At 39.3% G+C, this 72089-nt stretch overlaps 1 protein-coding gene across 2 annotated transcripts; it reads left to right on the top strand.

Moving 5' to 3' along the window:
- Positions 1-50079: 50079 nt before the first annotated feature.
- On the top strand, positions 50080-69729 carry SELENOS (selenoprotein S). Of its 2 annotated transcripts, none has more exons than XM_004271645.4 (6): positions 50080-50239; positions 50932-51066; positions 53028-53134; positions 55582-55671; positions 56017-56095; positions 57804-69729. In XM_004271645.4, the coding sequence occupies exons 1-6, from the start codon at positions 50155-50157 to the stop codon at positions 57881-57883; spliced, it is 576 nt and encodes a 191-aa protein (XP_004271693.2). In that variant the 5' UTR covers positions 50080-50154; the 3' UTR covers positions 57884-69729. The 2 variants fall into 2 exon arrangements, with proteins under 2 accessions (XP_004271693.2, XP_033287310.1); XM_033431419.2 differs by having other exon boundaries at positions 50184-50304.
- Positions 69730-72089: the final 2360 nt, after the last annotated feature.

Genomic DNA, 72089 nt, shown 5'->3' with positions numbered 1-72089 from the left:
CTCCAAATAATCTTATAGTAACTTTAAGATTAGTTGGAAATGAGAAATCCAACTTTATTAAACTTTCTCAGATATCGCCACACACATCAAACAGCAATTAAAATAATTATTTCATGTGTGACAAGATGCACATTTCAAATTCAAACGTGTTCATTCCTATATATTTCTAGAGTTCTGAGTCCTAAGAATTATATTTAAAATCATATAAGAGCACCAAAGTACTTAAACATCAGAATTCACACAAAATTACCCTAATCTATAGATAGTTGAGACTATGTTAGATAAAGTCCAGAACAAATACCAGCACTTCATTCACCCATACCAATAAAGCTGAGAGGCCCAGGCAACAACTGCTACATTGACACTCCCCTGGACAAACCCCCAGGGTTACAGAAAGATCTGAACATACTATGCAGTATTCTAGAGAAAATGCACCTTCTTCCAATAGTATGGCTGCAAGTGGCATATACCCTAGGCCCTTGGTACCATAGACTGTTGTAAAACATTCATTTCATTTTCTCTCCAAATTTAAAGATTGGACCAAACTAAGACAACTAGATAAAATTACCAAACACAGAATTTGGAAACACTGAATTCATTCACTCACTGAGAAGTTCTATAAAGTCCTGTAAAAAAACCCCACACACGCACGTATACAAATATGCACGTGTATGCTTGGGCATGTGAGGGGTACACAAGCAAACACACACATACACATCCAGCCTCTAGGCTTAAGAAGAAATGCTTTCTTTCTCTTTGCTTTCAACTTGACTCAGCAGAATTCAAAGAAATGAAACATGAGAACTGCGAAAGAGCTCTGGGTCTGTAATTAAGTGCATCCAGATCCCTGAACTAAGAGATTTGACCAAACTCTAACATGGCTTCTGGAGGTTTAAGGCCATATCCCTAGGATGACCCCAGCCCCACTTAAAATGCCTACCTGAGAAAGCTTAACACTGTCAGAATTTGTTTTAGCCAAATATATTTGTACTAGCCAAAACCTGGTAATAGCCAGACAGGCCCCACTACCCCTCTTAGAGCAGTTAGTTTAGAAGGCTTGAAGTTGTAAACCCCTTCTCTGCCCTTTGGACCAAAAGCCTCCTTCACACCACTCAGTAATTCTCACTCAGCACGCCTCTTTGAGTAAATTTATGTTCAGTTCATGGACTTTCTTCCTTTCTGCAGTAGTTATTCTTCCCTTTCTTCCCTTCTGCAGTAGTTATTATGAAGTCTATCCTCCCTGCTTTAACTAGGATTTATCTTCGACAAATCTAACGTAAAATCATCACAATTGTGTCATATTTCAACTTTTTGCTCTAGACCATCTTCATATTGAAATAAATCTTAAGTTCTATAATGGAAATAAAATTAGAAAAAATTAAGTAAAGTCTGTTCTTACAAAAGAACAGTGTTGTTTACTAGACTGGAAAAAAGTATTAATCTTAGTGTGTCTCACATAAACTATTGTATTGTACAGGATACAATTCCAGAGGCTTCTCACTGGCCAGAAAAACAATTTAGAATTTGTGGAGCAATACATATTTTTTATGTAATATCTGACAATTTAGTCAGATATGTTCATTCTGCAAAAAGGGAAGGAGTGGTTGGCAACACCTGTCTGTTATGAGAAAGCAAGAGCACAACAGTGTGAAAATATTGTGAACTGTACACATAAAAATGATTACAACGGTAAATTTTGTTATTTCGATTTTATTGTATTTTTTTAAAGACAATAAAAACAAGAAATGCTTCCCTGCTTGGTGTTCCACACACCAACTTGGATTATGTTAGAAAGCACGGATGAAAGATCTCTCTCATCTTTATGCAGCTCTCCTAAAAGCACATTTCTTCCTCAAAGGCAGGGAGCAGCACACATTGCCTCAGTCCTGATCCTGTTTCCTCTGCTTTAAGTGTGGTCAGAAGTCAGTCTCCTCTCAACCAGTATCCACCTAGACCTCTGCACACCCAACAAAGTGCTGAGTGCTGCCACTCGGCATTCACTGTTCTGTAGGCTATGAAGTGCTTGGGAGCACAATTATTTCTTGTGCATCTATTGTCCCCTGCGGATCTCTCACATTCCTTCATGCAGGTTTGGTCCCACAAATGTGTGTTGAATGCATAATGACTCTCAATTTTTTGCATGAGTGAACTCCTCGCTTGCCCAGACATGCCCAAACAGTAATAGGATCAAAGCTCAAACCTATTCTTTTTGCCTCCAAATTATAAAATTGATAAATCAAGGCGTAAAATATGTTTATATAGACTGAGGTTATGGCATTTTAAACAAACTCAACTCACAAGTGCATTTAAAACACAATTTGAGGGCTTCCCTGGTGGCGCAGTGGTTGGGAGTCCGCCTGCCGATGCAGGGGACGCGTGTTCGTGTCCCGGTCCGGGAAGATCCCACATGCCGCGGAGCGGCTAGGCCTGTGAGCTATGGCCGCTGAGCCTGCGCGTCCAGAGCCTGTGCTCCGCAACGGGAGAGGACACAACAGTGAGAGGCCCGCGTACCGGAAAACAAACAAAAAAAATTTTTTTTTAAAAACAAAAAAATGGAGTCAATCTTCTCCAACCTGCCACAGTTTTGTCAGCTAAGTGTATGTAATATTGTAACTCATTTGATGTCATTTCAACAATCTTAACCTCTACACCACTAGATTCCATCCTAAGAAACTACTTTGCTCATTCATAAGAAACATCTCTCCATTTGTTGAAGTTTTATCATGAGATTGCAGCAATTCAGTCACATTTTCAGGCTCCACTTCTGATTTTAGTTCTCTTGCAGTTTCCAACACATCTGTAGTTACTGATTCCAGTGAAGTCACGCACCAAGGTTGCAATTAACTTCCAAACTCTTGTTAATGTTGATATTTTAACCTCTTCCCATGAATTAAGAATGTACTTAATGTTGTCTAGAATGGTGAATCCTTTCCAGAAGGTTTTCAATTTACTTTTCCCAGGTGCATCAGAAGAATCACTATTTATGACAGCTATAGCATTTTGAAATGTATTTGTTGAATAAAAGACCTGAATATCAGTATGACTCTTCAATACATGGGCTGCAGAAAAAAATGAGAACAGTCTCAGAGACCTCTGGGACAACATTAAAACACACGAACATTCATATAATGAGGATGCCAGAAGAAGAGAAAGGGAAAGCCTGAGGGGATTTTTTTAAAGAGATTATAGGTGATAACTTGCCTAACGTGGGAAAAGAAACAGGGAAGAAAAACCAAAAGAGGAAATGCCAAGAAACAGTACTCAAACTGACAAAAATTAAAGATACAGAAAAAATATTAAAAGCGGCAAGGAAAAATCAACAAATAACTTACAAGGGAATCTCCATAAGACTATCAGCTGATTTCTCAGCAGAAACTCTGCAGACCAGAGAAGTGGAATGACATATTTAAAGTGATGAAAAGGAAAAAACTACAACAGAGAACACGCTATCCAGCAAGGCTTTCAGATTTGATGGAGAAATTGAAGGTTTTGCATTCAAAAGCTAAGAGAATTCAGCACCACCAAACCAGCCTTATGACAAATACTAAAAGAACTTCTCTAAGAGGGGGGAAAAAAGAAAAAAGGTCACAACTACAAACAAGAAAATGGCTAACACACTGGTAAAGGTAAATAGAAACTAGTAGTAGGAAAAAATCCAAACACAAATATATCAAAATCAGCAACCATGGGAGAGTAAAGGAAATGAGAATTTTATTTGAAATTAAGAGACCAGCAACATAAAAACAACATTGTAAGTGTACAGATTGTTATCTCGAAACCTCATGGGAACTACAGACCAAATGTGTATAATAGATACCTACACAACAAAGAAAAAAACTCAAACACAACACTAAGTATAGTCATCAAACCACAAGAAGAGAACAAAACAAGAACGAAAGAAGACTGATACAAACAAATCCAAAACAAGAGAACAGCAATAGAAACATACATACTAATAATAACCTTAATTGTAAATGGATTAAATGCTCCAACCAAAAGACATGAACTGCCTGAATGGATACAAAAAGAGGACCCATACATATGCTGTCTACAAGAGACCCACTTCAGACCTAGGGATACTTACAGACTAAAAGTGAGGGTGTGGAAACAGATATTCCATGCAAATGGAAATCAAAAGAAAGCTGGAGTAACAATACTAATAGCAGACAAAGTATACTTTAAGTATTGACTGTTATGAGAGACGAGGAAGGACACTACAAAATGATCAAGGGATCAATCCAACAAGAAAATATAATAATTGTAAATATATATATAACCAACATGGAAGCACCTCAATATATAAGACAAATACTAACCGCCATTAAAAAAAAAAATTAACAGTACCACAATAACAGGGGGGGACGTTAACATACACTTACACCAGAGGACAAAACAGCCAGACAGAAAAGCAATAAGAAAACCTTAAATGACACATTAGACCAGATGAACTTAATTGATATTTATAGGGCATTCCACCTGAAAGCAGCAGAATACACTTTATTCTCAAGTGCACCTGGAACATTCTCAAAGATAGATCACATCTTGGGACACAAATCAAGCCTCAGTAAAATTATGAAAATTGAAATCATATCAAGTATTTTTTCTGACTACAGCACTAAGAGATTAGATATAAATGAGAGGGAAAAGCTGTAAAAAAAAAAAAAAACCCAAACACATAAGGTTACTAAATAACCAAAGGAAATAGAGATGAAGCACGCTACGGCAAATATCAATGAACTAAAAGCTGGTATTTTTAGAAGATAAGATTGATAAACCTCAAGCTAGACTTGTCAGGACACAAAGGGAGAGAACTCAATAAAATGAGAAATGAAAAAAATTACAATGGACAGCACAGTAATACAAAGGGTCATAAGAGACTACTAAAAACAAATATATACACAAATATAATGCACAGCTAATAAAATTCACAGATTAGAAGAAACGGAAAAATTTTTAGAAAAGTACAACCTTCCAGACTGAACTGAAAAAAAACAGAAAATACGAACAGATCAATCACAAGTACTGAAATTGAAACAGTATTTAAAAACTTCCAACAAACAAAAGTCCAAGACTTCACAGGCAAATTCTGTCAAACATTTAGACAAGAGTTAACATACATCCTTCTGAAACCCTCCCAAAATTTTGCAGAGAAAGCAGCACTCCCAAGCTCATTCTGAGGCCACCATAACACTGATACCAAAACGAGATAAAGATACCACGAAAAAGAACATCACAGGACAGTTTTCACTGATGAATAGAGACGCAAAATCCTCAGCAAAATACAAGCAAACCGAATCTTACAACATATATCCTACACCATGATCAAGTAGGATTTATCTGAGGGATGCATTTCCTCTAATATCAGGAACGAGACAAGTATGTCCACTCTTGCCACTTTAATTCAACATAGTATTGGAAGTTCTAACCACGACAATCAGAGAAGAAAAAGAATCCAAATTGGAAAAGAAGTAAAACGGTCACTGTTAGCAGATAATACTATACATAGAAACTACTAAAGACGCTACCAGAAAACTACTAGACCTCATCAGTGAATATGGTTAAGTTGCAGGATGAAACACTAATATACAGAAAAGAGTTGCATTTCTATACACTAACAAAAGATCAGAGAGAAAAATTCAAGAAACAATCCCATCCATTTACCATCATATAGAAAAGAATAAATTACCTACTTAAGAAAACAAAAGACCTGTACTCCAAAAACTATAAGACACTGATGAAAGAAATTGAGATGACACAAACAGATGGAAAGATATACCACATTCCTAATAGGAAATATAAATAGTTTCAAAATGAGTATATTACTCAAAGCTATCTAGAAAATCAATGCATTCCTGTCAAACTACCAATGACATTTTTCACAGAATTAGAACAAATAAAATTACAATTTGTATGGAAACATCAAAGACCCTGAATAGCAGAAGCAACACTGAGAAAAATGGAGCTGGAGGATTCAGACTCCTGACTTCAGAGTAAACAACAAAGCTACAGTCAGCAAAACATTTTGGCACAGGCACAAAAACAGACATAGAGATCTATGGAACAAGATAGAAACTCCACAGATAAATCCACACACCTATAGTCAACTAATCTCTAGTCAAGGAGCCAAGAATACACAATGGAGAAAAGACAGTCGTCAAAAACTGATGCTGGGAAAACTCAACAGCTACATGTAAAGGAATGAAATTAGAACACTATCTACCATCATACACAAAAATAAACACAAATTAGCCCTAAATGTAGGCAGGGTACAATAAGTGGAGAAAGAAAATAGGGAGAACACTCTGACATAATTCACAGCAATATCTTACATATGGACTCTAAAAAACTTGTACAAATGAACTTATTTACAAAACAGAAACAGTCACATAGAAAACAAACATGCTTAAGGGGAATATGGGGAAGGATAAATTGGGAGATTGTGATTGACATATACACACTGCTGTATATAAAATAGAAAAGTAATGAAGACTTTCTATATTGCAAAGGGAACTCGACTCAATACGTGTAATAATTACATGGGAAAAGAATCTAAAAAATAATTTATATATATGTATATGTGTAACTGATTCACTTTGTTGTACAGCAGAAACTAACACAACATGGTAACTCAACTATACTCCAATAAAAATCAACATGTGCCCAGTCCTGTCTGTCCTTTCCTCGGTTGATGGACTTTCAGATGTCTTCCTTCTCTTGCGTATTGTTAATAGTGATGAATTAACATTGGTGTGCATGTACCTTTTGGAAGTAAGGTTTTCTCCAGATACATATTTAAGAGTGGAATTGCTAGTTTATACGATATTTCTAAATTTTAGGTTTTTCAGGAACCTCCTTACTCTTCTCCATATTGGATATTCCAATTTACATTCCCACCAACAGTGTAAGAACGTTGCCATTTCTCCACACCTTCTCCAGAATTTATTGTTTGTAGATTTTTTGTTGATGGCCATTCTGAAGGTTGTGAGGTGATACTTCATTTTGTAGTTTTGATTTGCATTTCTCTAATGATTAGTGATGTTTTAAGCCTCTTTCCATGTGCCTATTGGCCATCTGTATGCCTTCTTTGGAGAAAAGTCTAGGTCTTTAGCCCATTTTCTGATTGAGTTGTTTGTTTTTTAAATATCGAGCTGCATGAGCTGTTTATATATTTTGGAGATTAATCCTTTGTCCGTTGATTCATTTGCAAATATTTTCTACCATTTTGAGTGTTGTCTTTTCGTCTTGTTTATAGTTTCTTTGCTGGGCAAAAGTTTTTAAGTTTCATTAGGTCCCATTTGTTTATTTTGGGTTTTAGTTCTATTACTCACGAAGGTGGATCAAAAAGGATCTTGCTGTGATTTATGTCATAGACTGTTCTGCCTATGTTTTCCTCTAAGGGTTTTATAGTGTCTGGCTTTACATTTAGGTCGTCAATCCATTTCGAGTTTATTTTTGTGTATGGTATTAGTAAGTGTTTTAATTTCATTCTTTTACATATAGTTGTCCAGTTTTCCCAGCACCACTTATTGATGAGACCTTTTCTTTTATCCATTGTATATCCTTGCCTCTTTCGTCATAGATTAGTTTACCATAAGTGCATGGGTTTATCTCTGGGCTTTCTATCTTGTTCCATAGATCTCTATGTCTGTTTTTGTGCCTGTGCTAAAATGTTTTGATGACTGTAGCTTTGCAGTATAGTCTGAAATCAGGGAGTCTGAGTCCTCCTGCTCCGTTTTCTTCCTTCGATATTGCTGTGGCTACTTGGGGTCTTTTGCGTCTCCATGCAAATTTTAAGATTTTTTGTTCTAGCTCTGTAAAACAATGCCATTGGTAATTTGATAGGGATTGCAAAGAATCTGTAGGTTGCTTTGGGTAGTATAGTCATATTCACATTATTGATTCTTCCAATCTATGAACATGGTATAGCTCTCCTTCTGTTTGTGTCAACTTTGATTTCTTTCATCAGTGTCTTGTAGTTTTCTGAGTACAGGTCTTTTACCTCCTTAGGTAAAATACACGTAGGTATTTTATTATCTTTTTTTATGATGGTAAATGGGACTCTTTCTAATTTCTCTTTCATATATTTCATTATTAGTGTATAGAAGTGTATCAGATTTCTGTATATTAATTTTGTATATTAATTTTCTATGACTTTAACAAATTCGTGGATTAGCTCTAGCAGTTATCTGGCGGTATCTTAGGATGCTCTATGTATAGTATCAGTTCATCTGCAAACAGTGACAGTTTTAAATCTTTTCCAATTTGGATTCTTTTGATTTCTTTTCCTTCTCTGATTGCCGTGGCTAAGACTTCCAAAACTACGTTGAATAATAGTGGCAAGAGTGGATATCCTTGTCTTCTTCCTGATATAAGAGGAAAAGCTTTCAGTTTTTCACCATTGAGAATGTTGTTTGCTGTGGGTTTGTCATATATGGCCTTTATTATGTTGAGGTACGGTCCCTCTATACACATTTCCTGGAGAGTTTTTATCATAAATGAGTGTTGAATTTTGTTAAAAGCTTATTTTGCATCTATTGAGATCGTATGGTTTTTATTCTTCAATTTGTTAATATGGTGTATCACATTGATTGATTTGGGTATACTGAAGAATCCTTGTGTCTCTGGGATAAATCCCACTTGGTCATGGTGTATGATCCCTTTATTGTGTTGTTGGATTCTGTTTGCTAGTATTTTGTTGAGGACTTTTTCATCTCTCTTCATCAGTGATATTGGTCTGTAATTTTCTTTGCTTGGAGTATCTTTGTCTGGCTTTGGTATCAGGGTATGGTGGCCTCATACAATGAGTTTGGGAGTGTTCCTCCCTTTGCAATTTTTTGGAAGAGTTTGAGAAGGGTGGGTGTTAGCTCTTCTCTAAATGTTTGATAGAATTGACCTGTGAAGCCATCCGGTCCTGGGTTTTTTTTGTTGGAAGATTTTTAACCACAGTTTCAATTTCATTACTTGGATTTTCTATTTCTATTTTTTATTTCATATTTTCTATTTCTTCCTGTTTCAGTCTTAGAACGTTATTCATTTCTAAGAATATGTCAATTTCTTGCAGGTTGTCCATTTTACTGGCATAGAGTTGCTTGTAGTAGTCTCTTATATGCTTTGTATTTCTGTGGTGTCCATTGTAACTTCTTTTTCATTTCAATTTTATTGATTTGAGTCCTCTCCCTCTTTTTCTTGATTGAATCTTGATGAATGTGGTTTAACAGTTTTGTTTGTCTTCTCAAAGAACCAGCTTTTAGTTTTATTGATCTTTGCTAATGTTCTCTTTGGTTCTGTTTCATTTATTTCTCCTCTGATCTTTGTGATTTCTTTCCATCTACTAATTTTGGATTTTGTTTGTTCTTCTTTCTGTTGTTCCTTTAGGTATAAGGTTAGGTTGTTTATTTGAGATGTTTCTTGTTTTCTGAGGTAGGATTGTATTGCTATATACTTCCCTCTTATAACTGTTGTTACTGCATTCTGTAGGTTTTGGATCATCATGTTTTCATTGTCATTTTTCTCTAGTAGTTTCTTGATTTCCTCTTTGATTTCTTCAGTGATATCTTGGTTATTTAGTAACCTATTGTTTAGCCTCCATGTGCTTGTGTTTCTTACGTTTTTTTCCCTGTAATCTATTTCTAGTCTCATAGGGTTATGGTCAGAAAAGATGGTATCATTTCAGTTTTCCGAGCTTTGGTTTGTGACCCAAGATGTGATCTGTCCTGTAGAATGTTCCGTGTGCACTTGAGAAGACAGTGTAATCTGCTGTTTTTTAATGGAATGTCCTTTAAATATTAATTAACTCTATCTGGTCTATTGACTCATTTAAAGCTTTTGTTTCCTTATTAATTTTCTGTCTGATTTGGCCATTGGTGTGAGGTGTGAAAGTCCCCCTGTATTATTGTTGATTTCCTCTTTCATAGCTGTTAGCATTTGAGTTAAGTTGGGTGCATAATGTATTTATAATTGTTATATCCTTTTCTTGGATTGATCATTATTGATCACTATGTAGTGTCCTTGTCTCTGGTAACTTTATTTTAAAGTCTCTTTTGTCTGATATGAGTATTGCTACTCCAGCTTTCTTTTGATTTTTTCATTGCATGGAATACCTTTTTCCATCCCTTCAATTTCAGTCTCTGTGTATCCCTAGATCTGAAGTGGATCTCTAGTAGACAACATATATACAGGTTTTGTTTTAGTATCCATTCAGCCAGTTATGCGTTTTGGTTGGAGAATTTAGTCTGTTTCCGTTTAAGGTAATTACTAATATGTGTATTCTTATTGCCCTTTTGTTAATAGTGAGATATTTTACATCTAAGCGACAGTAAGATGATTTAATCCCTAGAAAAACAAGTAGTATTCTGAAATTCTGTTTCTTTGTTCCCATGGAGATTTACCATCCTTTAAAACCAAGTTGAACTCTAATCCTTTACTTAAATCTCATGGCTCTGAATGAGCTAGTAGTAATAACGTTCAGTAGCGTGGTTAAGCATGTTTTATCTAGAAAATGGTAGTACGTGCCAATAGAGTTTTATGCAGAGAAAAATCCCTCAATCCAAATCACAAGATCATGCCCTCTTAATAAAATGCATTGTATGTCTCCTTGGCTATGAGCCGTTTAGTGGTGCAACCTATTTTTCTTATCAAAATCCTAATAAAACTTCAAACCAATCAGTTGATTAGGAGAAATCTTGACTAGAAAGGTAATATATTTTCTCTGCTATAATAAAGTTCTAGACAACAATAATTGACAGAGAAATGCATTAATTCGAGGCTGTGTGACCACAGCATTTTCCTCTCTCTTTCATGTATTTACATACATGTAGTCATGTAACAATTATTTTATTACTCTTTTAACCGAATTTTATACGGAGAATAAAAGGTAATGCACACATTGAAGTCTCAGAAGCTGGGACTGCGTATCAAACCTTTTACTACGATATTACAAAACTTTAGCGAAGTCCTTACTAACCTCTCATCGACTGTTATGTGTTTTTAATAATGCAAGGCTCAAAAAAATAAAACAATCTGGGAACACACTGCTTGCTTTGATTAGAAGAACTTATTATCAAAGTAGAATTTTATATATTTAGCAATGAATGATGAAACCCTCAAACTCTTCTGGGCTATAACTGTCCATTTCTGGTAATTAGTTTTATTTTTAGCTCTGATTTGCAAAGATCATGTCAGGATGGATGTTTGTCTATTGGAGAGAATTAATTCCCAGAATGTTGTCTAAGATTGGATCCAGGACACTCTTCTGTTATGGACACCATTAAAGAAAAAATGAAAGGCAAACAAAGTACGTCTTGGATGATAACTTATTCTTGGCTTTATGGATCCATCAGAACTTTTTTATTATGGAATTTGCTGAAAATGGATGTGTGGATTTGGCATAGCAAATCCAGAATACTTGTACACTTGTTTGAAATTTCAAAGGAAAATATAGAAAAAGAGGTGACAAAGGCAAACTTCATTACTAACCTACTTCAAGATTGATTTCTGGCCAAATGGACTTGACAATAAAGAAAACACTTGCTTAACTTATATTGTACCTAAAGCCCAGGACCACTACAGCCGCAAATGCCATATTTGCCGGTTTCTCCCACACTCACTGACCTCCTAACCAGGAATATCTTTAGAGCCTACGATGATTCTTAGCACATAAATCTTCTCAATTAATACTAATAGATGCGAGAATATCACTCCCATGATGTCACCAGCAAAGCCCACAGCCCATTTGACAGCCTGTAGGGGGAAGAATGTACTTTAGAGTTCAATCTTTTTATTCTTTGATCAAAGAATAAAACCTTCTTTTATTCTAACCTAGGTCAGTCGTTCCATTGACGTAGGTGGATCCTTTTTGGGCTCGACTTGAAAGTGTTGGTAACAATGACAGTGAAAAACAAGTCTGTAGCAGAGATCCAGGGAAGAGAAAAACTGCTTGTCTGCTCATCTGCTAAGGCTCATTCCCATAAAATGGTCTTTTTAATGGTCTTAATTTTGCATAAACACACACGAAAACCTTTTTCATGGGAGCAGAGTCAAGGAAGCTCTTTTAGTCCATTTTTATATACTATAAATAATACCATAGCCTAGGGAGCATATAAATAACAGAAATCTATTTTCTCACAATTAAGGAGGCTGGTAATCCAAGAATAGTCAGGTGAATGTCCAACACAGTTGACTACAGGCTTCCTGTTGCATCCTCATGTGATGGAAAGGGATAAGGAGAACTAAGGGGTTTCTTTCGTAAGAGCACTAATCCTATTCCTAAAAGCTCCGTTCTCATGATTTACTTCCCAAAGTACCCACCTTCTAACAACATCACATGAACATTAGGATTACAACATACGAATTTTGAAGGGAAACACACATAGCAGGAGGAAATGTGAAAATCCTTGAACTATACATTTCAGATTTTGTTCTCTATGTTTCTATTTTAAAAAGATACATTTAAAAGCAACATGTGGTCAACAAGAATTATTAATCTTTTAAAAATTAATGCACTTTATTTTTAAGAGTAATTTCAAGTTTATGGCAAAATTGAGCAGAAAGTACAGAGAGTTTCCACATATTACTCCCTTGACCTCTCCCATCCTAAACATCCTGAATCAATGTACATTTCTTACAATTTATGCACTAAATATCAAAACATAAAGTCCACAGTTTACAATACCCTTGGTTTTGTGCAGTCTTGTGGGATTTGGCAAAGGTATAAAAACCTGTGTCCACAATTTCAGTATCATACAGAGTAGTTTTATTGGCCTAAAAGTTGCTGTGCTCCACCTTCATCCTTTCTTCTGCTCAAACAGTTGGAAATCCCTCTTGGCTATACTATAGTTTTGCCTTTTTCAAAATGACATAAGGTTGGAATTACACATTAGGCAGACTTTCAAGATTGTCTTTTTTCATTAGTAGTATGCATTTAAGGTCCTTCCAAATCTTTTCATGGCATAATTGCTCATTTCTTCATTTCACACAAAAATATTCCAGTGTATATGGCTGTGCCTCTATTTATCCACCTACCTACTCAGGGACATCTAGGTTGCTTCTAAGTTTTGGAAATTATGAATAAAGCTGATAATAAATATTTGTGTGCCGGTTTGTTTTATGGACATACATTTGTAATTCATCTGAGTAAATACAAAGAAGTGTAAGGAAAAAGGATTGTATGAATATGTTTAGCTTTGTAAGAATATGTTTACTTTTGTAGGAAACTGCTGAACAGTCTCGAATTGGCTGGATCATTCCACATTCCCAACAGCAATGAATGAGACTATTGCTCCACATCCTCACCAGCAACCAGTTGTGTTATGGAATTTACCATTCTAATAGGGGTGTACTGGTTCTCATCATCGTTTAAATTGAAATTCCCTAATGACATATGATATTGAGCATTTTTTCATACGCTTTATACCAACTATATATCTTCTTTGATGCGGTGTTTATCCATATACTTTGTGCACTTCTTGTTGAGTTTTAAAAGTTCTTATGATAAAATCTATTGTCAAATACATTTTTAAACAAATATGTTTTGCCAGTCCAAATTTGTCTTCTTAATCTCTTTGTACTGTTCTGTAGAGCAGAAGCTTTCAATTTTTAAAAATGGAAATATAGTTGATTTTCAATATCATATTTGATTCAGGAATACATCATAGTGACTCATTATTATTACAGATCGCATCCTTCAATAGATAGTACAACATAATGGCTAGAAGTCTCTGTGCTATACAATATATCTTTGTTGCTAATCTATTTTATACATAGTAGGCTGTATCTGTTAATCCCATACCCCCAGTTTGCCCTTCCCTACTTCCTTCTCCCCACTGGTAACCACTAGTTTGTTTTCTATACCTGTGGTCTATTTTGGTTTTGCTATATATACTCATCATTATTTTTTTTTAGATTCCACATATGTGTATAGTATTTACCTTTCTCTGACATTTCACTAAGCATAATATTCTCTAGGTTATCTACGTTAATGCAAATGACAGAATTCCATTCTTTTTATGGCTGAGTAATATATATATCTCATACGTTCTTTATCCATTTGTCTGTTGATGGGTATTTGGGTTGCTTCCACATCTTGACCATTGTAAATAGTGTTGCTAGGAACATTGGTGTGCATGTATCTTTTAGAATTAGTGTTTTCATTTTTTACAGGGAATGTAGTCTCATTGCTTTACATGTAGCTGTCCAATTTTCCCATCTCCACTTGAAGAGACTCTTTCCATAGTATTCTTTTGCCTCTTTTGTCTCAGATTAATTGACCATAAGAGTGTGGTTTTTATTTCTGGGTTTTCTATTCTGTTCCATCGATCTATGTGTTTCTGTGCCAGTACCATGCTGTTTTGATTACTGTAGCTTTGTAGAATAGTCTGAAGTCACAAAACATGATACTTCCAACTTTGTTTTTTTCCCTCAAGATTGCTTTGGCTACCTGGGGTCTTTGTAGTTCCATACAAATTTTAGAATCATTTGTTCTAGATCTGTGAAAAATGTCACAGGTATGTTGATAGGGATGGCATTAACTCTGTAGATTGGTTTGGGTAGTATGGAATGTTAAAGACTCCTACTTCTATTGTATCATCTCCAATTTCTCCATTTATTTGCTTTATATATTTTGTTGCCATTATATTGGGTGCAATGACTGTTATATCCTCTTCTTGTATTTATCCCTTTATCATTATATAATGCCCTTCTTTGTTGTTAGTTTTAAAGTTTTTAAAACATTTGTTTTAAAATGTATTTTGTCTGAGTATGCTACCCCCACCTACTAGTCATTTCTGTTTGCAACAAATATCTTTTCCATCCTCTCACTTTCAGGTTGTATTTTTAGCCTTTAATTGAGTGTATTGCAGGAAGCATATTGAAGGGTATTGTTTTTTAATTCCAATAAGCCATCCTGTCTTTTGACTGGAGCATTTATTCCTTTGACTTTTACAGTAAATATTGATGTGTGGACTTATTGCCATTTAATCACCTGTTTTCAGTTTGCTCTTGTAGTTCTCTTTACATTTCTTCTTTTTCTTTCTTCCCTTGTGGTTTGATGATTTTCTTTAGTGGTATGTCTCTGTTCCTTTCCTTTTAGTTTTTGTGTATCTATTGTAGTTTTTTGAATTGTAGTTGCCATGGGGTTATGTATTGACCTATGACTATATTTATTTGTTTTAAACTGGTAGTTATTTACAGTTCAAACACTTTCTGAAAGATCTACGTTATTTACTCCCCTTCCCCACACGTTGTGTTTGTGATGTCATGCTAATCCCTTAACTGTTTATTGTAGTTTTAATTGATTTTACACTATTTTTTGTCTTTTAATCTACGTACTGATTTATTTAAGTGATCTTCAATACTTATTATACCTGTACTTTTCCTCCTTTCCCTTCCCCTTTCTTTTCCATTTACCTTTCCTTTTCCCCCTTTTCCATTTAGAGGAGGCTCTTTAACATTTATTTTAGGTTAGGTTTGGTATTGATGAATTCTTTTAGTTTTTGCTTGTCTGGGAAATTCTTCTCTCTCCTTCTAAAGGTTAATCTTGGTGGTAGTGTATCTTAGGTTGGAGGTTTTTCCCTTTCAGGACTCTGAATATATTATGCTACTCTTTTCTAGCCTGTAAAATTCCTGCTATCAGCTGATAGCTTATGGATATTCTTTGTGTATGACTTAAAAAAATTAATATATTTATTTATTTCTGGCTGCATTGGGTCTTCATTGGTTTGCGTGGGCTTTCTCTAGTGGTGGCGAGCTGCGCTTGTCTTCGTCATGGTGTGTGGCTTTGTCAATGCAGTGGTTTCTCTTGTTGCGGAGCATGGGCTCTAGGCACGTGGGTTTCAGTGAGAGAGTGAAAATGGAGATGGAGGAGTTACAGGCAACACCAGGTGTGAGACCAGACTTTCTCTCTGCTCAGTGGTCGTCACCACCCTGTCAGAGGTGGGGTTTGATCTCAAGTTGCTGGAGCAGAAGCCCTGTGGGTCAGGGTCAAGTTGGTTCTTTTCCTTTTGAGTGCGTGTTTTTCCCTCTCCTCAGAGACATTTCCTCCAGAGGAAGGAAGAGCTGAAGCAAGAGGGGCCTGTGCACATACAGAGGTCCAATACACTGCCTGCGAATGTGTCTGTAGGTCCACTCAGATGCCACTCACTATCCACCCCTTTCCCCAGCCATGTCTACCCCATAACTAGTGGCACAGACTGAGTGTGCCTGGAGTCCTTGCTTGGCTTGGTTGTGGCATGTGGCAAAGTGGTCACAGGAAACCTGGCAGCCAGTAGAGTAGATCTCTCTCTGCCCTGCCTGAGGGCAAGACCCTTTTGTCTCTCACAGCTAATTACTAACCCCAACTTCTGCTACTTCCACCTTATTATGGAACCACTCCACAGGAGAAGCAGGGCCCATTTGCTTTCTCTTCGTGTATGGGGTAAGTTAACTGTGGAGGGAAGGCGACTACCACAAATCTGAGTAGCTTTGGGAGTCACCTCTGCATCCGAAGCTCTATTCCTTTCTCCAGATCCAGTGCCGTGTTGTGGTATGAAGTGAGCAGGGCCAGAGCATTCATTGGGTCCATCTGAGATTCACAACAAGGCAATAGTGGGAAATCCAACAGCTGCTAGGGTAGAGCTCTCTCCTCCCTGCTTTGCGGGAGAGCCAGTGCATGTGTTCCCTTCATGAGTGGAGTTCAGGTTTTTCAACCTTTCTATCTGTCCCAGTGGTCCCCTAACCAGACAAGGGGGGGATGTCTCCTCCACACAAAACTCAGACAAGGATGCCCAGTCTTGGGCTTAACCTGCTCACTCCCCAAGGCAGGTGTCCACTGGTGCAATCTCCCTTTTCCTCCGAGTCCTTTTCCAAAAGTACCAGTCTCAACCTGATCACTTATCTTCCCTTCGTACTCAACAACGTGTGTATATTTATTACAGCTTTGAGGCGTCCTTAAGTCAGTTTCCAGTTAGTTGGAATGAATCAAAAATTTTACAGATTTAAAATTATAAAATTTTGGTTCTGTTCCCTGTATTGTACAATATATCCTTGTAGCTTATATATTTAAAACATAGTATTTTGTATCAATCTTCTACCTTATTTTGTCCTTCCCCTTAGCTGTTGTTTTTTTGTATTCTTTAACAAGTTGAGAAAGTTCTATATTTTTATTTTAGTAAGGAATTTTATCATAAATCAGTGTAGAATTTTGTCAAAGACTCTTTCTTTCCTCATTGGCGAAATCATATATTTAAAGCCTATTGATGTGTTGAAATACACTAATTGATTTTTTAATGCTACATACCTGAGATAAACCACACTTTGTTGTGGTCTATAATTATTTTTATACATTGTTGGATTCCATTTCTAAATGTTTTCATGCAGATTTTTGCATCTACCTTCATGAGAGAGAGAGAGAGAGAGAGAGAGAGAGAGAGAGAGTGGTACATAACTTTTTTCCCCTGTAATATCTTTGTCTGATTTTGCTTTATGGTAAAGCTGGCTTTGTAAAATAAGTTATACAGTATTCCCTCTGCTTCTATCTTCTAAAATAAATTATAATGAATAGGCATACTTTCTTAAATGTTTGGTAGAATTCACCAGTGAACTCATCTGGGTTAGGTGTTTTTTGTTTTGAAATATTTACCATAAGTTCAAATTCTGTGATATATATGGGCCTATTCAGACAGTCTTTTTCTTCTTGTGTGAGTTTTAATAATTGTGTCTTTGAAGGATGGGTCTATATCATCTACGTTATCTAATTTGTGGGCACAATCCTGTTCATAGTATCCAATATTATCTTTGAATGTCTGTGGTGATATCCCCTCTTTCATTTGTGATATTAGTAATTTGTGTCTTGTCACTTTTTCTTGTCAGCATGGATTGAGGTTTATCCTTTTTAATGTCTGTCCAACAACTAGCTTTTGGTTTCATTGATTTTCTTTGCTGATTTTTTGTTTTCAATTTCATAGATTTCTGCTCTAATTCTTATTGTGTCTTTTTTTGTGGTTTCTTGGAATTAATTTGCTCTTCTTTTTCTTGTTTCCTAAGGTAGTAACTTGATTTATAGAAATGTTTAATTTTCTTTAAGCCATTTTAATATAGCTATGTTAAATTTGGCAATGATGTCTGGAGGTAGAAAAATATCACACATGTAAAATATATCTACATAGACATACAAAAACGGACAGACATAGAGATCTTACACCTTTGTTTTAAAAATTTAGCCTATGATAATGCAAAACCCACTAGTTAGTTTGCCTGCCCGGATGGCTTAAATTTTTCACTAATATCTGTGAAGGGGATGGAGCTTTGAGATTTTTAATTTGCTTAGTTTTCTAATATTCTTTCTTTTCTTCCTTCTGATAAGAATTACTTGGGTTTCTAGAGACCAAGGAGAAATTTACATCCCAAAGGCATAGAGAAAGAATGCAAATTCCTCCACGTAGAACTTTTGTTTCCTTAGGCCAGAGTATTTACAATACTTGCAAGCCTTTTAAGATGAATAGGGAGGTTTGGGGATTGGTAAAAAAGAATAGGTGGTCTTTTTCTTTTTGTGTAAAAAATTCATAAGACAAACTGTACAAATTGTCACTGATTTGTAGGAAAGTTCTTTCTAATTCTTCAAAGTTGAGTTTCAACCTGAATATATCAAGGCACTAACCTACCCATACAACTACATTATCTTCATTTTGCTTCTGATCTTGAGGCGACAAGCGGTGAGGAGTGGCTTGAAGCAGGATCCTAGTTCCCTGCCCAAGAATAGAACCTGGGTAGCCTATGTCCACCAAAGGCTAGAAGATAGAAGCAAAGTTTCTCTGGCTCTTGCCCCTCTTGAAAACAAGATATATCAAGAAGGCAAAACCTGTAAAAACCATACAAAGTTTTTTATTAGAGACATAGCACAATAATTGGAAGCACACACAGAGAAATATTTTTTTTTTAATATGAGAGATATAAGGCAAAGATACACATCCACAGAGAAAATAGTGTGGGCATCCTCCCTAATAAAGAGGAGTGCAGTAAAGAGGCAGTGAAATCATTTATATAGGCAGTTCTTTTGGGTCTTTGTTTACCTTTGACGAATTATCATGGGGTTTTTCCCACACCTGACCTGCCCTTGGACACTCCCCAATATGCGTGCACATTTTTTTCCCAAGATGTATTCCAGCTCAGAGGTCTGTGGGAGGCCTGGCGTCACCTCTTACGGGGTGCTGTTCCTGTTGCTATTTCTATCTGGAAGTGTAAACAGGAGGCTAGTTGTAAATGTCTAACCTGGAACCCATCTATCTCCTGCCTCACTTCTATATACAAAAGAGAAGACCTTTAACAAATACAAATTCTTCCCACAAAGCTACTTAAAAAAGAAATCTTTTCAACTATCTTGTCAGGGCTCACCTAGGACAAACATTTGTTGACTGAAAAAAAAAACACACACAATGATGTAAAAGGTGTGAATTAAATTTATTCTGTGTCTTACTGAAGACTATATCCCCAGGGACAGCCTCTCAGATAGTTCTGAGAAACTGTTCCAAAGAAGCAAGGGAAGAGTTTCGTACATATGTGAGTTTGACAAAGGGATACTTTCAATCTGACAAACATCTCCGTAGAAAGTTGATGCTAGGAATGAGAAACATATCTTAGTTAATGATTTTAGTGCTTAACTATGGGAAGATGCAAGAATTTGGCTGCATAATTTTTTTTCCTGAAAATATCTAACTATCTGTAAGCCTGTTCTGCCAGCTTTCCCAGAGCTCAGGGTGCTTTATTCCTGATCTCCACCCTAAATTTCTTTCAAGGTGTGTTTGAATGTCAACTACAGTGGCTCAGTTCTTGTAGAGCCAGATGGTGAGAAACATTCTTTGTTAGTGCCCCCTCGTGGTCATAAATTTGACAAAGGTTTGGGAAGCATTTCATGGCCATTTTGTCCCGTGGTGCCAGGAATGCTCATTTCTAGGGCAGGCCAGAATTTTGTTGCTAGGCCACTCAATGCGCTGTAACTAGATTAGGCCCTATTACCAGTAGCCAGAAGTCTCTGATAACCTGTCTTACTATTCTGTTTTGATCCAGGAAAAGATTCTCTCTTGTTTCTTCTTCCCATATCTGGAGTTAAACTATTACAATCACTGACTTCATACAGAATTATATTTGGTCGTTTCAAGTCACCTTGTCATTATAATTTTTATCAGAGTTAGTCACACATTTGGTGATGCAAGAAACAATAATTTTGTAAAATAGGCAGACTACAAGCTATAGAGCTAGAAGCATTAATAGGATGACAAGTGAATATTTAAGCCAAGAGCTTCCAGCACCAAATAATTTTTTTACGAGGTCACCAACACTGGGGAGTGGATTGCTTAGGGCAGAAAGCTGTTTTTTTTTAATGTGGGTCATTGAATGTGTTAGAGGATTCATCTGGTATGAAAATGTAGCATTCAGTTTGAATTATGCTACAGGTGCCTTCCCGAGATGCTGTAAGCTTATTAAGGACCATGTGATTTTGTAATACTGCTTTCCTCATCACAGAGACCTCAGAATTCAGTAAGCTAATAGCTTGATTACTGTCATTTAGAACCCATTGAATGAATTTTGTTAAGGTTTCAATATGGTGAAATACATCTTCCAATCCTACTGAAGATGCAAAAATGTCTGCTAAATGGTCATACCAATGAAATACAGATGTATTGACCCATCAAGCTCATACCAATGATAAATTTGCAACAGCTATATCTAATTTGGCACATAAGAGACCTTGAGTCTAAGGAAATCCATCTTCCTATTCATCCTGGAAGAATCTAAGGCCATAAATTGGTACCACAAATCCATTGAGTACTTTAGGAATGACCCAGTATAGGGCTACCGTGGTGGCACAGTGGTAAAGAATCTGCCTGCCAATGCAGGGGACACGGGCTCAAGCCCTGGTCTGGGAAGATCCCACATGCCGCAGAGCAACTAAGCTGCTGTGCCACAACTACTAAGCCTGTGCTCTAGAGCCTGCAGGCCACAACTACTGAGCTCACGTGCCACAACTACAGAAGCCCACACACCTAGAGCCCACACACGACAACGAAGAGTAACCCCTGCTCACCGCAACTAGAGAAAGCCCAGGCACAGCAACAAAGACCCAACACAGCCAAAAATACGTTTATTTATTGTTTTAAAAAAAGGAGTGACCCAATATATCTTGTCACCTAACCCAATCTGTCCCATACCAATCACTCACAATATTTAAGGTTAATGATATAGTGACTTTTTTCATAAGGCACTGAGCCCATTATAAGAATAATAATTACTCATTATGGTTTAATTGGGGGCTTTTAAATTTAAATGACCATAATCTGGTTAACCATATAAATCCATCCCATGATTGCAGGAGGTTTCCTCCTAAAAAGTGGAGGTTATGGTCTTTGACTGAAATTCAGTTCATTGTTCTGATTGAGCATGAGTAAACGTTCAATAAAATTTATGTTTACAGTTAGGTATTATTCATTGACCAAGTCCCATCTAGTATAAAAATAGTGGCCTTAATAGAACTATAACATCTTTCTACTAAAATGAAATTTCTGAAAGCCACCCAATTAGAGCCTTGGAGAGGAAAAAAAATCCAAGAAGGTAAACCAGAAGTATTGGAGGTAGGTAATTGACCACAAACCCAACAATTGGATTGATTTCTAAAATCTGCATAAGATCATGCCCATGATAGAAAAACATTTGATTCATATGCAAAAGTCCAATAAGTTAACAAAACACTATAAATGATCATATGGGTCAGATCTGGCATATTGGGACAGCTGTTTACTCCTGATGTTGTCTTCTTTTTGTCTTGGTGTTGGTGTAGTTTCTTCACCATTTGAGCACTGTTTTAAGGTGATTTTGAGATCAGGCAATCCTCTCCATAGACCAGGTTGGGGGGGGGGGGGCTTTTAAAAGGGAAATATGAATCCAAGAGTCAATTCCTTTAGTTTTGCTGCACATGAGCTAGTTAATGGTACTGGGAGAGCTTTTACATCTAGGTTGAAGAAAGTCCTTCCCCATGCAAAAAGCTCACCATGTTTTGAAAGTGCAAGATGATGATAATTTCCACATGTGATCTGAAATATTTTTTCTTGTAAAATGCACTGAAACCTTGCATGTTCTATGCTATAGAACATGGTTCTATATGGTTTTCCATCTGAGGTTACAGCCAGCTCTGCCTTATGATCCACGGAATGTATCTTCATTTTTTCCTCCTAACTTAATGCACTTAGGCTTCCAGGCACCATCGCTCCCCACTGGCAGCTGGTGGACCTCGATGCCGGCCCCATCACGCTCCAGCACCACCAGGAGTTGCTTATGCAGCACATCAGGCGCGTCGTCTCGGTCCTCTGGGACAGCGCGCTGCAGAGCCAGGAGGCAATGGATTCGCGCCAGAGATTCGAGCCAGAGATTCGCGCCACGCGGCTCCACTGGCCGGAACTCAGGGACCCGCTCGGACGCCAAGCGCTCGCCGCTCCGTGACCTCTTCTGTGGCCTATGCTCCATCGCCTTTTTCTCGGGCTCCATGGCCGTGCCTCCGCTCTCTGGACCTTCGGAAGAGACGGATTTGCGGCGAGGCAAGGAGAGAGGGAGACGGCCTCTCAGAGAGCACCTAAGAGCACCTACTGTCCCCGACCATCGAGGGGCAGAGCTGGAGAGGGCGGAACGCGCTGTGGCGTCGAGGAACCACAGCCTCCTTACCTCCCGTGCAGAGTATGTTGAACGGTGCTTTTCCCTCAAGAGCCATAGGCATAGCTTTTCTGGCTCCACAACACATATTAAGGCACTTGCTGAGTTCTACTGGTATCTACAGCAATGCATTCCTAAGATGACAACAGGCAGAAATTCTCTTCCTTGAAAAAAGGGCTCTGAAAAGCATTTCTTGTCAGCAGCCTCGAAAAATCTATTGTGAAAAAAAAAAATAGAAAAATCTACTGTGGTTAGGTTAAGGTGGGAAACCGCTCTTGTGTATGGAAGAGAATGGGCACTTTCTCTACCACAAACAAGTAACGAGACTTTCTTTATAGGCTAGTTTGGTCGAGTCCTTCATGCAGAGACCTAGCGAATCTGCCTAAAAGTACAGCTGTATTAGAACACAGAATGCACTTTTTTCCAACCAACCTAGCTAGCATCGAGTAGTAGAGTCACTTGCCAAAAAGTGATGGCAGTCTACTGTTTGCAGAGGGACAAGGATGTGGTGAGAGAACTCTCTGGGATGAACGTATAAATGGAAGTTTTAAAGATGTGAGTGGAGCAGACTTTGAGAAAAACCCTCTGGCAAAAGAGCCTTCACTCTATTATTTTTTAAAATTTATTTTTTATGTTTTCTTCCAATTTTATTGAGATATAATTAACACAGAGCACTGTATAAGTTTAAGGTGTACAGAATAAGAATTTAACTTATCAATATCATGAAATGATAATCACAATGTTTAGAGACATCTGTCATCTCATAGATAAAACAAAGAAATAGAAAAAAATATTTTAACATTTTTTTGTGTGATGAGGTCTTAGGATTTACTCTCAGCAATTTTTATATATAATCCAGAGCAGAGTTCATAGTAGTTATCATGTTGTACATTATATCCCTAGTACTTATTTGTTTTATAACTGGAAGTTTGTACCTTTGACTACCTTTATCTAATTCTCCCTCTCCCGAACCCCCACCTTTGGTAACCAGAAATCTGATCTCTTTGTCAAAGTTTGTTGTTTGTTTTTGAAATATAATTGACCTACAACACTATATTTAGTTCCTGGTACACAACCTGATCACCATAAGTCAAGTTACAATCAGTCACCCCACAAAATATTATATAATTATTGACTATATTCCACACACTGTACATTTCATACTCAACAGTTATTTTGTAATTGAAATTTAGTGCCTCTTAACCGCCCTCAACGATTTCTCTCTTCTCCCTACCCCCTCCCTTCTGGCAGCCACTTGTTGGTTCTCTGTATATATGATTGTTTCTCTTTTATTATTCTTTTTCCTTTTGTTTTTTAGACTCCACATATAATAATGAAATAATACAGTATTTGTCTTTTTCTGTCTGATATATAACACAGCAGAGTAACCTCTAGGACAATCTGTAAAGTTGCAAATGGCAATTTATTTTTTTAATGTCTGAGAAATACTTATTTGTCACTCTAGCCACTTTTATTCAACATAGTATTGGGAGTCCCAGCTACAGTAATCAGACAAGAAAAAGAAATAAAATCAAAACAGGAAAGGAGAAGGAAAACTATCACTGCTTGAAGAAGACATGATACTATATATAGAAAATCCGAAAGATACCACCCAAAATATTAGAACTAATAAATAAATACAATAAGGGGCTTACCTGGTGGTGCAGTGGTTAAGAATCTGTCTGCCAATGCAAGCGAGACAGTTTCAAGCCCTGGACCAGGAAGATTCCACATGCCATGGAGCAACAAAGCCCGTGTACCACAACTACTGAACCTGCACTCTAGAGCCAGTGAGCCACAACTACTGAAGCCCATGTACATAGAGCCTGTGCTCCAAGAGAAGACACCACAATGGGAAGTCCACACACCACAACTAGAGAAAGCCCACACTCAACAACAAAGATCCAACACAGCCAAAACTTTAAAAATAAGTAAGTTTGTAAATAAATAAAATAAAGTGGCAAGATATGAAACTAATTTACAGAAATCCCTTTCATTTCTATATATACACTAACAACAAACTATCAGAAGACATAGAAAACAATATTTATGATTGTATCATAAAGAATAAAATACCTAAGAATAAATCTAAGGAGGTGAAAGAGCTGTACTCAGAAAATTATGACATTGATGAAAGTAACTCTGACACAAATAAATGGAAAGATATTCCTTGTTCATGGAGTGGACTAATATTAAAATGACCTATTCCCCTAGGCAATGTACTGATTCAGTGCAATCCCTATCAAATTATCAATGACATATTTCATAGAACGAGAACAAATAATTATAAAATTTGTTTAGAAATACAAAAGAACTCAAATAGCCAAAACAATCTTGAGAAAGAACAAAACTGAAGCTATCATGCTACCTGATTTCAAACTATACTACAAAGCTACAGTAATCAAAAGAATGATGCTGGCACAAAAACATAGATCATTAGAACAATAGATCGATAGAAAAGAATAGAGCCCAGAAATAAACCCATACCTATAACAGTCAATTAATCTACCACAAAGGAGGCAAGAGCACACAATGGGGAAAAGGACTTTTCAATAAATGGAGTTGGAAAAACTGAACAACTACGTGCAAAAATCAAACTGGACTATTCTTACACACACTAAAAAATCAACTCAAAATGGATTAAAGACTTAAAGTGTAAGACCCGAAGCCATAAAAACCTAGAAGAAAACACAGGCAGTACACTCTTTGACACTGGTCTTAGCAATATTTTTAAAGATATGTCTCCACAGGCAAGGGAAACGAATGCAAAAATAAACAAATGTGACCTCAAACTAAAAAGCTTTTGTACAGCAAACAATTTTAAAAATGCAAAAAGGTAGCCTACTGAATGGGAGAAGGTATTTGCAAATCACATACCTCATGAGGGGTTAATATCCAAAATGTACAAAAGAGTCATACAACTCAACATCAAATGAACAACAAATCTGATTTAAAAATAAGGAGACCTAAATAGACATTTTTCTAAAGAAGCCATGAAGATGGCCCAAAAAGTCATGAAAAGATACTCAACATCACTAATAGAGAAATGAACATCAAAACAATGAGATACCACCTCACACCTGTCAGAATGGCTTTCATCAAAAGACAGCAAATAGTATAACACAGGGAACTCTATAATGACCTAAATGGGAAAAGAATCTAAAAAAGAGGGCTTCCAAAAAAAAGAGGGCTTCCCTGGTGGCGGAGTGGTTAAGAATCCACCTGCCAATGCAGGGGACACAGATTCAAGCCCTGGTCCAGGAAGATCCCACATGCCATGGAGCAACTAAGCCAGTGCACCACAACTACTGAGTCTGCACTCTAGGGCCCATGAGCCACAACTACTGAAGCCGCATGCTTAGAGCCCATGCTCCGCAGCAAGAGAAACCACCACAATGAGAAGCTCGCCCACAGCAACGAAGAGTAACCCCTTCTCACCGCAAGTAAAGAAAACCCACACGCAGCAGCAAAGACCCAACACAGCCAAAAATAAATAAATAAACTTTTTTTAATATTTAAAAAAGAATCTAAAAAAGAGTGGATATATGTATATGTATAACTGATTCACTTTGCTGTACACCTGAAACTAGTACAACATTGCAAATCAACTATACTCCAATAAAAAAATTTTTTTTAACATAGCAAATAAGTGTTGGTGAGGATGTGGAAAAAAAGTGAATCCTTAAAAGCACTGTTGGTGGGAATGTAAATTGGTACAGCCACTACGGAAAACAGTATAGAAGTTCCTCATAAAAATTAGAAATAACACTGCCATATGATTGATCCAGTATTTATATAAAGAAAACCAAAACACATTCAAAAAGAGATATGTAACCTTATATTCATTAGGGCTCTATTTACAGTAAGAAATATATGAAAGCAAGCAACAGTGCCCATAAATAGACGAATGGATAAAGAAGACTATACACACACACAGAATATTACTCAGGCATATAAATAATGAAATCTTTTGTGACAATACCGATGGACCTAGAGGGTATTATGCTAAGTAAAATAAGTCAAAGTAAGAAAGACAAATACCATATAATTTCATTTATATGTGGAATCTAAAAAATAAAACGAACAAACATAAAAGAAAGACATATATACAAAGAACAAACTGGTGGTTGCCAGAGATATGGGGCGGGGAGGTGAAGAAACCAGGTTAAGGAGCTTAAGAGGTACAAACGTACAGTTCTAGCATAAATAAGTCATGGGGATGTAATGAATAGTATAAGAAATATAGTCATTAATATTGTAATAACTTTATAAGGTGTTAGATGGTAACAAGATTAAGCATAGCTACCTTTCTGTAAGGCATAAACTTTTGAATCACTATGTTGTATACTTGAAACTAATAAATTTTAAGTCAATTATACTTCAGTTTAAAAAAATCGCAGTGTACTGGCAAAAAAACATGCACATGGACCAAAACAGATACATGGAAGAGGACTGAGAGTCCATAACCAAACCCACACATACACGCTAAACTAATCTTTCCCAGGGGACCAAGAATACTACTTTATGGGAAAGATAATAAATGGTGTTGAGAAAACTGAATAATAACATGCAATTAAATTGGGACCCTATCTTACACCTTTCACAAAAATAAATTCAAAGTGAATTAAATGAATGACTTGAAACCATAACACTCTTAATAGAAAACAGAGGAAAATCTCCTTGACGTTGGTCATGGGAAATCTTTTTTTTTTTTTTTTTACTGTGCTGGGTCTTTTTTGCTGTGCATGGGCTTTCTCTAGTTGCAGTGTGGGGGGCTACTCTTTGTTGCAGTGAGTGGGCTTCTCATTGTGGTGGTTTCTCTTGTTGCAGAGCATGGGCTCAGTAGTTGTGGCACGCAGGTCCTAGAGTGAGCATTGGCTTCAGTAGTTGTGGTGTGTGGGCTCAGTAGTTGTGGTTCATGAGCTCTAGAATGTAGGCTCAGTAGTTGTGGTGCATGGACTTAGTTGCTCTCTGGCATGTGGGATCTTCCCTGACCAGGGATCAAACCCATGTCCCCTGCACTGGCAGGCAGATTCTTAACCACTGTACCACCAGGGAAATCCTGGCAATGATTATTTTAGATACGACCCCATTAGCATAGGCAATAAAAGTAAAAATAAGTGAGACTATATTGATCTAAAAACTTTCTGCACAGCAAAAGAAACAATAAACAAGCAACATACAGAATGAGAGAAAATATTAGCAAACCATCTCCTGATAAGGGATAATTACCAAAGTATATAAATAATCCATAAATTTAGTAGCATAAAAACATGTAATCTGATTTACATGAACAAGCTCTAACTAGATATTTTTCCCAAGAAGATATACATATGTCCACGAGGTTCATGAAAAACGTTCAACATCATTAATTATCAGAGAAATGCAAATAAAAACCACAAGAAGATATTATCTCACACCTGTTAGAATGGCTAGAGTTGAAAAGACAACAGATAAGTGTTGGCAAGGATGTGGAGAAATGAAAATACTTGTGCACTGTTGGTGGGAATGTAAATTATTACAGCCACTATGTAAAAATAGTACAGGCAGTTCCTCAAAAAAATAAAAGTTATCCAGTTGTCCCAGCACCATTTGCTGATGTGACTATTCTTTCTCCATCAAGTGTTCTTGGCTCCCTTCCCAAATATCAGTTGACCTTATTTGCAGGGGTTTAATTCTAACCTCTCTATTCTGTTCCATTGGTACCTGTGTCTACTTTTATTCCAGTACCATATTGTCTTAATTATAATAGCTTTGTAATATAGTTTGAAATTAGAAACTGTGTTGTCTCCAGATTTGTTTTTTCTCAGGATAACTTTGGCTATTCATGGTTGTTTGTGGTTCCATGCAAACTTTAGTGTTTTTTCTATATGTGTAAAAACGAACATTGGACTTTTGATAGAGACTGCATTGAATCTATGGATTGCTTTTGGTAGCAAGAACATTTGAACATTAGTTATTCTGATCCATGAACACAGAAGATCTTTCAATTTATTTTGTCTTAATTTCTTTCATCAAAGTCTTATATTTTTCATTGTGCAGTTCCTTCCTTTTCTTGGTCAAATTTGTTTATAAGTATTTTGTTGTGGTGTTACTGTGAATGGGAAAAGGCTACCATCTTCAACAAATGGTGGTGGAAAATTGGATAACCACTTGCAAGAAAATGAAATTGGACCCCTAACTTATTACAAAAATTACCTCAAAATGGATTAAAGAATTAAACATATCATATAGTAAAACTCCTTGAAGAAAACAAACTCCTTGACATTAGTATTGGCAATAATTTTTTTGGCTATACTACCAAAAGTATAATCTACAAATGCAAAAATCGACAATTCGAGGACTTCCCTAGTGGTACAGTAGTTAAGAATCTGCCTTCCAATGCAGGGGACGTGGGTTCAATCCCTGGTTGGGGAATTAAGATCCTACATGCCACGAGGCAACTATGCCTTCGTGCCACAACTAGAGGGCCTGTGTGCTGCAACTACGGAGCCCATGTGTTCTGGACCCCTTCCATCACAACTAGAAAGAAGCCTGCACACTGCAACACCCAACACAGCCAAAAATAAATTTTAAAAAAATGGTTTTTTATATAAAATAAAATAAAAAAATATTTAAAAATCTACAGTTGAGAATACGTCAGCATAGAAATATTCTGTACAGCAAAAGAAACAATCAAAATGTAAAGGCAGTCTATGGAATGGGAGAAAATATCTGTAAACTATGTATTCGATAAGGGTTTAATATATAAAACATATACAGAATTCATACAACTCAATAGCAAACTCTGAATAAAATATGGGCTGAAGGATTGGATAAACGTTATTTCTTAAGAGATATACAATGGCCAACAAGTACATGAAAATATGCTCAAAATCATTAGGGAAATGCAAATCAAAGTCACAATGAGATATATTACCTTCCACTTGTTAGGTTGGCTATCATCAAGAAGACAAGATAATAAGAGTTGGCAGCTATGTGGAGAAAAAGCAAACTTTGTACACTGTTGGTGTGGATGTAAATTGAGTCAGCCACTATGGAAAACAATGTGAGGCTCTTCAAAAAATGTAAAAATAGAACTGCTATATGCTTCAGTAATCCCATTTCCTGTTACATAGCCAAAGTCAATGAAAACAAAACATGAAAAAGATACTGCACTCACGTTTATTGCAGCATTATTGACAATTGCCAAGATATGAAAACAATGTACTTGTCCACAAATGGATGAATCAATAAAGCAGAGGTAGTATGTGTGTGTGTGTGTGTGTGTGTGTGTGTGTGTGTGTGTGTGTGTGTGTGTGTGTATACATATATATATATATAGAGAGAGAGAGAGAGAGTTGAACCTTGAGGGCATTATGCTTAGTGAAATAAGCTAGACAGAGAAATACAAATATTGTATTGTTATAAGCAAAATCTAGAAAAGCTAACTTGTAGAAAGAGAGAATAGAATGGTGATTCCTAGGGACTGGTGTGTGTGGGGATTGGGGAGATGTCATTACGGGATACAAATTGTCAGCTAGCAAATGAATATGTTCTGGAGATCTAATGTACAGCACCGTGATTATAGACAAAATTATAATACTTCAAAATTATTGAGTTTAGATCTTCTCACAACAACAACAAAAAATGTGGCAAGATGGAGATATTAGTTAAAACTAGGGTGGTAATAATATTGTGATATAAAAATTAATGAATCAACACATAATACACCTTAAAAAATTAAAAGCAGAACTACCATAAAATCTAGCAATCCCATTTTGGGTATATACCCACAAAATTGATGGCATAATATTGAAGAGATATCTGCACTCTCATGTTCATAGCAGCATTATTCACAATAGCCAAAACATAGAAACAGATTGTGTCCATCAATAGATTAATGGACAAAAAAGATTGTATAATATATAATTACATATTATATAATTATTCAGCCATAATAAAAAAGGAAATCCTGCCATTTATGACAATAAGGATGGGCCTTGAGGAGGCTATGTTTATGAGATAAACAGACAAAACTGACAAATATTTTATGATATCACCTACATGTGGAATCTAAAAAGGCTAATATTAAAATTCCACATTTTAATATGATATCTAAAAAAACCTCATAGAAACAAAGTAGGATGATGCTTGCCAGGGGATAGGTGGTAGGGAAATGATGAGATTTTGGTCAAAGGAAGAAAACTTCCAGTTATAAGATAATAAGTTCTAGGGAATCTAATGTACAGCATATGATTATAATTAACAATACTGCATTATATAATTGAAAGATGTTGAGAGTGGAACTGAAATGTTCTCACCACAAAGAAAAAAGTGGTAATTATGTGAGATCATGGAAGTGTTAACTAAACTCACTGTTGTATTTATTTCACAATATATATGTTCCTCAAATCATCACACACCTTAAACTTACACAAAGTTATATATGTTACATCTCAATAAAGCTGGGAAAAATAATTTCAAGATGGCTATAGCGGAGCATGAAACCAAACATGGGTTTTTCTGAGTGAAGGACCTTTTCTGATGTCACATCTGTGAAGCAGTCCTTGGTTCTATATGCAAAAACACATCTAATATCTGACCACTTATTACCATCTCCACTGTTAGTAACCAGGATTGAGCTACCACCTGGGTAACTACAGTTGTCTCCTAACTGACCTCCCTGCTTCTGTCCTTGTCCCTTCAGTCAATTTGTAGCACAGCAACCAGAGTAAGTCAGATAACTTCCCTCCACTTCTTAAAATTCTCCCCTGGCTCTTCATTTCACACAGAGTAAAAGCCAGCGTCCACGACTGACAAGTCTGTTCACATCCCCCAGGTTTCTCTCCCTTGCTCACTTCAACCAAACAGCATTCCCAACTATCCTCAAACAAGCCAGGCATGTTCCTTCCTTATGACATTTTTACCTTGCTCTTTCCTCTACCTGAAATCTCTTCTGCCACCTGTGTTCACTGTGGACGCCCTCCCTCATAGCATATATTTTAGGTAATATTCATTCACAAATTTACTGGGCATCAGACACCATACTAGGCACAGATGTGAAGATCCATCATCTCTCTGAGCAGTATGGAATGGAATGTTATTTCATAAATGTATTAACTATTTCATAATTTGCTGGATTCATGAATTAATAGAAAAATACTATGGAAAAAATTTTTTCTCAATTATAATCCTAAATAATTGATATAGATAGTTAAATACAAAAGCTATTGAGTATAACTTTCTATTCCTTAATTATGGGATTAGGGTTAAAGTTGGAATTAGGGTTAAGGTTAAGGTTAGGGTTAGGGTTAGGGATAGTGTCAGCCGCCATGTAGAAAGCTCTGAGGGAGTAGACATGGGCAAACCCCTGATGGCCACACAACTGGGGAGAGCTTGTCATACACTTTTGTAGGTGCAAGTCTACAAAACCTGTGCATCAAGTATCAGAGGCCCAGAGTTCACAATCTTCACTTAGGCTCAGAGCTTATCTTTCCATTGGTGCTATATATTTGGGTAGAAATAACACATGCAGCTCAGTGATCAGAAGGGAATTCAAGGCTATTAAATACCTGTACATTTGACCAACCATTGTGAGATACAACAGAGGCAGTAATGTGTAATGGGATTCTATCTGAACAATTATGTTTCGTTTATGGTAGCATGGCACTGAAAAATTTGAGAAAATAGACATCTCAGAATTAATGGTGCTGTTAGTTGGAAACATTAGCTTAAGAAAACAGTCTCTTCAGTTAAAGTACTCCAAAATCAAAGCCATTTCCACAGAGCAAATGTAGTTTGTGTCCCATTTCTGACCCTTGTCCATTCATTCATTCCTCCATTCATTGTATGACTGTCTTCTCCATATTAGCCACAGTGGCTTTGAGCTTCAAATTCTCCATAAAATGGGCAGATTAGATTGTGATCTCAGGACTTCCCTGGTGGTCCAGTAGTTAAGACTCCTCACTCCCAATGCAAGGGGTATGGGTTCGATCCCTGCTTGGGGATCCTGCATGTCATGCAGCTATGCCTAAAAAAAAGAGAGAGAATTTAAGGGGAGATTGGGATCTCTAAGAAAGCTTCTATATCTTTGTACATCATTTTCTAGATTCTCAAGTCAAGACACAGGCACTGGGACTTCCCAGGTGGTCCAGTGTATAAGACTCTGTGCACTCAACGCAGGGGGCCCCGGTTCGATCCCTGATTGGGAAACTAAAGCCCACTTGCATGCTGCAACTAAGAGTCCACATGCTTCAACTAAGACGTCCAAATGCTGCAACGAAGATCCTGTGTGCTGCCCCTAAGAGCCAGCTCAGCCAAAATAAATAAATAATTAATTTTAAAAATGTTATTTAAAAAGACACATCACCATTTAGAAACAAACTGACACTGTATTTATGTCATAAAGAATACAGACTGGGCATCTTGGAATGTGCTGCCTGGCTTGACTTGCTCTCTGAATTTTAAGTGGATCATCACACCAACCTTGTGCTCATCACCTTTTCTCACATCATGATCACAAGTCACAGGAGAGGAAGCTGCTGCAGACCATCAAAACTAGTGCCTAAACAGTCAACAAATAAAGTATCCTGTTTGAACCTACCCTGGGGCCGAACATCAGAACAAAGTACCCTAAGGTTTCCCTGTGTTGCCTAAGATGTCTCAGGTTTCCTCTTTCCTACTCTCTCCCTTCCTCCACATTCCATACCATGGGAGTGCTTCTGTCCAGGAGAACAGGAGGCATACCTCCATCCCCCATCAGCCTGGCTATGGGACACCCGAGCCCTTGTGTCCTCCTTCTAACTGGATGCCTCTGTTTTTCCTTAAAACAAACTAGTTCTGCTAGCTGAGGCCTCCATTTCCCATTCATTTGAGACACCATCCCTATCTCAGTCTGCAGGCCCTATGCCCTCCAAGGTAGGGCTTAGTTTTGCTTCATCTGCCCACCACAAGTTTTCTGTGCCACCAACTCCTTCCCCTCAAGGGCCTATACTGTCTAATCCCTCCTTCCCACCACTATTACTCTTCTCTACCTTTTGCTGGGAAGCTTACCAGTTAGCCATGACTTGTCCATGGACATTGAGCACTGATCTGGACTGTGTTCATCTCTGTTCCAAACACTGTAGTTTCCCAGCTCTGGGAGATAACTTTATATCCTTCCAGCCACCCTCATGTTCTCAGAAGTCTTGGTCCAGTTCCTGTCTTCCACAATTCATACCCTCTGGGAAACTTTTCAACAGCCTATGAAAAGAAACAAGCTGTCCCTTACCTCAAGTCCATCTGCTCTGATTCTATCCTACTTTCCTGCATCTTAGCTGCACCAGGTCTAGATAGCTTCTGCTGCAGGCCCTGATCCACAACTCCAGACTACTCATGCTCAAAAAATTAAAACCAGGTCATGGTTAAGGGGAGTTTACCCAGAGTCTGCACACATGTGTGGAGAGCTGACACTGGCCTCCCACATCTGTTCCAAGGCCTTTCTAGCATGCCTGCCCCATGAAGAGAAGGCCCAAACTACCCAGCACTTGTCCCCTGCAATGTGATAGGATGGCAAGCCACTGTCTACTCATGGCATGGTACCTGAGCTGAGCAATGAAGTCTCAAGTCTATTTCAATCCCATGGGAAAAAGACCAAAACTAACATTGATTAAAAGTTCTGTTGATCAAACTTTACTCAATTATGATTTCACTATCCATGGTTAGGAGCATCCCTGGGGAGTTGTATGTTAAGAAGCACTTTGACTACAGAACAAAACTTTGTGTTACTGACAAAGGTGGTAAAGTTTCTACATCAGGACTGCTTAACAGAGTGACTCTGTTCTTTTCTAAAAAAAACTATGGCCTCAGTACTTCCCTGGTAGTCCAGTGGTTAAGACTTCGCCTTCCAATGCAGGGCGTGCAGGTTTGATCCCTGGTAAGGGAGCTAGATCCCACATGCCTCATGGCCAAAAAACCAAAACATAAAAACAGAAGCAATATTGTAACAAACTCAATAAAGACTTTAAAAAAGTGGTCCACATCAAAAAAAAAATCAAAAAAAAAAAGAAAAGAAATTATGGCCCCAAACAAAATTCTCATTGCTTCCTCCTTTCAGAGCTGACAGTGTGTAGGACAGAAAAAATTCATTACCCCAACCTCTAATCTAGTAGGGCAAACAGGTACACACTGAGTCTCTCCCTCTCATGAGCACTGGGATGAGAAAGAGATCAGAACTGACCTGGGACTTCATCACAAAGTAGACACACAGCTTCTCTCTAACAACTGTGGGGTCACCTAGGTAAGCTCTCTGAGGAGACAGAAATGGGGCAGACAGGCATTCTAGATGGGGGACAAGAAGGGTGAAGTGTGGGAGCAGTAAAGCTCAGGCATGTTGGAAGAGGGTGAGCCATCTGGTGCATGGGGTGCAGGGTACTGGGAGCTGGATAGGCCATTCCAAACAACCAGGTACCAGGCTTGGAGAGTTGGACTTTTCTCTTTTTGCAGAGGGCCCAGTACTTCACCAAATTCTTCATTCTCAATCATAAAGTCTCTGATGGCCTGAAATCTATTCCAAGTCTGACAATTCAAAGTCACTCATGAAGCCTGTGCAAGAGCTACGAGGACCTACGAATAAGGTGAGGGAAGTCTCATCCACCTCATGAGTCCCAGGTCCATTGAAATTCAGCCATCCTTGGGCTCCCCTGGTGGCACAGTGTTTGGGAGTCTGCCTGCTGATGAATACACGGGTTTGTGCCCCGGTCCGGGAGGATCCCACATGCCGCGGAGTGGCTGGGCCCGTGAGCCATGGCCGCTGAGCCTGCGTGTCCGGAGCCTGTGCTCCACAACAGTGAGAGGACCGCATAATGCAACAAAAAAAAAAAAAAAAAAAAAGAAATTCAGCCATCCTTATTGAGCACTTCACTGAAAACCTGGTCGTATTGCTACATTTGCCAGACTTAACCCCTTGATATCTCCACAACTAAGGTTTGTCATTCTGCTGTTAGAGACTGAGGAACTCAGAGGGGTGGGATCCCCATATCACCAAGTTCTAGTTTTGTGACAATGGACAAATTACTTTGTCTTTCTTTGCTTTACCTCCCTTATTAAGGAAAATATTTTATTTTATTTATATATATATTTATTTATTTGCCACGCAGGATGTGGGATCTTACTTCCCCAACAAGGGATTGAACTTGTGCCCCCTGCATTGGAAGCTTGGAGTCTTACATGTAAAAGATTGAAATTAGAACACTCCTTAACACCACACACAAAAATAAACTCAAAACGGGTTAAAGCCCTAAATATAAGGCCAGATACTATAAAACTCTTAGAGGAAAACAGGCAGAACACTCTCTGACACAAATCGCAGTGAGATCTTTTTTGACCCACCTCCTAGAGTAATGAGAATAAAAACAAAAATAAACAAATGGGACCTAGTTAAACTTAAAAGCTTTTTGCACAGTAAAGGAAACCATAAACAAGACAAAAAGACAACACTCAGAATGGGAGAAAATATTTGCAAATGAAGCAATTGACAAGGATTAGTCTCCAAAATGTACAAACAGCTCATGCAGCTCAATATCAAAACAACAAACAACCCAAATGAAAAATGGGCAGAAGACCTAATAGACATTCTCCAAAGAAGACATACAGATGGCCCATAAACACATGAAAAGATGCTCAACATCATCAATTATTAGAGAAATTCAAATCAAAACTACAACGAGGTATCACCTCACACCAGTCAGAAGGGCCATCATCAAAAAATCCACAAACAATAAATGCTGGAGAAGGTGTGGAGAAAAGGGAACCCTCATGCATTGTTGATGGGAATGTAAATTGATAAGTCACTATGGAGAACAGTTATGGAGGTTCCTTAAAAAACTACAAATCTAACTACCATATGACCCATCAATCCTACTACTGGACATATACCCTGAGAAAACCATAATTCAAAAAGACACATGCACCCCAGTGTTCATTGCAGCACTATTTACAATAGCCAGGACATGGAAGCAACCTAAATGTCCATCAACAGAGGAATGGATAAAGATGTGGTACATATACATTATGGAATATTAGCCATAAAAAGGAACAAAACTGGGTCATTTGTAGAGACATGAATGGACCCAGAGACTGTCATACAGAATGAAGTCAGAAACAGAAAAGCAAATATTGTATATTAACGCATATATGTGGATTCTGAAAAAAATTGGTATAGACAATCTTATTTACAAAGCAGATATAGAGAAACAGACATAAAGAACAAATGTATGGATCCCAAGGGGGAAGGGGGCGATGAATTGGGGAATTGGAATTGACATATATACATTATTGATACTATATATAAAATAGATAACTAATGAGAACCTATAGTACTGGACGGGGAACTCTCCTTGATGCTCTGTGGTGACCTAAATGGGAAGGAAATCCAAAAAGAGGGGATATATATATACATATTGCTGATTCACTTTGCTGTACAGTAGAAACTAACACAATATTGTAAAACAGCTATACTCCAACAAAAATTTTAAAAAGCAACCTTGCAACACCCAAATACAAGCAACAACCAAAATTCTTTTGAGGATAAAATGAGTTAATACATGTATTGTTAATCTAGACACCCTGGCCTTCCTCCTAGTTCTGATTAGCCCTGGATGCTTTTCTATATAGATTCCTTAGATATTTAGACACCCAGGAAGTAAACCAAACATAGGTTTATAAACTTAAATATTATTGTTTTTAATTTCAGAGGAATATAACTTCTTCAGTGTCTGCAATGCAGGCATTACCCATCCCCTCACCGAGGTTCCCTTTGTGACTAGAATGTTGCTACATGAGCAAAAGTCAGAACAGAAGGACTGTGGGGTGGGGAGGTGTCTTAAGATCCATTTCTTTGGGGCTGGATTAGAATTTAGCTCCCAAATCTTTCACGACACACGCCAGTGAGGCTGCCTTTTCTACTTTCATACAGCCTTCCTGTAAATGCACACTTACCTGTTGCTTCTGCTTCTGATAGGACAGCTAAAATGATTCAGGTTTTCTTTTCCACATTTAAGATCCAGAGATGCTATCTCCAGGCTTCCTGCCCCCATCAACTGTGAGCCACCTCACTAAGTGGAACTCTGGGGCTCTGGTCAATAGCCTCAGAAATAAGTTGGCTGAAGTTAACTGTTAACTTTTTTCTGATCACGTTCCTTACCTCTAAGGAGTAACTTTCTTTGGGTGCTGGCTTTGTGCAGCACTTAATAATAACATGAGTTCATTACCTGAATTAATCTGGACTGAACAGAATTACTTCGGTATCAGTTTAATGACACGATTGATAATTTGAGGGCTGGTAAGAAAAAAGCAAAAAGGGGACCTTGTAACATTATTTATGCTATTGTCCCAAGTGAAGTTTTTGCATCAATTTGACCAGAGGAAAGTGAGGGCTCCTGTGCTCAGAGCTCAACCTCCATCTGTGTGTCTTGGGACCTATGGCTTACTTTGAACCCATTTTTTCCCAGAAGCCCAGTATTTTCAGTGTGCAATTTTTCAGAACATGGGGTTCATTCAGGTTAACTGGAATCATGTCCTAGTGGAGACTTTTATCCAGTGACAAGTCATGCAACGCTCAAAAGAACTTTGCTTCGGGCTTCCCTGGTGGCGCAGAGGTTGAAAGTCCGCCTGCCGATGCAGGGAACACGGGTTCGTGCCCCGGTCCGGGAAGATCCCACATGCCGCGGAGCGGCTGGGCCCATGAGCCATGGCCGCTCAGCCTGCGCGTCTGAAGCCTGTGCTTCACAACGGGAGAGGCCACAACAGTGAGAGGCCCCCATACTGCAAAAAAAAAAACACAAAAAAAAAACTTTGCTTCTGTGGAACTACATAAAAATGTTGATTTTAATACTAGCTTTGTAGTATTTGTATATAATCAGTAAGTGCCCTGGTTTTGAGGGTGTAAGAAATATAACTTTAAGAGATATATATCTAGTTTTATATATGTACATATTTAACATAATTTAAAGGCCACATTTGAAGGTCTACAAGAAAGTCATTGAAAGAGGTCTTTGTATTATTCAAGTTTGAGAAACACTATTGTTTCTTTTTTATTCTTTAAATTATACATATGTATTTTAGTTACACTTTGTATTTGATATACTTCATGATAAACAATTTTTTCCATCTTAACCATTTTTTAAGTGTACAGTTCAGTGGTATCAAATACATTCACGTTGTGCAAAAATCACTTGTGTCCACCCCCATAACTGTTTTCATCTTGTGAAGCTGAAGCTCTATACCCATTAAACAATAATGCCCTGTTATTCCTTGCCCCCAGCCCCTGGTAACCAGCAATCTACTTTCTGTTTTATTATTTTGACTATTCTAAGTACTTCATATAAGTGGGATCATACAGTATGTATCTTTCTCTGACTGGCTAATTTCATTTAGCATAATGTCCCCAAGGTTCATCCATATTGTCTATTCATCCACTGATAGACACTTGAGTTGCTTTCACTGTTTAGTTATTACGAATAATGCTGCTATGAACATGGGTGTACAAATATCTGAGATCCTACTTTCAATTCTTTGGGGTATATGGACAGAAGTGGAATTGCTGGATCATATAGTAATTCTATCTTTAATTACTTGAGGAAACACCATACTGTTTTCCATAGTGACTGTACCAATTTCCACCAGTATTACACCAGGATCCCAGGTTCTCCATGTCCTTGCAAACACTCATATTCTATTTTTTTGACAGTAGCCATCCTAATGGGTGTGAGGTGGTATCTCGTTGCAGTTTTGATTTGCATTTCCCTAATAATTGGTGATGTTGAGCATCTTTTCATGTGTTTATTGGCCATTTGTATCTCTTCTTTGGAGAAATATCTATTCAAGTCTTATGCTCATTTTGAATCAGATTGTTCAGTTTTTTGTTGTTAAGGTTTTTTGTGAATTTTTGAATTTTATTTTTTTATACAGCAGGTTCTTATTAGTTATCTATTTTATACACATTAGTGTATACATGTCACTCCTAATCTCCCAATTCATCACACCACCACCCCCATCCCCCGTCGCTTTTCCCACTTGGTGTACATACATTTATTCTCTACATCTGTCTCAATTACTGCCCTGCAAACCAGTTTATCCGTACCATTTTTCGAGGTTGCACATACATGCATTAATATACGATATTTGTTTTTCTCTTTCTGACTTACTTCACTCTGTATGACAGTCTCTAGATCCATCCATGTCTCTACAAATGACTCAATTTCGTTACTTTCTGTGGCTAATATTCCATTGTATCTATGTACCATGTTTTCATTATCCATTCATCTGTAGATGGTCATTTAGGTTGCTTCCATAACCTGGCTATTGTAAATAGTGCTGCAATGAACATTGGGGTGCATGTGTCTTTTTAAATTATGATTTTCTCTGGGTATATGCCCAGTAGTGTGATTGCTGGGTCATATGAAAATTCTATTTTTAGTTTTTTAAGGAACCTCCGTACTGTTCTCCATAGTGAGTGTATCAATTTACATTCCCACCAACAGTGCAAGAGGGTTCCCTTTTCTCCACACCCTCTCCAGCATTTGTTGTTTGTAGATTTTCTGATGATGCCAGTCTAACTGGTGTGAGGTGATACCTCATTGTAGTTTTGATTTGCATTTCTCTAATAACTAGTGATGTTGAGCAGATTTTCATGTGCTTCGTGGCCATCTGTATATCTTCTTTGGAGAAATGTCTATTTAGGTCTTCTGCCTATTTTTGGATTGGGTTTTTTTTTTTTAATATTGAGCTGCATGAGCTGTTTTTATATTTTGGAGATTAATCCTTCATCCATTGATTCGTTTGCAAGTATTTTCTCCCATTTTGAGAGTTGTCTTTTCGTCTCCTTTATGGTTTCCTTTGCTGTGCAAAAGCTTTAAAGTTTCATTAAGTCCCATTTGTTTATTTTTGTTTTTATTTCCATTACTCTAGGAGGTGGATCAAGAAAGATCTTGCTGTGATTTATGTCAAAGAGTGTTCTTCCTATGTTTTCCTCTAAGAGTTTTATAGTGTCCGGTCTTACGTTTAGGTCTCTAATCCATTTTGAGTTTATTTTTGTGTATGGTGTTAGGGAGTGTTCTAATTTCATTCTTTTACATGTAGCTGTCCAGTTTTCCCAGCACCACTTACTGAAGAGAGTGTCTTTTCTCCGTTGTATATCCTTGCCTCTTTTGTCATATCTTAGTTGACCATAGGTGTGTGGGTTTATCTCTGGGCTTTCTATCCTATTCCATTGATCTATATTTCTGTTTCTGTGCCAGTACCATACTGTCTTGATTACTGTAGCTTTGTAGTATAGTCTGAAGTCAGGGAGTCTGATTCCTCCAGCTCCGTTTTTTTCCTTCAAGACTGCTTTGGCTATTCAGGGTCTTTTGTGTCTCCATAGACATTTAAGATTTTTTTTGTTCTAGTTCCGTAAAAAATGCCATTGGTAATTTGATAGGGATTGCATTGAATCTGTAGATTGCTTTGGGTAGTCTAGTCATTTTCACAATATTGATTCTTCCAATACAAGAACACGGTATATCTCTCCATCTGTTGGTATCATCTTTTTCTTTCATCAGTGTCTTACAGTTTTCTGCATACAGGTCTTTTGTCTCCCTAGGTAGGTTTATTTCTAGGTATTTTATTCTTTTTGTTGCAATGGTAAAAGGGAGTGTTTCCTTAATTTCTCTTTCAGATTTTTCATCATTAGTGTATAGGAATGCAAGAGATTTCTGTGCATTCATTCTGTATCCTGCAAATTTACCAAATTCATTAATTAGCTCTAGTAGTTTTCTGGTGGCATCTTTAGGATACTCTATATAGAGCATCATGTCGTCTGCAGTGACAGTTTTACTTTTTTTCCAATTTTTATTCTTTTCATTTCTTTTTCTTCTCTGATTGCCATGGCTAGGACTTCCAAAACTATGTTGAATAATACTGGCGACTGTGGACATCCTTTTCCTGTTCCTGATCTTAGAGGAAATGCTTTCAGTTTCTCACAATTGAGAATGATGTTTGATGTGGGTTTGTCGTATATGACTTTTATTATGTTGAGGTAGGTTCCCTCTGTGCCCACTTTCTGGAGAGATTTTATCATAAATTGGTGTTGAATTTTGTCAAAAGCTTTTTCTGCATCTATTGAGATGATCATATGGTTTTTATTCTTCAATTTGTTAATATGGTGTATCATATTGATTGATTTGTGTATACTGAAGAATCCTTGCATCCCTGGGATAAATCCCCCTTGATCGTGGTGTTTGATACTTTTAATGTGTTGTTGGATTCTGTTTGCTAGTATTTTGCTGAGGATTTTTGCATCTATATTCATCAGTGATATTGGCCTGTAATTTTCTTTTTCTTGTAGTATCTTTGTCTGGTTATTATTTGAGATTTTTCTTGTTTCTTGAGATAGGCTTGTATAGCTATAATCTTCCCTCTTAAAACTGATTTTGCTGCATCTCATAGGTTTTGGATCGTTGTGTTTTCATTATCATTTGTCTCTAGGTATTTTTTGATTTCTTCAGTGACCTCTTGGTTATTTAGTAATGTATTGTTTAGCCTCCATGTGTTTGTGTTTTTTACATTTTTTTCCCCCGTTATTTATTTCTAATCTCATAACATTGTGGTCAGAAAACATGCTTGATATGATTTCAATTTTCTTAAATTTACTGAGGCTTGATTTGTGACCCAAGATGTGATCTATCCTGTAGAATGTTCCATGCGCACTTGAGAAAAAAGTGGAATCTGCTGTTTGGGGATGGAATATTTTATATATATCAATTTAATCTATCTGATCTATTGTGTCATTTAACCCTGTGTTTCCTTATTAATTTTCTCTTTGGATGATCTGTCCATTGGTGTAAGTGAGGTGTTAAAGTTCCCTTCTATTTTTGTGTAACTGTCGATTTCCTCTTTTATAGTTGTTAGCAGTTGCCTTATGTATTGAGGTACTCCTATGTTGGGTGCATATATATTTATAATTGTTATATCTTCTTCTTGGATTGATCCCTTGATCATTATGTCATGTCCTTCCTTGTCTCTTGTAACATTCTTTATTTTAAAGTCTATTTTACATGATATGAGTATTGCCACTCCATCTTTCTTTTGATTTCCACTTGCATGAAATATCTTTTTCCATCCCCTCACTTTCAGTCTGTATGTGTCCCTAGGTCTGAAGTGGGTCTCTTGTAGACAGCATATATATGGGTCTTGTTTTCGTATCCATTCAGCCAGTCTATGTCTTTTGGTTGGAGCGTTTAATCCATTCTCTTTTAAGGTAATTATTGATATGTATGTTCCTATTACCATTTTCTTAATTTTTTTTTTTTTTTTTGTGGTACGAGGGCTTCTCACCATTGTGGCCTCTCCCATTGCTGAGCACAGGATCCGGACGTGCAGGCCCAGCAGCCATGGCTCATGGGCCCAGCCGCTCTGCGGCATGTGGTATCCTCTTGGACTGGGGCACGAACCCATGTCCCCTGCATCGGCAGGTGGACTCTCAGCCACTGTGCCACCAGGGATGCCCTTGGGTTTGTTTTTGTATACACTTTTCTTCTCTTGTGTTTCCCACTTTGAGAAGTTCCTTTCGCTTTTGTTGTAGAGTTGGTGTGGTGGTGCTGAATTCTTTTAGCTTTTGCTTGTCTGTAAAGCCTTTGATTTCTCCATCAAATCTGTATGAGATCCTTGCCGGGTAGAGTAATCTTGGTTGTAGGTTCTTCCCTTTCATCACTTTAAGTATATCATGCCACTCCCTTCTGGCTTGTAGAGTTTCTGCTGAGAAATCAGCTGTTAACCTTATGTGAGTTTCCTTGTATGTTATTTGTCATTTTTCCCTTCCTGCTTTCAATAATTTTTCTTTGTCTTTAATTTTTGCCAATTTGATCACTATGTGTCTCAGTGTGTTTCTCCTTGGGTTTAGCCTGTATGGGACTCGCTGTGCTTCCTGGACTTGCATGGCTATTTCCTTTCCCATGTTAGGGAAATTTTCAACTATAATCTCTTCAAATATTTTCTCTGGTCCTTTCTCTCTCTCTTCTCCTTCTGGGACCCCTATAATGTGAATGTTGTTGCATTTAATGTTGTCCCAGAGGGTCTCTTAGGCTGTCTTCATTTCTTTTCATTCTTTTTTCTTTATTCTGCTCTGCAGAAGTGAATTCCACCATTCTGTCTTCCAAGTGACTTATCCGTTCTTCTACCTCAGTTATTCTGCTATTGATTCCTTCTAGTGTAGTTTTCATTTCAGTGATTGTATTGTTCATCTCTATTTGTTTGTTCTTTAATTCTTCTAGGTCTTTGTTAAACATTTCTTGCATCTTCTAGATCTTTGCCTCCATTCTTTTTCTAAGGTCCTGGATCATCTTCACTATCATTACTCTGAATTCTTTTTCTGGAAGGTTGCCTATCTCCACTTAATTTAGTTGATTTTCTGGGGTTTTATCTTGTTCCTTCATCTCGTACATAGCCCTCTGCCTTTACATCTTGTCTATCTTTCTGTGAATGTGGTTTTGTTCCACAGCCTGCAGGATTGTAGTTCTTCTTGCTTCTGCTGTCTGCCCTCTGGTGGATGAGGCTATCTAAGAGGCTTGTGTAAGTTTCCTGATGGGAAGGACTGGTGGTGGCTAGAGCTGGCTGTTGCTCTGGTGGGCAGAGCTCAGTAAAACTTTCATTCGCTTGTCTGTTGATGGTGGGGCTGGGTCCCCTCCCTGCTGGTTGTTTGGCCTGAGGCGACCCAACACTGGAGCCTACCCGGGCTCTTTGGTGGGGCTAATGTTGGACTCTGGGAGGGCTCACACAAAGGAGTACTTCCCAGAACTTCTGCTGCCAGTGTCCTTGTCTTCATGGTGAGACAGAGCCACCCCTGCCTCTGCAGGAGACCCTCCAACACTAGCAGGTAGGTCTGGTTCAGTCTCTATGGGGTCACTGCTCCTTTCCCTAGGTCCCGATGCACATACTACTTTGTGTGTGCCCTCCAAGAGTGGAGTCTCTGTTTCCCCCAGTCCTGTCAAAGACCTTCAATCAAATCCTGCTAGCTTTCAAAGTCTGATTCTCTAGGGATTCCTCCTCCTGTTGCCAGACCCCCAGGTTTGGAAGCCTGACATGGGACTCAGAAGCTGCACTCCAGTGGGTGGACTTCTGTGGTATAATTGTTCTCCAGTTTGTGAGTCACCGACCCAGCAGTTATGGGATTTGATTTTATTGTGATTTCGCCACTCCTACCATCTTATTGTGTCTTCTCCTTTGTCTTTGGATGTGGGGTGTCTTTTTGGTGAGTTCTAGTGTCTTCCTGTCAATGATCGTTCAGCAGTTAGTTGTGATTCCAGTGTTCTTGCAAGAGGGAGTGAGAGCACATCCTTGTACTCTGCCATCTTGAACCAATCTCCGAGAAACACCATTGTTTGATTGCTGTCTCTGTAATCTCCTTAGTTACAAATACCTTTAATCCTGTTTTGTGGCATACACTTTTGTGAAAAGCTGAGGTTTGGAAATTTATCAGTTAGCTATTGCCACAATAATGTTGCATACCCCTATGTTCTTAGCAGCACTGTTTATAATAGCCAAGACATGGAAACAAGCTAAACGTCCATCAACAGATGAATGGATAAAGAAAATGTGGTATATATACACAATGGAATACTACTCAGCCATAAAAAATAGAATGAAATAATGCCATTTGCAGCAACCTAGAGATTATCATACTAATTCAAGTAAGTCCGAGAAAGACAAATACCATATGATATCTCTTATATGTGCAATCTAAAATATGACACAAATGAACTTATCTATGAAACAGACTCACAGATATACAGAACAGACTTCTGGTTGGGGGGGGTCGGGTAGAGGACGGATGGATTGGGAGTTGGGAATTAGCAGATGCAAATTATTATATATAGACTGGAGAAACAACAAGATCCTACTGTATAGCACAGGGAATTATATTGAATATCCTGTAATAAATCATAATGGAAAAGAATATAAAAAAGGTGTATATATATATATATGTATATATCTGAATCACTTTGCTGTTCAGCAGAAATTAGCACAACATTGTAAATAACTATACCTCAATAAAATAAAAATTTTTAAAATGCTGCATAGCAAACCACTTGAAAACTTATTTTAAGCAACAGTCACCATTTATTCTCATAGCTGGCTCTGTTTTTCACTTTACGTCTATAGATTAACTAGGGTGGCTCAGCTTTACATATTTCATTCTCCTTGGACAAGTCAGTTAACCAGGCAAAGGCACAAAAAGGAAACAGTAGAATCTTCTTAAGGCCTACACTCAAAACTGACACACTGCTACTGTAACCAAGCAGGACCCTATGGGGCCTTCCTGGGACAGTACTTCTCCCATAATCATCTGCTTTAGCTCCTCTCTGAAGTATCTGGATAACAGTATTTGATGCACATTTCCTGAGTTGTTTTACAGATGTGAACCTCCCCCCCCCAACAACCACCACCAAATGGAAGATGTTAACTACTTGATGACCATGAGCATGACCTCCTGGAGCCTAAGGACTGATAATGTTAACCCCTGTGACACCACCCTGTTATCTCACCATCAGCCAATCAGAAAATTATGCACGAGCTGATCACATATCCTGCAACCCCCCTCCCTCACCTGGCTTTCTTTTTCTTTTAACATCTTTATTGGAGTATACTTGCTTTACAATGTTGTGTTAGTTTCTGCTGTACAACAAAGTGAATCAGCTATATGTATACATATATCCCCATATCCCCTCCCTCTTGAGCCTCCGCCTCCCTCCCACCCTCCCTATCCCACCCCTCTAGGTCATCACAAAGCATCGAGCTGATCTCCTTGTGCTATGCAGCAGCTTCCCACTAGCTGTCTATTTTACATTTGGTAGTGTATATATATCGATGCTACTCTCTCATTTCATCCCAGCTTCCCATTCCCCCCGTGTCCTCAAGACCATTCTCTATGTCTGCATCTTTATTCCTGCCCTGCCACTAGGTTTATCAGTACCATTTTTTTAGATTCCATATATATGTGTTAGCACAAGGTATTTGTTTTTCTCTGACTTACTTCGTTCTGTATGACAGACTCTAGGTCCAACCACCTCACTACAAATAACTCAGTTTCATTCCTTTTTAGGGCTGAGTAATATTCCATTGTATATACGTAACACATCTTCTTTATCCATTCATTTGTCGATGGTCATTTAGGTTGCTTCCATGTCCTGGCTATCGTAAATAGTGCTACAGTGAACATTGTGGTACCTATATCTTTTTGAATTACAGTTTTCTCAGGATATATGCCCAGTAGTGAGATTGTACCTGGCTTTTAAAAATGCTTTGCTGAAACCCTTCCAGGAGGTCAGGGATTTTTAGGGCATACGCCACCTGTCTCCTTGCATGGCCCTGAAATAAACCTTTCTCTGCCCCAAACTCCGTTTTGGTGTGTTTGGCCTCATTGTGCCTTAGGCACATGAACTTGCACTAACTTCCATTAACCAAAGCAAGCAGCCTAACCAAGTTCAAAGTCAAAGGATGCGGAAATACACTCCTCCCACCTTGAGACTAGGCAAGGGTATAGTTGCAAGAAGGAGTAATGGATTGGGGCCAATAATTTAGTCTACCATTGTCAGTGACTAGTTGGGAGTCCTGGATACTACTTTTGCCCTGTTTTTGCTAATAACACCTGAGCAGTTATATTGAGCAAAGTGTTTGCTGAAATAACTTTATGGTTCTAGACAAGCTAGGTGAGATTATACACTGATTAAAGGGACAAAGGTTAACACATAAACCTGGCTAGGAAGAATGAGTAACTTCTATCAGTGAGACCACAAGAACAGCAATGTGCTAGGAACTGAAATGAAAGCCAAACATCCATGTCCTGAAATCATTCAAAATTTCTTAAATTTCTGTTGAATATACTCCTCATCGTTATACATGTATACATATGTATACACACACATACATTGAAGTTTACAATAATATACTTTGTATATGTTTAAAGTGTACATTATTTTCATGAGTGTTGTGCTGGTTTCTATTTTATATCACAAAGTCCGGAGTGACAGGAATTGTTCACTATTTTTGTTTATATGGTAGAAACTAAATGTTACAAATTTATTCCATCTTCATGATTACAAACATTACAGGCAAGGTGGGTAAAAAAGGCAAATAAAGCAATCTCTTTTCTCCTATTTAACCAGATGAAGCATTTTGACATTTTTATGATATGCAGGTTGTCTTAATTCATTCACGGCTCATTGACTTATTTTGAAATCCAGCAACAGCAAACTTTGAAATGTGGGATCTTCCTCTATAGCTACTCCAAGTTAATTCCTGAACTACACTGTGAACTCAGAAATGATATTCACTGAAACACTCTTGAAGCTTTCACATCTTAATCTGACACCTCTTATTAAGGCAGGGAACTGTCTGTTAAAGACTGTCTTCTTAGCTAACCCAAGCCACCAGCAATCTTAACCACTAAGTTACTACATAAAAGTAAACAGCTCCTAATAAATGGAATATTGCCTGCAGTATCAGTAAACAAAGGATGTCACAGTCATCAGTGATTGCAGCCAAGCGGCCACCAAGGAAGGTGAGCTGGTGACCCCTGAGGGAACTCAGGAAGGAAACAAAGAATACCTGTCATTTAGCAGCCATCAGACCGCAGCCACTCCCTAAGGTGAGCCCTGAGGAAACTCAGGATGTGAAAACACTGGATACTGGCCCCAGATAGCTTAGGTGCATATCAAAAGAATGATTTCAGTGAGCCCAGATTCTTGCATCTTCCCATACATAGGAAAGCACTAAACTCCATTTGGGATTTCTGGTTTTCTTTAGTTAACAGTAATCTTTGATGTTCTGACTACCTGCCCTTTGTTGCAAACGCCTCCTCAGGGTTACTTGAAATGCTGCCTCCCTGGCTTGAAGTCCTAAAAACTTTCCGCCAAATAAAACATAATTCTCAGCTTCTAGGTTGTGAATAATTTTTTAGTTGACACTTCAAGCATTGACTGAAACTGTTGTGCCACATCCTTTTTCAGAGGATTCACTCCCTGATAGAGAGGTCCTAACCAGCTCTTTCCATGAACAGTGACTCCAGTACAGTGTACCTACTGTCCAGAGTATAAACAGAGAGGTCAGGTAACCCCAGTCATCCTGAGTAGTTCATCAGTATTTACATACAAGGTATATTTTAAGCTGATCCCAGACCAAGTATTGCAACTGTAATCCCAAGAAGTCGTTCATTTTTAGCACACTGAGTTCCTGCAAGATGCCAGGGCAAGTGAGAAACCACCTCAAAGCAAAGAGTTCATCATCTTCAGAAACTTGGTGGTGGTGGTGGTGGAGGAATAAAATTCCTCCTTCTAAATTCATCAAATCAATGGGTCTTCAGTCTTAATTGCTAAAATCCAGAGTCCTCAAGCCCGATTTGAGAAGCCCATTTTCAAGATGAAGAGCTTTCAGTCTTCTATTTGCCATGGCCCATGAACGCAAGTCCTTCTATAAGAATCTCCTCTTTTATTGCTTTCTGATACACCGCTGAAGATGTTGTTGTGCAGTTCCAGGAGCTGATCCCTTTGAAGAACTTCTAGGCCAACCAGCGGTGGAAGCCCCAGTGGTACCTCAGCCTCGCGTTGGTGCTCGTGAAGGCGGTGGCGATGGCGGTGCGCTCTGAAGTCATCGCCTGCTCATTAATTTCTCTTCCTAATTCTCAACCCTTCTTTTGAGACACAGCTGGGTACGTTCACTTTAAATCCTTCTCCAAAAATGCCTCAAGGTCAAATTTCAAATAGGGTGGTTAAGGTAGGGCTCAGAGAGGCGTTGACGGGTGAGGAGTGGAAGGGGGTAGAGGAAGGCATTGCAGGCAGGGAAAACAGCCAGGACATTATTATAAATAACTGTGACGTCTTGTGATACTCAGTAAGATTCAATGCGTGTTGGAGCCATTGTTATGCTAATTCTTTCCCAAGAGGTTTTGATTCCGGAGGAGAGAACCGCGGGGGTCGGCGGGGACTTTCTTAGCCTGAAAGGTTAACACCGGCAGCGGCAGGGGAAGGCTCTTTACGGCTTGGTGGGGCAGACCTTGGCTGCAACCCGCAACGGCTGGGAATCGCCAATCTGCCGAGTTCTGTTGCCCAATGTGCCCGGAGCAAGAGCCAGGGCGCAAATCCTGTTTCTCGGCGGCCCCAACTTCCTGCGACCTCGGTGTCCAATCAGTGCAAAGGTAAACATTCGATACGGAGTCGGCTGGGAAGTCAGTCAGGTAGCCGCTAGACCACCCAGTGCACAGCGGATGGTAGGGCTCCAGTCAGGCCACGGCTAGCCCTGCCCTTTCCGGATCGCTCACCCGCCCCCTTTTGGCCACGCCCTCGCGGCGATAGGCCGAGCATCTGGGCCGGGTCGCTACGCGATTGGCCGGGACGACGGGACGCCGGCCCCAGACGTGCCACGTGTACGTAGGGGCCGGCCGGAAGACTAAGGCTGGAGCTGACGCGGCCGGGTTTGGCCGGGCCGGGCTAGGCGATGGCGGCTGTGGAGCGGGACGGGGATCAGCTGTCCACGCGGCCAGCCCTAGAGACCGAGGGGCTGCGCTTCCTTCACGTCACGGGTGAGTCGGCGCGGGTCGCAGGGCAGCGGGTTTGCGCCGCCACCCTCGGCGCGCCGCCATGTTCGGTGAGTCGTTCTCCTCTGCCCTACGGGCCGGACCTGGCCGGGAGCCGGATGTTGGCGCTGCACGCAGGCCCGGGCGGTGGTCCCGAAGCGCGCTTGGAGGCCCTCCCAGAGCGGTGCTTCCTCGGGCGTTGCGGTCGGCCCTTTTTTGCGCGAGTTCTTTACTTTATGCGAAGCAAGCCTTCCGGGTTTGCGGTTGCTGGGGTCTCTCCGCCCTTGGCGTGTGCCCTCAAGCCTCAGCCCCTCGACTCCGTACCCCCACTCACGCCCCCAAAATCCGGCGCTGTATCAGCCCTCCATGGGCACTCCTTTCTATATGTAGTCTGGATCTGAAAGGCCTATGCCCTCCTGAGTCGGATACACTTCCCTTCACCCCTCAAAACCCAGCTGGCGTGCCCCACGTCCTCCGGACTTGCCCCTCCTATTCCCCAGGTAGCTGAGAAGTCCCTTCTCAGTGATCCATGAATTGTTGTACTACTCGTTATTTTAACTGCCTACTTAGGTCTTCAGCTACACCGTGAAGGTTTTGAGGACAAGGAGCTACGCTTATTTTGCTTTTGTTTAATGTTATAGAAAAGTCCAGTGGTAGTATCATTTTTAGTTTCTTGAAAACTATTTTCTTCTTTTCAGTGGGCTCCCTGCTGGCTACCTATGGCTGGTACATCGTCTTTAGCTGCATTCTTCTCTACGTGGTCTTTCAGAAGCTCTTCACCCGGCTGAGGGCCTTGAGGCAGAGGCAGCTGGATCGAGCTGCCGCTGCTCTGGGTTAGTGCCTGATAACAAATGAAGACGTGGCTTTACGCCTACTTGTTTTAGTATTTAAAAGTTAGTCTGTTGTTAAGAGTAAGAAATACGTTTCTGATCTGTGTGGGAAGAAAACTGTTTTATGCTTAGGAAATTGGTTTTGGTGATTTGCAATAGTGTTGTTTTGTTTTGTTTTAATTTCAGAGTTTTTGATGGGATGAAAAACCCGCTTGATGGTGTGTAGAGCACTCACTGCATATTGTGTTGCATGGTTTTTCATTTACAGGAGAGATTAAAGTGAAGACTTCACAGCTGCTCCGTACTTATGGGTCTGTCTACTAAGTCTCATTAATCTCTAGAACAATTGTGAGTGACAAACTCAGCCTTAGTTATTCACATCCACCGCATTTTGATTTTCACAACTTACTCATCAGACCTGATATCGGATTACACCTGACTGTTTCAAAAACTTATTCCCTCTAAAACAGTAGCTTTAACTAGTTAGAAGCTAGAGTTTCTGAGGACATATTTAAAATAAATGTTAAGTGTCTTGAGAATAGCAGTATAATTAAATAAATACAAATCATCAGTCATCTGAGCCACCACAGTTACTGAGGGTGGGGAGGAAAGCAAACATAACACAAATGTAGTTATTAGTAGAAAGACTTAGAAAATTCCTTCACTCTCCTCTCCCATGAAACCCTGTGGTCCTGCCATTATCTCAGCATTTTTGGTTGTTGGCTGTATATCCAACAAAAACTACAAAGTACAAAGTAAATCTTGCTTAAGTTGCAGGATTTTGTGAAGTGGATGACTGGTGTTAGAGAACAAGTCACCTGGTACAGCCATCTCTGGCTCTGTGAGACCTGCTGACAACTGAGGAGTAGATTTATAAGATAATGGGACGGGCATCTCAGAAGAGGAGTTTGTTGTAATGAAGCATTGCAAGAAGTGTATGTGCAGTGAAAGGTGTTACCTTGTGTTGTACAATTTTGTTAGAAAAATTAGGTTAAAAAAGTCCACACATAATTTTATTCTAAGAATGATCCAACAGTTCCAAATGTTACCACAATTCACATTTCTAGAAAGTGGAACTAATTTTGTTTTTAAAGATAAAGGTCTAGTCATCTCTGTCACCACAGACACACCCCTGTGCTACTTTGGCCCCCGTTTTACGTGGATTCAGTTAGGTGACCTGTTTCCACTGCTAACTATCTATAAGTAATGATGATCGCATATCCTTTGGATGATACTGATGTGAACATATAAGTTCCAGTTTGTTTCCTTGTTTACAAAATTAGTCAAACCACTGCCTAGTTCCCCTTAGTGCTCCTTAAACACAGTGGTCTGAGTAAAATAGAGAACTTGATTGTATATTTATATAATTTGCTTTGTTTTCTAAACCAGATAAAAACAGATACCTGAGGTGGTCATTTCTGTTAATGCTAGCTGGAAGGATTTTTCTCTTTTTTTTTTCCTGTAAAAACAAGGATAAAATACCTGACGATCTTTACCTCTTTCTGGTGTAGACCTGGGCTAATTAGGTGATGGCTAATGATCAGAAAACTTTATCTTTCCTTGGTTGTCTTCTAGAATTCTGGTCAACCTAGAGACTGGGTGTTAGGAGGTATCCAGGTTGTGGAATGGAATCTCACTGGCCGTCAGACCACTTATATTTCAGTCTCGGAGCCCATGCCAGACTCTCTGAATTGGAACTGCTCAGGGAGCCCAGAAATCTGTTTTGAACAGAGATTTCTGATGCTTTGGATATTTAACAAGGGCTATGAACTGTGGCGATGGGATAGTCCGCTGCCCCGCCCCCCCCTTAAGCAGTAAAATATATGCAGAAGAATAGACTTATTCATGTAAAAGTATATTCTTGCATTGCCTGACTTCTGTACACTTCTAATAATATAGACCTCAAGAGTTTCCATTTTATATTACACAAGGTGCTTTATCCCAATTTCTTTCTGACATTTTAGAACCTGATATTGTTGTTAAACGACAGGAGGCTTTAGCAGCTGCTCGTTTGAAAATGCAAGATGAATTAAATGCACAAGTTGAAAAGCATAAGGAGAAACTAAGACAGGTACGAACTGGTTTTAGTTTGAATACATGATATTTGAGGTTTAGTGGGTAAAAGTGTGTGTGCACATGTGCATGCGCATTAGGGTGGATACAAAGAATAACTATTTCAGGCCCAATCATTTCCACTTAGCTAAGTATTGCTCAGCATGTTTTCCTTGTGCAATTTCTTACTGTTTAGGGGGAAATACTCTTAAAGAAGGGTGTCTTGTATTTATGTTTTTACTTTTAAGTGGTTCCCTCACGGCAGCATTTCACCCAGCAAAACTGTTTGCTGTGTACAGGAGCCATACCACCAGACACACATTCAGCCTCTTGCTCCATGGTTGGTCTCAAGCCGAGCATGTCACATGACCTGGCTTGGTGCGGCTGCTCTTCAGTGGATTGAAGGAGAGCCAGGGGAGGGTGGCGATGGGCTCAACCCAGGGTCAAGATGGAGAGCAGGAGATGGAGTTTTGAAAGATTTTTTTAAAGACACATGGTTTGGTTGTAGGGGTGGTAAAAGGTTTGGGGGGTCGGGGGGAGGAAGAACCAAAGGCTGCTATTGAAGTGACCTGAGCAGCCAGGTGGGTTGTGCTGCTCTTCACAGGAGTAAGGTCACCCACCAGGTTGGACCCATTCTCTGTAACTGAAACAACTAAGTGTAGACTCTGCTTTCTAGTTTCAGTGCAGATGTTTCTGGGCCCCTTTTTTCCTCCTCTGAAGGAAGCCAGAGAAGTTGGTCTTCCTCCTGGTCTTGCATGTGTCTCTGGTGTTTCCAATATGGAGTACCTTTCTGCCACTGCTGGTTCTGCATGGTCATCCAGTACATGGCTGGTCTCCACAGCTTGGTTAGAGCCCAGAGGGAAAGGACAGAATAAGACAACACCTACTACACACATTCGGCCTTCTTGGTCACCTTTCTCAGCAGCCTTCTTCAGTGTTCAGTGGGTTGCCCATCTTCCACTTAAATAGTCACCTAAAATGTACTAGCACATTCCTATTATTTATGTAGTTTTCTAAACCACATGAGGTTAAAACAAATTCATGATACAAAAATCTGTACTATGAAAATTAAGTCTCTGCCTTCCTTGCTCCCCTATCTACTGCTGCTCAAGCATTCCATGTTAAGCTTTCTAGGTGTTTTTCCAGAAACATTTTATCCATATATAAATACATGCATGTATCATTTTTACATAGAAATGGCAGCATAGTATACATAGATGCCATTTTTAAGCAGTTTTATTTTAGTTTTTTCCTTTGCTGATTTCCAGCCATTTGTTTTGTTTCTGGAGCCATAGAGTAAGTTGAATTCCTTCTACATGTCAAAATTAATGACTTGAGGGTCTGAGTTTTTTGCATTAGTAAAACAGCCTGATCATTTATCCAATTTGTTGATGTAGCTGAAAAAAAATTTTTAAAAGATTATTTTTAAAAATTGTAGTGTGCGCCTCCTAAAATTGGAGAGAAGATAGAAGCCTATGTTCAGTTTTAAAGTTGTGGTTCTGTGTATTTAACAAACTTAACAAACAGAATCTGCCTGACTCACAGTTCAGTCAGCTGTCTTATTTGGTCTCAGGATTTATCAGCAATGTTCCATTCTGGTGTTTTCCATGTTAGCTATGAGCATAAAACAACCTTCAGATCAAGAGACTGTTTCCTCTTTGACTTCCTGTACTTGCAGACAGTGGAAGCATGAAGGGACAGACATGTGGATTTAGCAGTGATGAACCCTGAAAGCCATCGAGAAATTTCTGGATATGTGCTTTCTAAGGCATCTTCTTACATATCTTTGTGATATCACAGTTTAATTGGAACCAGAATGAACTAAAGTTTGGGTCTGGATTCTACTGGGAATAGAGAGTGACGTGTGTGTGAACTTAAGTTGCAGTACCCAGTTGTTCTTCAAGGAGGAGGAAGCAGAGTCAGAGACCCAGGGCACTGTGTTTCCCTCCTGTTTACTGCATAATTACTGTATAAGCTTTCTCAGGTGCTCATTGTTGGACATAGTTTTCTGCTGAGATTAGTTTTCCTTTATGCTCCCATAGTATTTGACTTTCAAAGAACTTTCAAATCTGCTCTCATTGGATCCTCATAGCCTTTGAAGTAGAGGGGTTAAGTGAGTTTCCTCAGGTGACGCAACCAGGTAGCAACAAAGCAGGCCTGCCAGCCACATTCACCCTTTCCAGGTCAGCGTTATTCTCCATTACCAAAAATGTCCAGTTTAGAACAAGAGTCGGTATTCTTTTCTCTGTGACACTTTTTGCTTTCTTTAATAGTATACAAAAACAAAAGGTTCTGTTGGTGAGTTAAACTCACACCACTAGATGACAACTGTTTTATTAACTGAAGAAAGTGCAGGTGAAGGTGTGTTTTGAAGGACATTTAGATTAAAAGTTACCAAAATTACATTTTCTTTGAGAAAGATGGTAGCTTATGAATTCATACTGTACAACGTGTGATTCTTCTCAGCTTGAAGAAGAGAAAAGGAGACAGAAGATTGAAATGTGGGATAGCATGCGAGAAGGAAAAAGTTACAAAGGAAATACAAGAAAGCCTCAGGTGATGTAGCCTTCATTGGGTCTTTGTTGCTGCGCACGGGCTTTCTCTAGTTGCGGCAAGCTGGGGCTACTCTTTGTTGCGGTGCGCGGGCTTCTCATTGCAGTGGCTTCTCTTGTTGTGGAGCACGGGCTCTAGGTGCATGAGTTTCAGTAGTTGTGGCATGTGGGCTCAGTAGTTGTAGCTCGTGGGCTTTGTTGCTTCACAGCATGTGGGATCTTCCCGGACCAGGGCTCAAACCCATGTCCCCTTCATTGGCAGGTGGATTCTTAACCACTGCGCCACCAGGGAAGTCCCTGGAGTAGAATGTTTTTAACTAGATTCTTAAGCCTGTGTATGTTCAAACAGGAAGAAGACAGTCCTGGGCCTTCTACTTCATCAGTCATCCCAAAACGAAAATCTGACGGAAAGCCCTTGCGGCGAGGAGGTAAGTACCAAACATCAAAGCATTCTGAACAATTACAGGATACATTTACCTTTAAAAACAAGATTCTTTTTCCTTGTTTCATTGTCCGTAAATTGAGACTAATTCCTAAGTTTAGGGTTATGAAGATTAAATAAAAGAATCAGATGCAAAGCAGCCCTCAATGGCTGGAAGTCACCAACGTGCTGAGCCCTGTGGGCCTTGGGCAAGGATGTGGGCTCAAGTCCTGTTTCCAGGAGGCCTATAACCTCCTTGGCCTCACAAAGTCAGCATTTGATTGGCAGTTGAAAAAGGAGGTCACTCGAGGCCCTCAGGAAATAATTGGATGGTTGCACTTGTATTTTAGTATTCTCACTGTAATTTAGTATTCCCACACAGTCCTATAAAGGGAGTGGTAACTGGGGCGAGGAATAGTATTGCAGGTAAGTTTGTCAAGGGGCTAGGACACAGGGGTTTTGGTCTTTCCAGCCAGGGCCACCTTGTTTCTTACAAATAACTTTCTCAAGGAGGCATGGACAGATGTTCATTCAGAGAGCTTCTGCATGCAACATCCTTGAGCCCTCTAACCATAGCAGTCTGTCCTTACCCCATCCTTAAGGACTTTCACGTCCTTTTGGGAAGACAGGACTCCCACACAAATGAAAATGAGTAACCTTTGTGATCTGCCAGGAGTTCTCTGTTAATCCTGAGAGAGGGGAGGGCAAAGGCATTAAAATACTTTATGTAGGAACCAGTTTTAGGCCAAAGACTATCCTCCGTCCGGGAGAGGGGTTTTCTGTGGGGAGGTGCTGCAGAGGCAGAGGTGTGGAAGCCTGGCTGGCCTATTGGAGGACTGTCAGGAGTCTGGAACCTGGGCTCTGTGCAGACTGGACACAAGTTGGGCTGGGCTCTGACAACACCCAAAGCTGGCTTGCTGTAGGGAAGTGGTGTGTCTGAAAAGGAAATGCTTTTTTGAATCTTTTTCTTGCTCCAAGCAAGGAATAGTCTTCCAAGACTATTTTTCAGAGCAAAGAGTGGTGGTATTTAGGAGGGAATTGTAGAAAATGGAATGCATCCAGAGCTAGGGGCTTTGACTGGCCTGGCTTTACAAATAAGGAAACTGAGACACAGGGAGTTAGTGACCAAAGATTCTGTAGTAAGTAAGGAGCAAAACCACCTCATTTAAGGTCTTGCTGGCTCTAAAGCCTGATCAGTCAACCTGGTTGCCAAATGTCCATTAACTTTAGGAAGCTAATGAGTGGGCAGGGATGGGGTTGGGGACTGGGGCATGTGGATTACCCAGTTCTGACTAGTGGAAGTAACGAGTTCCATTCTTTTTGATTTTGGTTTTTTAAATTTATTTTCTGTAGGTTGAGCAGTTCTTATTTGAATGTATACATTATATTAAGCACTGCAGTTAGAAACCTTTATATACTTAAATCTAGCCATCTTGAGAGGTTTTTTGGGCAAATTTTTTTGTGTGTTTTGGGTAGTTTTTCGTGTTTGGAGAGTTAAAACAGAGAAGCTGAATGGCTTGTTTTATTCCCACCAGAAAGTTAGTTCAAACTGCAGTGACCATGTAAATTTTTTTTGTCATATGGTAGCTGAAAGTTGTATGAAAATGTTTGTGAGAATAGAATCCATATCTTTGCAGTGCTTTGCATGTCAGGCTCACAATTTTATGTTTGATACAGAACATTTCCAGCACTGTTCTGCTTTTCTCTTGTCACAGGTTACAACCCTTTGTCTGGTGAAGGAGGTGGAGCCTGCTCCTGGAGACCTGGACGCAGAGGTCCATCGTCTGGTGGATGAGGCTAAGAATCTCGTTAGTGTTGCTTTTGACACTAGCAAGATGAATCCTTAACCCTCGACTCAATTGCCTTATGCAAGCTTTTCACAGTGACTACCCAGGGGGAGGGGGCTTTCTTTCTGTTCTTAACTGCATCTGTGTCTTCAAGGGTTGAAGGCAGCATATAGAGCATGGACGTGGCCACTAGGCAGTAGTTGCAGTTGGTCACACTGCACTGAAGCCAGTGACTGTGTTCACTGATTTCATGGGTCATTGCTAGTTGATAGCTAAAGGCCTCCAAGTGATTGGCGATCTTGATAAAAGAGACCTGGCAATGATCCTTCAAGTTAACAGGTCCTTGCTGGTAGGACAGTCTCTGTGACAGGTTGCGTTGAATGATGTCTTCCTTGTAAATGGTGAGCCCACCAGCGAGGATTACTGATGCAGAGAGTTGATGGGGTTGTTTCTGTATATTTATTTTTATGTACAGAGCTTTGTTAAAAAAAAAAAAAAAAAGAAACTATAAAAAAAATTTGCAAGGAACATTTTCAGCATCTTTATCAAATTTAAGGAAATTTCATTATGAACTTGAATTTGTCTATCTAATATTACACAGCTTTTTATTATTCATAACCTCCCACTAATATTATTTTCCCTTCTCATTATTCCTCACCTGCAATGAGCATGGCAAGTGGCAGATAGCTGTAGTGATTTTCAGAGTTGGCAGGCTCCTTGGGGTTTATCCACAAAATCAGGCACTTGGAGTTGTTTCTGAATTAAGAGGATAAAGAAACATCTTGCCTAGAGGTACCTCAGGGGCCAATGAGGTTTCTGGGAGCCCTTTGGGTCATCCCTCTTGCACTCATTTCTTATGTACTTGTCTAGAACTTTGGTCAAGTATGCTATAAAGGGCCTGATAGTAAATATTTTAGACTTTGCAGCTGCATAGTCTTTATATTTTTACATTTTTAAAGGATTGTTAAAAACATTTAAAAATTCTTTAGCTCATGGTTGGATTTGTCCTGCCTGCTATAGTTTGCTGATCCCTGCTTCACATCAAGATTTTAAGAAGGAACAAAATTAACCTGCAGAATAGTGATGATTAGCTGGGAAAGTATTCCAGAAATGTCTCATATAAATTAATCAACATATGTTGAGTATGTGAAATATTCTGTAGTTGTCTCTTGACATATATAAAGGAAAAATATAGTTTGGTCTTAGGGGGCTTAAAATCTCCTGGGGAGGGCTGGAGGGAGTGAAAACAGGATTTTGAAGACAGTGTGATTGCAAACAAATGGGCTGGAGTAGTCAAAATCAAGTATTTGAGTCTGGAGACATTTGAGTGAAATTTTGAGTGGAGGAATGTGGGAGTTCCTGGCAGAAGAGAGGGTCATTGAAAACCAGGGTGGGTCTCCTGAGGTTTAGGAAAGCCCTTGAACCTTTATCTGAGTTACCAGTTTTTACCCAGATTGGCTTTCCACCAGCATGGAAGACTCACAACATGGGAAGTTTTAGACTTAGGTTAAAATATTCCACCCATGTTTGTTATTTACATATAGAGAGATTCCTGTAGGTTTTAAAGGAACTTTTAAAGAATTCTTCCTTTAATGTATTTTCTGTAGCTGAAAACTTGTGTTAAGCAGCTCTCAACTATTCATTTTAGAAGTAGAAGGGCATGGTTCAGTACACTATTAGCTGTGACTTTTCCCTCAAACCTCATTTTGTTCCCATAAATTTAGGAATTATCAAGTCAGGGACACATAGGAAGAAACAATGACTTCTGTGTACCCACCTTGCATCTGGCACCATGAGGTGGTGGTGGAGGGGGTGGTGCAATGTGGAGAATTGATTGGGAGATAATAAAGGGGAGAAGGAAACTAATTTGTGTAATAGTTAGCATTTGAAGAGCACTTGCTGTGTGCCAGGCACATACATTTATAGTTAATCCTCACTACAATCCTGTGAGGTAGGTACTTCTAGTTAACCTTGGTTTTCAGAAACTGAAGCTTAGAGGGTCACCTGGTCCAAGGCGCTGATCACTATAGTCTACTTTGTCCTTGTGTTCCTAATAGCCAAGGGCCATAGATAACCAAGATGGGAGCTTGATCTGGCTAATGAAACAGTTATCATGTGGAATAGTGAATACTTGGGTGAAAATTGTGTGCTACAAGTCTAGGGCAGTAAGCATTTCAGAAGGGTGGACCAGAAGAGGTAGGAAATATCTCTTGCCAGAAGAGATAGGTCCTGTGCTGATATTGAAAGAATGAGGAAGTGGGGCCAGAACGTGAGGCCCATGGGGAAGAAGGGATGGGTCAGAGCCGTGTCAGACCGGCAGAACACTGCCTTATGCCTCAATGGAGGGGCTGCAGCTGAGATCACAGCATGAACCCAGTATAGACTGCCAGCAGCTTGAAACTGATGCAGTAGACACTTGAGAGCTATTAAGGTTTAAATGATGAATGCGTTACCCAGTCTACCCTGGTCATGGAGCAACATTAGTAAATGTGGGGCAAAATATGCACAGACCTTCAGCTGAAACTTTCTGGTGGCTAGCATTGTGTCCTTGGCCAAATGCACCTGCCTCTGCAGGAGGAGAAAGGAACTATTCCCTCCTTCTCAAGGACCACTCTTCCCTCGCTTCCTTCTCTCCACCATGCCATCAAGTCTTTCTCATAAGAACAAAGCCATATCACATACCCAAAGCCCTGGTTCCCTCTGGTGCTCTAGAGTGAGCTTTGAGTTGTCTCCACTCATCAGGAACAGATTAATGCTGCTTAATGCTAAAGATGCTATTCCTGGATCATTCTCTTTCATGCCCCAGTGGAGTTTTTGGTCTTGTCTTATTTGACCTGCCAGCACTTGACCCTCCTTGCAGCACTCCCTTCTCTTGCCTTCCATAACACCACACTCTCTGGGTCTTTACTCCCAAGACAGCCCACACCTCTCTCCTGTGCGTACCCTGCCCAGGGCTCCTAGTCTTCTTGAACAAGTTCCTGTATTCTCTCTCCAATTTCTCTTCTTCCATTTGCTGTTATATGTTCCACAAAAGTTCTTCTTAAGTTGATGTGTCTGATGATTCTTGGCACTCATCATTTGCAGTAATTGAGCACTCCTTGAAAAATACTATTCTCTTGACTTCTGGGACTCTGCACTTGTCTGGTTTTCTCCTGCCTTTCTGATCAGTCTCTTGCTGCTTTTCCTGATCTTCCTGACCTCTGAATGCTGAAGTTAAAGAAAGTTACAAAAGGAGTTAGAAAAGGCAAAAAGGTGTAAGCATCACTGTAATGCCACTCGATGTGAGTGGCATTGGAGAAACCACAAATGTATGATGTCGTGATTAGGCATATTGGTATATGCAGCTTGAAGTAAAATGTCAGCATATTGTACCCCAATTCAAATACTGTATCTCAAAAGAACTTAGATAGAAAATGATGCTGTGCTCTGGGAAACTGAAAACTCAGAGTCAGTCTGGTGATGAAGAAGATGCTGTAAACAGTGCAGACACGTGCCCTGCCCTCGTGGACCATGCGATGCATCCACAGTGGGCGGGGGGGGGGGAAGATGAGCATCACACAGTTACAAAAATAAATGACTGGAGATAGCAAAGCATGGCAGAGTAGAAAGACGTGAGCTCACCCCTTCTTAACACTGAAATCACAACTAACTGCTGAACAACCATCAACAAAAAAAGATGCTGGAACCTACCAAAAAAAGATACCCTATACTCAAAGACAAAGAAGCAGCCACAATGAGATGGTAGGAGGGGCACAGTCGCAATAAAATCAAATCCCATACCCACCAGGTGAACAACCCACAAGTTGGAAAATAATTAGAACACAGAAGTTCTCCCACAGGAGTGAAAGTCCTGAACCCCACTAACTTGGGGGTCTGGCAATGGGAGGAGGAACCCCAGAGAGTCTGACTTTTGAAGGTCAGTGGGGTGTGATCTCAGGAATTCCATAGGACTGGGGGAAACAAACTCCACTCTTGGAGGGCACACACAAGGTTTAGTGCACACCTGGACCTAGGGAAAAAAGCAGTGACTGCTTAAGAGACTGGGCTAGACCTACCTGATAGTATTGGAGGGTCTCCAGCAGAGGTAGGGAGCGGCTGTGGCTGTGGGGACAAAGACATGATCAGTGGCAGCTCTGGTGAGAACTCATTGGTGTGAATCCTCCAGGAGGCTGCCATTCACCCCCACAAGACCTAGCCCCACCCAACAGTCTCCAGGCTCCTCAAGCCAAACAACCAACAGGGCGGGAGCACAGCCCCATCCATCAGGAGACTGCTTAAAGTCTTTCTGAGCATAGCCCTGCCCACCAAAGGGACAAGACCCAGCTCCACCCACCATAGGGCAGGAACCAGGCCCTCACACCAGGAACCCTGCACAAGCCCTCTTAGACAGCCTGCCTCATCCACCAGAGGGCAGACAGCAGAATCAAGTAGAATTGCAAGCCTGTAGATCAGAAACCACAATCACAGAAATTTAGACAAGATGAGATGGCAGAGGAATATGTCCCAGGTGAAGGAACAAGATAAAACCCCAGAAGAACAACTAAGTGAAGTGGAGACAGGCAATCTACCAGAAAGAGAATTCAGAGTAATGATAGTGAAGATGATCCAAGGTCTCGGAAGAAGAATTGGAGGCACAGATTGAGAAGATACAAGAAATGTTCAACAAAGACCTAGAAGAAATAAAGAACAAACAGGTGAACAATACAATAACTGAAGTAAAAACTACACTAGAAGGAATCAATAGCAGAGTAACTGAGGCATTAAGAATGGATAAGTGACCTGGAAGACAGAATAGTGGAAATCACTGCCATGGAACAGAATAAAGAAAAAAGAAAAAAAGAATGAAAAGAAAGACAGTCTAAGAGACCTCTGGGACAACGTTAAAGACACCAACTATTGCATTTTAGGGGTCCCAGTAGGAGAAGAGAGAGAGAAAGGACCTGAGAAAATATTTGAAGAGATAATAGCTGAAAACTTCCCTAACACTGGAAGGGATATGGTTGCCCAAGTCCAGGAAGCACAGAGAGTCCCAGGTAAGATAAACCCAACGAGGAACATGCTGAGACACATGGTAATCAAGTTGATAAAAAATAAAGACAAAAAAATATGAAAAGCAACAATTAACATGCAAGGGAACTCCCGTAAGGTTATCAGCTGATTTCTCAGCAGAAACTCTGCAGGCCAGAAGGGAGTGGCATGATATATTTAAAGAGATGGAAGAAGTTACAACCAAGAAAACTCTACCCAGCAAGGCTCTCAGATTCCATGGAAAAATCAAAAGCTTTACAGACAAGCAAAAGCTAAGAGAATTCAGCATCACCAGACCAGGTTTGCAACGAATGCTAAAGGAATTTCTCTAAGCGGAAAAGAAAAGGCCACTACTAGAAACAAAATTACAAATGGAAAAGTTCACAAGTAAAGGCAAACATAAAGTAAATGTAGGAAATCATCTGCACATAAATATCAAAACCAGCAATTGTGAGAAGAGGAGAGCACAAATGCAGGATATTGGAAATGTGCTTGAAATTAAAAGACCAGCAACTTAAAACAATCTTGTTTATATATAGACTGCTATATCAAACCCTCATGGTAACTGCAAACCAAAAAACTACAATAGATACACACACACACACACACACACACACAAGAATCCAAACACAACACCAAAGTTAGTCATCAAATCACAAGAGAATAGAACAAAAGAGGAAAGGAAGATAAAAGACCTACAAAACCAAATCCAAAACAAGAAAATGAAAATAGGAACATACTTATTGATAACTACCTTAAATGTAAATGGATTAAGGGCTCCAGCCAAAAGACACAGACTGGCTGAATGGATACAAAAATAAGACCCATATATATGCTATCTACAAGAGACACACTTCAGATCAAGGGACACATACAGACAAAGTGAGGGGATGGAAAAAGGTATTCCATGCAAATGGAAACCAAGAGAAAGCTGGAGTGGCCATATCGTATCAGATAAAATAGACTTTATTTTTTTTAATAAATGTTTAAATTTATTTATTTTTTAATTTTTGGCTGTGTTGGGTCTTTGTTGCTGTGCGCAGGCTTTCCCTAGTTGTGGAGAGCAGGGGCTACTCTTTGTTGCGGTGTGTGGGCCTCTCATGATGCCGTCTCCCGTTGTGGAGCACAGACTCCAGGCACGCGGGCTTCAGTAGTTGTGGCTCATGGGCTCCAGAGCACAGGCTCAGTAGTTGTGGTGCATGGGCTTAGTTGCTCCATGGCATGTGGGATCCTCCCAGACCAAGGCTTGACCCATGTCCCCTGGATCCTGAACCACTGCACCACCAGGGAAGTCCCAACAAAATAGACTTTAAAATAGACTGTTAAAAGAAGTAAGGAAGGATGCTACATAATGATCAAAGAGTCAAACCAAGAAGAAGATATATCAATTGTAAATATATATGCATCCAACATAAGAGGACCCCAATATATAAGGCAAATACTAACAGCCATAAAGGGAGAAATGGACAGTAACAAAATAATAGTGGGGACTTTCAACACCCCACTTTCATCAATGGACAGATCATCCAGACAGAAGGTCAATAAGGAAACACAGGCCTTAAATGACACATTAGACCAGATAGACTTAATTGATATTTATAGAGCATTCCATCCAAAAGCAGCAGAATACACATTCTTCTCAAGTGCACACGGAACATTCTCCAGGATTGACCACATGCTGGGCACAAAGTGAGCCTCAGTAAATTTAAGAAAATTGAAATCATATCAAGCATCTTTTCCAACCACAATGCTATGAGGTTAGAAATCAGCTACAAGAAAAAAACTATAAAAAACACAAACACATGGAGCCTAAACAATATCCTACTAAACAACCAATGGATCACTGAAGAAATCAGAGGAAATCAAAAAATACCTAGAGACATGAAAATGAAAGCACAACAATCCAAAACCTATGGGATGCGGCAAAAGCAGTTCTAAGAGGGAAGTTTATAGCAATAAAATCTTACCTCAGGAAACAAGAAAAATCACAAATAACCTTATACCTCAAGCAACTAGAGAAAGAACAAACAAAACCCTAAGTTAGTAGAAGGAAAGAAAGCATAAAGATCAGAGTAGAAATAGATGGGCTTCCCTGGTGGCGCAGTGGTTGAGAGGTCCCCTGCTGGTGCAGGGGACACGGGTTCGTGCCCCGGTCCGGGAAGATCCCACATGCCGCGGAGCGGCTGGGCCCGTGAGCCATGGCCGCTGAGCCTGCGCGTCCGGAGCCTGTGCTCCACAACGGGAGAGGCCACAACAGTGAGAGGCCCGTGTACCGCAAAAAATAAATAAATAAAAATAAATGAAATAAAAATGAAGAAAACAGTAGAAAAGATCAATGAAACTAAAAGCTGGTTCTTTGTTTTTTGGGTTTTTTTTTGTTTTGTTTAATACATCTTTATTGGAGTATAATTGCTGCACAATGCTGTGTTAGTTTCTGTTGTACAACAAAGTGAATACATATATCCCCATATCCCTCCCTCTTGAATCTCCCTCCCACCCTCCCTATCCCACCCCTCTAGGTTGTCACAAAGTACCGAGCTGATCTCCCAGTGCTATGCTGCTGCATCCCACTAGCTAGCTATTTTACATTTGGTAGTGTATATATGTGGATGCTACTCTCACTTCACCCCAGGTTCCCCCTCCCCACCCCGTGTCCTCAAGTCCATTCTCTACATCTATGTCTTTATTCCTGCCCTGCCACTAAGTTCATCAGTACCTTTTTTGTTTTTCTTTCTTAGATTCCATATATATGCATTAGCCTATGGTAATTGTTTTTACCTTTCTTACTTCACTCTGTATGACAGACTCTAGGTACATCCACCTCACTACGAACTCAATTTCATTTCTTTTTATGGCTGAGTAATATTCCATTGTATATATGTGCCACATCTTTATCCATTCATCTGTCAATGGACATTTAGGTTGTTTCTATATCCTGGCTATTGTAAATAGTGCTGCAATGAACATTGTAGCACATCTGTCTTTTTGAATTATGTTTTTCTTAGGGTACATGCCCAGTAGTGGGATTGCTGGGTCATATGGTAGTTCTATTTTTATTCTTTTAAGGAACCTCTATACTGTTCTCCATAGTGGTTGTATCAATTTACATTCCCACCAACAAGCAGGAGGGTTCCCTTTTCCCCACACCCTTTCCAGCAATTATTATTCCTAGATTTTTTGATAATGGCCATTCTGACCCATGTGAGGTAATACCTCATTGTAGTTTTGATTTGCATTTCTCTAATAATTAGTAATGTTGAGCATCTTTTCATGTGTTTGTTGGCCATCTGTATGTCTTCTTTGGTGAAATGTCTGCTTAGGTCTTCCACCCATTTCTTAATCGGATTGTTTGTTTTTTTGATATTGAGCTCCATGAACTGTTTGTATATTTTGGAGATTAATCCTTTGTTGTTTCATGTACAAATATTTTCTCCCATTCTGAGTGTTGTCTTTTCATCTTGTTTATGGTTTCCTTTGCTCTGCAAAAGCTTTTCAGTTTAATTAGGTCCCATTTGTTTATTTTTGTTTTTATTTTTATTAGGAGGTGGGTCAAAAAAGATCTTGCTGTGGTTTATGTCAAAGAGTGTTTTTCCTATGTTTTCCTCTAAGAGTTTTATAGTGTCTGGTCTTACATTTAGGTCTTTAATCCATTTTGAGTTTACTTTTGTGTATGGTGTTAAGTAGTGTTCTACTAGTTTTCTGGTGGCATCTTTAGGATTTTCTATGTATAGTATCATGTCATCTGAAAATAGTGACAGTTTTACTTCTTTTCCAATTTGTATTCCTTTTGTTTCTTTCTCTTCTCGGATTGCTGTGGCTAGGACTTTCAAAACTATGTTGAATAAGAGTGGCAAGAGTGGACGTCCTTGTCTTGTTCCTGATCTTAGTGGAAATGCTTTCAGTTTTTCACCATTGAGAATGATGTTTGCTGTGGGTTTGTCATATATGGCCTTTATTATGTTGAGGTAGGTTCCCTCTATGCCCATTTTCTGGAGAATTTTTATCATAAATGGGTGTTGAATTTTATCAAAAACTTTTTCTGCATCTATTGAGATGATCATATGGTTTTTATTCCTTAATTTGTTAATATGGTGTGTCACATTGATTGATTTGCATATATTGAAGAATCCTTGCATCCCTGGGATAAATCCCACTTAGTCATGGCGTATGATCCTTTTAATATGTTGTTGGATTCCGTTTGCTTGTATTTTGTTGAGGATTTTTGCATCTATGTTCATCAGTGATATTGGTCTATAATTTTCTTTTTTTGTGATATCTTTTTCTTGTTTTGCTATCAGGGTGATGGTGGCTTCGTACAATGAACTTGGGAGTGTCCCTCCCTCTGCGATTTTTTGGAAGAGTTTGAGAAGGATAGGTGTTAGCTCTTCTCTAAATGTTTGATAGAATTCGCCTGTGAAGCCGTGTGGTCCTGGACTTCTGTTTGTTGGAGGCTTTTTAATTACACTTTCAGTTTCATTCGTTGTGATAGGTCTGTTTATATTTTCTAATTCTTCCTGGTTCAGTCTTGGAAAATTGTACCTTTCCAACAATTTGTCCATTTCTTTGTGGTTGGCAATTTTATTGGCATATAGTTGTTTGTAGTAGTCTCTTATAATCCTTCGTATTTCTGTGGTGTCAGTTGTGATTTCTCCTCTTTCATTTCTAATTTAATTGATTTGTATCCTCTCTCTTTTTTTTGGTGGGGGGGTACATGGGCCTCTCACTGTTGTGGCCTCTCCCGCCGCGGAGCACAGGCTCCGGACGCGCAGGCTCAGCGGCCATGGCTCACAGACGTAGCCGCTCCGTGGCATGTGGGATCTTCCCGGACCGGGGCACGAACCCATGTCCCCTGCATTGGCAGGTGGACTCTCAACCACTGCACCACCAGGGAAGCCCCTCTCTCTTTTTTTCTTGATGAGTCTGGCTTAGGCTTTATCAATTTTTTTATCTTCTCAAAGAACCAGCTTTTAGGTTTATTGATCTTTGCTATTGTTTTCCTCATTTATATTTCATTTATTTCTGCTCTGATCTTTATGATTTCTTTCCTTCTACTGACTTTGGGTTTTCTTTGTTCTTCCTCTAGTTGCTTTAGGTGTAGCATTAGATTGTTTATTTGAGATTTTTCTTGTTTCTTGAGGTGAGATTGAATTACTATAAACTTCCCTCTTAGAACTGCTTTTCCTTCATCCCATAGGTTTTGGGGTGTCGTGTTTTCATTGTCATTTGTCTCTAGGTATTTTTTGATTTCTTCAGTGACCTCTTGGTTATTTAGTAGCATAATGTTTAGCCTCCATGTATTTGTGTTTTTTACAGTTTTTTTTCCTGTAATTGATTTCCAGTCTCATAGCATTGTGGTCAGAAAAGATGCTTGATAGGATTTTAATTTTCTTAAATTTTCCAAGGCTTGATTTGTGACCCAAGATGTGATCTATCCTGGAGAATGTTTTGGTGTGCACTTGAGAAGAAAGTGTATTCTGACGCTTTTGGGTGGAATGTTCTATAAATAGCAATTAAATCTATCTGGTCTATTGTGTCATTTAAAGTTGGTTTTTCCTTATTTATTTCCTGTTTGGATGGTCTGTCCGTTGGTGTAATTGGGGTGTTAAAGCCCCCTACTATTGTGTTACTGTTGATTTCCCCTTTCATGGTTGTTAGCATTTGCCTTATGTATTGAGGTGCTCCTATGTTGGGTGCATAAATATTTGTAATTGTTATATCTTCCTGGATTGATCCCTTGATCATTATGTAGTTTCCTTATCTCCTGTAACAGTCTTTATTTTAAAGTCTATTTTATCTGATACAAATATTGCTACTCCAGCTTTCTTTTGATTTCCATTTGCATGGAATATCTTCTTCCATCTCTTCACTTTCAGTCTGTATGTGTCCCTAGGTCTGAAGTGGGTCTCTTGTAGACAGCATATACATGGATCTTGTTCTTGTATCCATTCAGCCAGTCTGTGTCTTTTGGTTGGGGCTTTTAATACATTCACATTCAAGGTTATTATCAATATGCATGTTCCTATTACCTTTTTCTTAGTTGTTTTGGGTTTGTTATTGTGGGTCTTTTCCTTCTTTTGTGTTTTCTGCCTAGAGAAGTTTCTTTAGCATTTGTTGTAAAGCTGGTTTGGTGGTGCTGAATTCTCTTCACTTTTGCTTGTCTGAAAAGCTTTTGATTTCTCTGTTGAATCTGAATGAGATCCTTGCTGGGTAGAGTAATCTTGGTTGTAGGTTTTTCTCTTTCATCACTTTAAGTATATCCTGCCACTCCCTTCTGGCCTGCAGAGTTTCTGCTGAACAATCAGCTGATACCTTTATGGGGATTCCTTTGTATGTTATTTTTTATTTTTCCCTTGCTGCTTTTAGTATTTTTTCTTTGAGTTTAGTTTTTGTTACTTTGATTAGTATGTGTCTTGGTGTTTTTCTCCTAGGGCTTATCCCTCAGGACTGTCTGTACTTCCTGGATTTTTGTGACTATTTCCTTTCCCACTTTAGCGAAGTTTTTGACTATAATTTCTTCAAATATTTTCTCAGACCCTTTCTTTTTCTCTTCTTCTTCTGGGACACCTATAATTCGAATGTTGGTGCGTTGTTGTCCCAGAGGTCTCTGAGGTTGTCTTCAGTTCTTTTCATTCATTTTTCTTTATTCTGCTCCTCGGTAGTTATTTCCACCTTTCTGTCTTCCAGCTCACTTATTCGTTCTTCTGCCTCAGTTATTCTGTTATTGATTCCTTCTAGTGTATTTGTCATTTCAGTTATTGTGTTGTTCATTTTGGTTTGTTCTTTAGTTCTTCTATATCTTTGTTAAACATTTCTTGTATTTTCTCAATCTGTGCCTCCATTCTATTTCCGAGATTCTGAGTCATCTTTACTATCATTACTTTGAATTCTCTTTCATGTAGATTGCCTATTTCCTCTTCATTTATTTGGTCTTATAGGTTTTTACCTTGCTCCTTCATCTATGGCATATTTTTTTTGCCGTCTCTTTTGTTTTTGTTTTTTTTTTGATGGGTGGGATTGTGTTCCTCCTGTCTTACTGGTTGTTTGGCCTGAGGCTTCCTACACTGGAGTTTGTAGGCTGTTGGGTAGAGCTGGATCTTGGTGCTGAGATGTGGACCTCCAGGAGACCTCACTCTGATGAATATTACCTGGGGTCTGAGGTTCTCTGTTAGTTCAGTGGTTCAGACTCAGGGGTCCCACTGCAGGAGCTTTGGCCCGACCCCTGGCTCATGAACCAAGATCCTGCAAGCCATGTGCGGTGGCAGTTCGCTTGGGGGTCCTCCTGTCTCCTTGGGCATCGAGGTCCCCACCAAAGCTGGTTCTTTGAAAAGATAAACAAAACTGATAAACCTTTAGCCAGACTCATCATGTAAAAATGGGAGAGGGCTAAAGTCAATAAAACTAAAAATGAAAAAGAAGTTACACCTACATCACAGAAATACAAAGGATCATAAGAGACCACTAACAGACAACTATATGCCAAAAAAAATGGACAACCTGGAAGAAATGGACAAATTCTTAGAAAGGTGCAGTCTCCCAAGACTGAACCAGGAAGAAATAGAAAATATGAACAGAATAATCCCAAGTACTGAAATTGAAACTGTGATTAAAAACTCCCAACAAACAAAAATCCAGGACCAGATGGCTTCACAGGCGAATTCTATCAAACATTAGAGAAGAGGTAACACCTATCCTCAAACTATTCCAAAGAATTTTCCCAAACTCACTCTATGAGGCCACCATTACCCTGATATCAAAACCCAACAGGAACTTCCTTGATGGTCCAGTGGGTAAGACTCCATGCTCCCAATGCAGGGGGCCCTGGTTCGATCCGTGGTCAGGGAACTAGATCCTGCATGCCTGCATGCCACAACTAAGAGTTCACATGCCGCAACTAGGAGTGCATGCCAGACACCGGGAACTCTGCTCAATATTCTGTAATAATCTAAATGGGAAAAGAAGTTGAAAAAGGATAGATACATGTACAGGTATAACTGAATCACTTTGATGTACACCTGAAACTAACAACATTGTTAATCAATTATGCTCCAATATAAAATAAAAATTAAAAAAAAAGACTGTACTGTGATGAGGGCTACAAATGGAAAATACATATCGCAATGAGAAATGATCTGACTTGGGATGCCTAACTTACCTATACTCTGTAGCCACAGATTCCACTTTTGTGAAATGTGAGAGTTGGAAACATTAGGAAGTAATTTAGAGATGAAATAACTTCACCGCAAACCAGGAGAGTCTTTCCAGTTTTCAGTGTTAGTACCTGTTCCTGACATGCTTCTCAGTAGAAAGTCCTCCTTGGGGGTCTAATGGTAATGTGAAAACACAGACCTTAACAAATGTCTTAGGGAACTTTATTGGCCCCACACTGCCTTTTTAGCATCACAGGAGGAAGTAATACAATACCATGAGACCAGCTTCTGGAGTAAATTTCTGCAAATGTTGATATAGGGTAAGCCCCCTTCATTTTTTTTTTTTTTTTTCTGTACGTGGGCCTCTCACTGCTGCGACCTCTCCCACCACAGAGCACAGGCTCCGGACGCGCAGGCCCAGCAGCTATGGCCCACGGGACAAGCCGCTCCGCGGCATGTGGGATCTTCCCAGACCGGGGCACGAACCCTTGTCCCCTGCATCAGCAGGTGGACTCTCAACCACTGCGCCACCAGGGAAGCCCAAGCCCCCTTCATTTTAAAATATTTATTCCAAACCTCCTTTCAGTTTATTCCAGGCCTCTTCTCACCATAATCAAAACAATTTGTAAACCCCATGATAAAAATAGGACTTGTAATAAAAAAAATGTAAGAGAAGCGAGCTTGCTAGTGCAACCTCTGATTTGGAAGATGTAGTCCTTAGCTTCTTCAGTGTCCCAAACCACCCTGGACTTGGTGAGTTGAAACAACCACATATCCCTACTATTCTGCTGGGCTTGGCACAGTTGATCTTGGCTGCACTCACTATGCATCTGTGGGTCAGCTTGTGGGTCAGCTAGAGACTAGCTGGACCCAAATGGCCTCACTCATGTCTGGCAGTTGGCTAGCTATCTGCTGGGGCAACAGGTGTTTCTTGATCTCCAGCAGGCTACTCGGGCTCGTCCACATTGTGGTTCAATTCCGAGCGCAGTGCCAAAACATTTCAAGTTTCCATTTGCTTCACATTTTGCTACCATCTCAT

The sequence above is a fragment of the Orcinus orca genome, chromosome 2, assembly GCF_937001465.1.
Source record: "Orcinus orca chromosome 2, mOrcOrc1.1, whole genome shotgun sequence".
NCBI classification, from domain to species: domain Eukaryota; kingdom Metazoa; phylum Chordata; class Mammalia; order Artiodactyla; family Delphinidae; genus Orcinus; species Orcinus orca.
Note: the sequence above shows the minus strand (reverse complement) of the source record. Positions and strands in the feature narration are given on the sequence as shown.

Excerpts from the sequence above, each read along its gene's own strand:
- SELENOS (XM_004271645.4), top strand. The coding sequence starts at position 50,155 with ATGGCGGCTGTGGAGCGGGACGGGGATCAGCTGTCCACGCGGCCAGCC. Across the intron at positions 55,672-56,016 it reads GAAATACAAGAAAGCCTCAG|GAAGAAGACAGTCCTGGGCC; the intron begins GTGATGTAGCCT and ends ATGTTCAAACAG. Across the intron at positions 56,096-57,803 it reads AAAGCCCTTGCGGCGAGGAG|GTTACAACCCTTTGTCTGGT; the intron begins GTAAGTACCAAA and ends CTCTTGTCACAG.